Here is a 54,779-nt window from a genome sequence, read left to right on the forward strand (position 1 = left end):
CTGCTGTGACAGCTCAGCACAAGGGGGAGGTCTTGTCTTACCTTCCACTGCTCCAGAGGTGCTCAGCACACACCTCAGAGGTGCTGGGATTTCCTAGAGTGGGTCTGGGAGCTGAAACCCTTTGCAGAAAGGTGGACAAGCACAGGAGATATTGGGGGAACTGGGACTGGGGTCAAGGAAAAGTGGGGAAGGTGGGAAGACAAACAAAAGGAGAGGATGCCTCCCCTTGTTGGTGGCAGGAACTGCTCCACCGCCTGAACTGCCCTTGTTTCAACTTCTTTCCTCTCTGCTTTGTGGGTTAACTGTTGGGATCTGGAGTGTGCCAGCTCCAGAGACAGTGGATCCCCCCAGCTGCACTGCTGGTCTGTTCTGGCCCTGGGACCAGCCCAAACACCATCACTCCTCTGGCCCTGAGACCACCCCAAACACCATCACTCCTCTGGCTCTGGGACCAGCCCAAACACCATCACTCCTCTGGCCCTGGGACCAGCCCAAACACCATCACTCCTCTGGCTCTGCTTCCAGTACAAACTGGGCTGGCCTGCACTATCCCTGCACAGTCACTGGGGACCTTGTTTGTTCTCAACAGAAGATTTGAAAAAGCAGCTTCCTGTGCCAGCCCTGCTTCTCCAAAGGGCCTGCTGGAGACTGGGGGAAAGTGCAGCTGGACTGACCATCAGAACTCAGGGGATAAAGACAAGCTGGCCTCTTTCAGTCACACCAAGAGGATTCACTGTCCTTCTGCCCCATGCAGCTCACTGAGCACCTGGCACCACAAGCCAGCTCTGGGCTCATTCTGAGCCCTCAGCCTGCTTTTTTGGCCAGTGAGACAGCCCTGCCCTCATGTTCACCCATGATCTGCCATCGTTTTCTCCACCACTCAATCCCCACCCCTGTCTCCCCTGCTGTTCTGTTGTGTCCCATGTCCATACCCCAATGCACAAGTCATGTCTTTACCCTCTGACAAATAAAAGTCCAACTGTACACAGTGACACATGAAGAGCTGTGTTTACCTCCAGAAATTGAGAGATTTAGATCCCTGGGCTTAACTGGCACATTGCTGTCACAGAGCTCCCCCCACAACTGCTGGGCTCTTCACTGACCCAGGGGAGCACAGGGAGAGGCTTTGGGCTTTGCACCAAGCCCCAGAGCTGGGTTTGTACCCCTGTGGCCCACAGTGGTGTCTGGGATGTGTCCCTGTGCACGTTTAGAGCAGTGGCACCATCCTCCCAACCCAGCTGGTGCTGCCTCGTGGCGAGGCCCACAGCGCATGAGGAGTTAATGAAAACTGCTGGATTAAAATCATTACATTGTCACTGGCAATCCCTGCTGTTAGCCACAGGAAGGGCCTCGACTGCAGCTCCCTCACAATAAAATGAAGGGTAATTTCATCCAGTCACCTGCTGCTGACCTATTTAAAGTACCCAGAGCTGGGCAGAGCAGGTCGCTGCTGCCTCAGCCCTTGGCAGCCAGGTCACGCTGCTGGTGACACGTCCTGGGGCCACCTCTGTGGGGGCACAGGGCACCCACAGCACCCTCTCAGTGTGGGCAGGGTGGTGCTGCTGGCATGGCCCCAGGCAGGCTCTGTGCTGGGGGGCCAGAGGTGCCTGGGCAGGGAAGGGGCTGCACAAACGCAGCTGAACCTGGCCCAGGGGTCACAGAGCCCATCCTGTGCATCCAGGGCTCCCTGTGCCTCCCTCCTCTGACACTGCCCAAAACCCCCAGCCCCTGCGGCTGAGGGAGAGGAACCTTCCCTGTACTCATTGCCACTGGAGCTGCAGCTTTCCAAAGTGGGCTTTTAAGACTTGAATTAACTCTTCTTTCTTGGTTACACAACCAAATCTCTGCAGTAGGGACCTGCACACTGGTCTCTCTCTGGTTTGGAGGTCAGGCTGGGAGGACCCCAGACAGCAGCTCCAGCACCCTGGGATGTGCCAGGGGATGGAGCTCTGCTGAGAAGAAGCACAGCTGTGCTGAGCCCCTTCCCTCGGGTCATGCTGGTCACCAGCAGGGATTGCCTGGCTGGGCTGGGTGACTTCAGGGAGACACAGAGCTCAAGCCTCCCATCCACCCTATAGAGCATGTACAATTATATTATAAGGTTATCACATCTGTTATAATATTCAGTCTTTTCCAGCTCTTGGAGTCCCTTGGTAACAATGGGAGAAGTGCTGCTTTCATTGAAAAAATTCAGAAAGTTCTTGCAGCCCCACTGGCACAGAAAAAAAGCAGTGGATGTGATCCCAAGGGCTCCAAAAGGCAGCTGTGGGGGGAAACACTCCTAAAACCTTCATGGCCCTAAGCCTGTCATGGCCAGGCATGAATCCACCAGTACCTTCTCTGCTGGTTGCCCTCAGCCCTCTCCAGGGTTTCTCTTATCCATGCACACCTTCCCTCAGGCTCCCATCTCCCTACCACCCTGGAGCCTCTCTCACCATTTTCTCTCCACCCAAGCAAACTGATATTCCCCTTCCCCAGGCCATTCCATGGCTCCAAACTCTTCTGGTGTCACTGGAGACAGGGTGGGGGAAGGCAGCACAGGGGAGGCAGGAAAAAGGACCAATGGGGTGGGTGACAGTGGGCACGTGCAGGATGATGCCACCACCTGTCACAGGGACATCTGGGACCACTTCCACTCTTAACTCACCCTGGCTGGAGATAGTCAGGGTCTTACCCTGATCATGTACAAAGCTCCAAGAAACCCACTGCTGGCCATGACAGGGGTGATTGAGCTGCTGGGTGGGTAGAAATCATGGACTCAATTAATTAAATAATTAATAATCCCAATCATTAAGGTTGGGAAAGCTCTCTAAGATCTCCATGCTGAACCAGCATTGCCAGGCCTGCTCCTAAACCACATCTCCAAATGCCACATTTTGCACCTTTGCAGGGATGGTGACTCCATCACTGCCCTGGGCAGCCTGTGCCAGTGCCTGAGCACCCTTTCTATGAGGAATTTTACCTCCTATCCAACCTAAAGCTCCCATGGCACAACTGGAGGCCATTTCCCCTATTCCTGTCACTTGTTACCTGAGAGCAGAGCCCAACCCCCAGCTGGCTTCTCCCTCCTTAATGCTTAAAAAGGCCTTTGTAGTGGCAAGCTGTGTATTTTCTTAAACTGATGGAGAAGGAAATGGTGAGAGCCAGTGGCACAAAGATCATGGGAACAGGGCTGAGTGGAGCTGCACCAAGCCTCCCTGATGGATCCAGGGGAAGATCACTGGGATGGATAGAGCTGGAGAACTGTACCCATGAGGGGAGAACCCACCACACCTTCCACTGCCTGAAGGGATGGAGAAAGGATGGAGCCAGATTTGGGTGTGCAGAGAAGGGACAGTGGCAATGGGAAAAGGTTGCCCAGAGCAGCTGTGGCTGCCCCTGGATCCCTGTGAGTGCCCAAGGCCAGGTTGGACAGGGCTTGGAGCAACCTGGGACAGTGGAAGGTGTCCCTGCTATGGCAGGGGGTAGAAGATGAAATGAGCTTAAAGTCCCTTCCAACCCAAACCAGTCTGGGATTTAGGGGTTCTGTATTACTGCACACAGGAAAACTTCTTTAGCTTGGAAGTGGACAAGCACAAGCACAGGGTGCCAAAAATCTCTGCTGCAGACCATGTGAAGTGAGTCCTGTCATTGAAAGCAGGTTTTCCCTTTTTTTTCTTGTGAGGAAGATTAATAACTTTCAATTTTTAAAACACATAACGGTTTCTTTTAAATGTTTCTCGTGACTCCATGAAAAAGAATTGTTTAAAAAAATTAAATTTAAACATATTTAAATATTAAATATTTAAATATTTTATATATTTTTATATTAATATATATAGTTAATATTTAAATTATCAAATATCTAAATATTTTAAAATATTTTAAAACTCCAGTATTTTGAAACATTAAAAACTACTCTGCTGGGCCAGGCCATGTCATTTTAACACTTTTGTGATTGTGTATGTTTTCCTGCCTTACCTGCAACGGGAAATCATCATTTCCAAGGGCCTTTGCTGGAGGCACAAGGTGGATTACCAGACCTGTGTCCTTCGTTTAGGAATAATAGCCATTAAACTCCTTGTTGCTATGGGGCTGCAATTTCCAGAGGCAATCCCCATTATCGGAGAGCTGGCTGCTGGCAAGCAGTTAATGAGGAGCTTTGAAATGGCTCAGTGCAAACCCAGCTCCCTGCAGGCTTCAGAGCAGCAATGAAAGAGGAGAGGGAGCCCAGGCTGGGCCCAGCTGTGAGAGCCCCGCTCTGGGCTGGGGAGGCCTCGCTGCTGCTGCACAGACTGAGGGAAGCCCCTGCTGGAGCCAGCACAGGGGATTTTCTGCAGAGATTGATCATACAATCATTGAATTCCAGAATGGTTTGGGTTGGAAGGGACCTCAAAGCTCATCCAGTGCCCTTCCTGCCATGGCAGGGACACCTCCCACTGTCCCAGGCTGCTCCCAGCCCCATCCAGCCTGGCCTTGGGCACTGCCAGGGATCCAGGGGCAGCCACAGCTGCTCTGGGCACCCTGTGCCAGGGCCTCAGCACCTCACAGCCAGGAATTCCTTCCCAATATCCCATCTATCCCTGCTCTCTGGCAGTGGGAAGCTATCCCCCTTTGTCCTGACATTCCAGGCCTTTGTCCCAAATCCTTCTCCAGCTTCTTGGAGACACTTTAGGCCCTGGAAGGGCTCTGAGGCCTCCCTGGATCCCTCTCCAGGTGAGCACCCCAGCTCTCCCAGCCCTCAGAGCAGTCCCCGCCCCGTGCCCAGAGGCAGCCTGGAGTTTTTCAGTGGCACAAAGACTGAACTTTCCCCAGTGTGTGACAACTTGTGGATAATTAGGGAGGTTGTGGCATCCAGGACAGGTCTGTTTGCCCTCTGGGTGCAGATCCAGGAGCAGGGAGAAATTTCATCTCAACATGTGGGCAAATTGAGAAAGATAAAAAATACGTGTTTTGTGTGAATGCATTAAATAAATGAAATGTATAAAAGAAAATTTATATAATGAAATGTATATAATGAAATGTATATAATGAAATGTATATAATGAAATGTACTCCTGTCAAGGAGCCAGAGGGCTCCATGCTTCCTGAGGGACCATGAGCTGGGACCCAGGGATGGTGCTGTGGCCAGAGAGTCAGGGATTGCCCCAGCCCCATGGCACCTGAGCAGGGGGAGCAGAGCAGCACCAGCCCCATGAGGAGGGGAAACCCAGAGCCTCCTTCCTCAGGGGGGCTGGGGATGGTGAGGCAGATCCAGCATCAATTCACACACCATGGTCAGCATCAGTGGAACCCACAGCTAAGGAATGGGCACAGCTGCACTGGGGGCCAGCACAGTTACAGCAAATCCCAGGTGAGGATCAAAGGCTCAGGTTTGGAGTTAAACTCAGCCCTTCGGGCCAACAGGCAGGGAGGAGAGGGGGAGGCTCCAGGTGAGGCTGGCCCAGGCCATTGGCACTCCCAGGGCCTTGGCAAATCCCCCTGGAAATGAGGCATATCCAATCCTTAGCAGGGAGCAGTGTTCCTTGTTTAGTTTGATTTTATCACCAATCTGTTTTCAAAAAAAACCCCAAATCACTAGGTCTTGGGGTCATGACATGTGAAAAAAAAGAGTAAAACCATTGTGCCTCTGTGTTACTTACATTGAAGAAACCTTTGAAAACATGTCCTGGCTGCCTCCAGTATGGAATATTTCCTCTCAGGCTTTTGACTCTTGCTTCCTGACTCCCTGAGCTGGGCAATGACAGCACATGGCACTGCTGCCCACCCCTCCACTGCCATCTGAGCCACCCCATTGCCACTAATCCTGGACACAGGAACGTGCAGCTGGAGCCCCTCTGCAACTCCATTCCATCTTTTGACTTTGAAAGCTCACTTCAACTACACAAAACCATCAATAAAATGAACCAGCTGGTACCGGGACACAAAGGCTGACAATGGTGCCTGCTAGGACACAAAGGACACCCAGTGGGACAACAAAGTCCTGGCTGGGCTCTGCAATGTGGGGCCGTGGGAGGGGGAGAGCCCCCCTCACCCCCCTCCTGGTTCAAAGGGCAGCGAGGAGAGAAGAGCAATTAGAGCTGGCAATTGCCTTCCCCCAGCACCCCCCGGTGTCACTGAGAGAGACTGACAGCCCAGGGAGGAGGGGACAGCACAGCCAGCCCTGTCCCTGGGACATGTCACTGCTCTCCTGGCATCCATCAGTGCCTGCACCCCTGAGAGCCTCCCTTGTCCATTTCCCAATTTCTTCTTTAACTGCTCAAGCATCTGGACCTGATTCATCTGCCCAGTCTGTTTCATTTGAGGTGCTTTTTCTTCCTGCCAATAAAAAAATCTGACCACAAAATATCCCCCTCAGTCCCCTCTAGCCAGCAAAACCAGACCCTGCCATGTTCCCTGTGTGGGGACCTGCTCTGAGCCAGGGGCTGGGCAGCAGCTGGGGCCTTCATGAAGAGCTGTAGGTGCCTCTTTTGGCAGGAAAATGGCAGGAATTCTTCAAGGCAGAGATACTGGAGAGAAAGACTGGGGGAAAGCCAAAAGGGAGAGATTTTCCTTATGTGATTGTGGAATCATAGAATCCTAAGATCGTTTGGGATAGAAAGGCCCTTAAAAATATCTCATTTCAAGCCCTGCCATGGTTGTGGTGATGAGAGAACCTTGGGTGAGCAGAACTACCACCCAGCTGCTCACTTCCCCAAAAACTGGGGGAAAAAAGGGACAAGAAAACTCATGAGCTGGGATAAGATGGGGCATTCACCAATTACTGTCACAGGTTTAAACAGACACAATTTGGGGAAAAGTAATTTAATTTATTGCCTTAAAATTTGGGTGGTGGGAAACATCAAACCAGCATGTTTCCTCCTCACTCCCCAGTCCTTTCTCAGATTCAGTTTTGCTTCTTTACTCCATCCCCTAATCAGCCCCCTCCAAAAAAAGTTGTGCAAGGGACATTGAGGGCAGCAGGTCAAGGTCAGCACAGAGTGGTTTCTTCCTCTTCCTCCTTCCTCCTCACCTTTCCTGTGCTCCAGCACAGGAACCCCACAGGCTGCAGCCCTTCAGGAAAACCTCCTGCAGTGTGGTCCCTTCTGGGCTGTGTTTTCATCAGGAATATCCATTTTCCCCTGAGTGGTTCCCCATGGGATGCTGTGTGAGTGTCTGCCATGGCATGGTCCCATCCACAGCTGCAGGGAACATCTGCCCTGCTCTGAGTCCTCCTTGGGCTGCAGGGAAAATCTACAGTCCCATGGAGCCCCTCCTGCTCCACCTTGCTGCTCCTCTTTCACTTCTCACTGTGTTCTTTCCTTCCTCCCATCTGGCATCTCCTCCCCTTTCTGAAATGTTTCCAGAGAGGCACCATCAGCTTCACTGGTGGCTCAGCCTTGGCCACAGAGCTGACTGGGACCAGCCCCCTGAGGGGGCTCTGCTGGCTGGGACCCCCCCCACTGCACACCTCACCCCCCCAAATCCTTCCTGTGAAAGCCCATGTGGGATGGCTGCACCCCCAAATTCAGCCAGGGAAATGGGATGGGAAAGGAACTCAAGGAGAAGGAGGAGTTTCTGGAAGCAGGAGAGATGTGGGGGGCCCAGCAGGTGCTGCAGGAGGGAAGGGGCTCTGTGGGGAGGGAATTTCCCACACTGCTGATTTCCAAAGTCTCTGCAACAGTCACCTTAGTGCCAAAGGTTGTTTCTGGGCAGGGATGGAAAAATAATTCAGCTGGAGGGAGCCTGATGGGCATTCTGGCTCTCTGCTGCAGGACAAGCTGTGTAAAACACCTTAGAATGCAGCTTGCCTTGGCTGGCAGTGGAGACAGATGCAGCCAGACTGGGAAGCTCAGGACCTGGGCAATCTTTGTGTTGATCTGCAGCTGAGTGGGGGGAGAGGCCTGAACAGCCCCCAGCCAGCTGTTTGTTTTGGTCATTCCCCATCCCACTGACTCCTGCTCAGAGCTATTCCACAGATTGACCTTTGCAGCCCTTTGGTGTTATGAAACACAAAATCCTTTGGCTACAGTGCCTGCCTGATGTTCCCTCCTAGCTGTGGCTCCCTGGGTCACAGGGATGCCCTGGGAGTAGGAGGGAGAGGCTGCCCTGGAAACCACAACATCTTCTTATGCCCCTTCTGAGGTTTCTCTAAGCTGGGACCCAGTGGAAAACCATTTAATGGAGGCCACTCTCAGGCCCCCCAAGCATGGGTTTAGAAATATCCGTTCTTTGGCTTAATAAGTAAGTTTTCAATCAGAATAGGTCACTTAGAGCTATAACATTGTATGGTTTAGCAGATGCTTAGCTTTCCTTTCTTGGTCTGAGTAGCTGGATTTGCAGAAGCCTCAAGTCACAAACTCTGAACTCTCACCCAGATGTGCTTTTGGGTGGAATGGAGTTCATTTTTCCAGTAATTTTCCTTGTAGCTGGTACAGAGCTGTGTCTTGAATGCAGTAGGAGGATAAAGCTGATAACACACTGCTGTTTGAGCTGTTGCTGGGCAATGCTTTCCCTAAATCAGGAAGGGTTTGGGCTCCCAAGCTCTGCTGGCTCAGCAAGTGCTCAGGAAACACAGAGCAGGAGATAAGGAGGCTCCAGCCACCAGTGGCAGCTGCAACTCCACAAGATAAGAGAAGTCAATGGGCTGTGTGTGTGGGGACAGCAAGAGTCCAGTAAGGTGTTAGAAGACCCCAGACCAAAAATCACCACTGGAGGTATGAAGAGCATGTGCTCAAACTGTGAGGGTAGAAAAGTCCAGGGATCTCTTTTTTCAGAGGGTCCCTCTGCAGAGACACCCAGCTCAAGCTGCTCCCATTGCTGTAGCACTCAAATATTTCTTTCTTTTTTTTTTTTTTTTTCAGGAATAGGATGTCTGAGACTGTGATGCAGGGAGCCAAGGGCAAAGAAACTTTTTTAACAGTTTGACATCTCAGGTGGGACTCAAGACCACAATCTGGGATACTTTCATCTCCAAAGATCCATTACCAGCAATGTGTGATCTCCCCTGGCACCTTGGGCGTGGGAGGCTGTGGCCATTTAGGAAAGGAATTCTCCAATTTAGTACTCCCATGCTTCCCCTTGCTTCCCTCTCACCCTCCACCTGTGGGTGGCTGAAGAGGACAAGTGGAGTCATGAAAGATGAAGATGGTGGGTTGAGATAAGAACAATTTACTGGAAACAGCCATGAGATAAGAAAATGAACAGTAACAGCAACAATACTAAAGACAAAGGGTGTAAGAAATTATTCACTGGGAGAAAAAAACACCCAATAATAGACAATACCCACTTCCTCAACTGAAAGGGATCCCTTTCCTCCTTCTCCCAGAAGAGTTCCTTTCCCTGCTCCCAGCGATTCCACGAGGTGGTACAGTGCAACCTTCAGGTCCTGGTCATGCCCCTTCCAAGCTATTGCACAAACTAACACTGTCCTGGTCAGAACCAGGACCCAGGCTCCAAAGGATGAGTGTTAAAATTCCATCAGTAGATTTGGTGAAAATACTGGAGTTTCTTTATACTTGGGGCTGGGGGGTTGAACCCCTCTCCTGCTGCTTCCCCAGGCACAGCCTGATCAGCACAAGGCATACAAGGATTTAAATCCCTCTTAATTCCTGAAAATGATGGGAAAATAGACCCAGCACTGAGAAAGGAATGCCTTTAACAGAGGTACTACAAAACTGTGGAGAGAATCTTTGGCACAGCAGGTCTATCAGAAAAGCACACAGATATTTCATATGGAGGAGGCAGGCCATTTATAACCAGAGATGGAGCCCCACAGAGCAGTGGCCACTACAAGGGACCTTTGACAGCACAGACTCACATTTCTGAGGCATTGACTGGGTTCCCAGGACAAAGGGATTGTTGGTAGGTGTGGGATAACTGGCCATGTGGCCACCATAAAGAACATTGGTAGCAGGGACAGAAGGAAACCAGAGTTCCCAGAAATGGGGAATGACAAAACCATGAGGAGCCTGATCTACCCTAATCAGCGAGGAGGTCATTGGCAGCTCCATTCACCAAAATCTGGGCACAGCTCTGGGGCACAGGCACAGGTTCCACTGGATATTATGGACACTCTCAGATTCTGGGCTGCTATTGGAGATACTGGAAGGAAGGGATGGTACTGGGGAGAAATCCCCTACCTGTGAAGATCTGAAAAAGGAATAGGATGGCAGGATCTCCTGAGGTGCACAGTCCCCTGGATCTGGAATGTAACTGAGTGCACAACCATGCTCGCCTCCTTAGAGAGCATTTATGATGTACTTTATAAATAATATAATATGATATAATATAACATAATATATATAATATAAATTATATTTATATATTTTATTATAGTATATTATATAGTATATAATATAATATATATTTTAATATAATATTATATAATGCTATATTCTATTATATAATATTATATTAATAATTTAATATTATATTAATATAATAGCAGTCTATTATCAACATTTCCAGCTCATAGCATGTTATGGATACCCACATACCACAGCTCCCCATTTTCCACTCTGCAGTACCACTGGAGCCAGGAAATCACCAGCAATCCTCCCTCTGGCTGCATGGCTGGACAGATGCTGTGCTGCTTGTGGAGGGGTGAGGCCTGGCCCATTAATCTGTACTCAGAGAGGCTGGCAGCTGGATTAGTGCTTCAGATGCTCTTAACATCTGCAGCTGCAGGACAGCCCCCAATTCCTCAGCTGGAAGCCGGAGGTAGCAGCAAGGCTGGTAAGAGCTCTTTTGGGGGGTTGGGGATTGAATTGCTGCTGCCAGGTAGATGGATGAGGGAGATTTTATGGCAGATTTTGTGGGAAACATGGTGGTGGTGCTATTACCCTGGCACTCCCAATCGTGTCATGCAGTCCCTTGGCTGTGTGTGGGATTGCCAAGGGTAAGGGGGTGTTGTTGGCTGTGTAGAAGGAACAGGGCAAAAGAGCCTTTCAGGGGGGCTGGAAGGACCCTGTGGAGGAGCCACAGTGAAAATGTGTCAGACCTGAAGGTCTCAAAGCTTCAGTTTCTTGTGTTTGGAGGTGAGGATGGTCAAGAGAAATGGGAGCTCCCAGAGCTTAGGGCTAAACACAAGATGCTGCCAGACCAGAGGCAGAGAGAGGGAAGGTCCTGGTGAGGACTTTTGTGGCTACTGTGCTTTATCTCATAGAATGGTTTGGGTTGGAAGGGGCCTTTAGGACCACCTAGGACCACCTCATTCCAACCCCCATGTCCCCCTATGTCCCCCATGACCCCAAAGCCAGTGTTGTCCCTGCAGCTCTTCTTACCTGAGCTGGGCTTTGTTACCTCTGCTCTGACTGCTTTTTTCCTGCACCAACTGTGTTCTCTCCATCACAGGGGTTTATAAGCCTTTTATTTGTGGGGACCAGCAGCACAGGGGATGAGAAGAGCCTCCTGAGCAGCCATGGAGGGGTTACAGCTGCGGGTAAGGATGCCCTCATGCACCTCCCACTATCCTTCAGAGTGCCTGGCAGAGAAGGAGGAAGAAATCCCAGCTCCATCTCTGTCCTGTGAGCCTGGGAGCTGGGAGTGACTCCCTTGTCTGTCACTGTGGGAGAACTCCAGGAGGCTGTTCAGGATTAAGCCCAGAGAGTGCCTGAGCTCCCAGCTTAGCTCTCCGTGTCCCCTCCCCATGAGCAGCTCCCCAGGCTGGCTGGAGGCACTCAGGGACTGGCCCTCTCCTGCTTAATCGCCTCCTGTTCAGATGTCAGGAGGAGATGAAGCTGCTATAAATAGATGGTGAAGCCCTCCTGGTTTCAGCTGTGATTCACACACATGGCACAGAAGCATTAGGAAGAATTAACATCCAATCTCTCAGGCACTTTCCTGTGCAAATGCCATGCTGTCCCTGTCACTTAAGCTCCTTTCCCAGGGGAGATCAGCAGCACTCTCTGGAGGGCCTGGATGGGCCAAATGGATGGGGAAAGCCAGAGCAGGACTCCTGGGAAGATAAACCTGGAGCAGGACCCGTGGGGAGAGAAAAGGGGCAGCTCCAGCCGGTGCCAGAGCAGCGCCTGCCCGTGAGGCAGAGCTGCCTTTGGGAGATGCCCAGGGCTCCTGCTGCCCCCTGCCCGGGCTGAGGCTGGCCAGGATGGGGCTGCTCAAGTGCCCACACCCCTGGAGGAAGGACAACAGCCTTTGGGACTGAGGCAGCTCCTGGAGGTGGTACGTGAGGGGCTGGGGGTGTTTCTGGCTCCCCCTAATCCCTGCTGAGCTGTGCCTTGGCTGAGCAACCCTGGTGGGGCAGGACTGTGACCTGGGTGGTCCAATGGGAATCCCCAGATTTTCTCCTCATCTTAATTTTGAAAAGCTCTGGGGAAAAAAATGTATCCTACTGCTAGGCTGTCCCCATGGGAAGCTGTGTGCACTCATTCCTGCAAGTGTTTGCATTCATTTGCATGTGTTTAAGTGCTCGGTGTCCCCCTCCCCCTGCCTTGCTGTGTCTGTGCTGTGAGCTGTGACAGTCACAGAGACAAGGAGTCAGGGGGAAACCAGAGGAAGGTGAGACCAGACAGGTCCTGGAGTGGTTATTGTGAGGAGGGTTTACAGGGATCTATCCATCTGCTTGCCTGACAGTCTCCCAGGTGCAGGGGAAAAGTGGTATTTTTCCTGGAAAGTAGTTTGGAGGGGAGAGCATCTCCCTGGGTGGAGGAATATTTCTCACACCTTTGGGTATCTGATGTCCCATCAATAAGGGAGATCCATATCTCTAATCCATGGCATTGCCAGGGTTTCTTGGCATTCCCACCAGATCACAGGGCAGAGAAGGAAAAAACCCTTTCAGAGCACTCATGAGCCACATGAAGTAAAGGGGAGTTTGGACAGAAGGATATGTTTGACTAAAGATGAGATCAAAGTTGGTATCTTTGTGTCCTCAGTTAGTGGCCCAGGGACTCTGGAGTCCATGAGATGGGGAATACACCAGAAAATAGTCTTCTCACCTTGTTCTTTGGCACTCAGGAAGCAGGGCTTCTCAGTGAAGCAAGAAAAGAGGCAGGAAAATGCTCAGAGGAACTGAAAATTGGTGGAGGAATCAATGTTATTAAGATGGGACTAAATCCAAGGAAGTCACCCATGAGCACTCCAGGGCAGAGGGCCCTGTCCCACTCCTTGCTGCAGGAAAACAGCTCTGGGTGACATCCTTGAACACACACTGAGCCACAGTGTGAGGGGATTAAAGAGATCTCAGCACAGGCTTTTCCTTGGGTGATGGAATCTCCTGCCTGCTAAGGCCCTGAAGGAGGTTGTTATATCCAAACAAAGATGGGATTGGTGTCAGGATGGAATCCCCCTATTTAGAAACAAGTCACAGGCTGGAGCAGGGACCTGGAGTGCTCAGGCAGGCTCAGGTGTGACTGGGTCTGCGGGCATCTGCACAGTCTTAAGCCATCCTTGAATGTTAATTATGTTATGGAAGAGCCTGACATAAGCTGCTTTCAGAAATTCCTATAGGAATGCCTGACCAGGCTGAAGGTTTTCAGGAAAAATTATGATATATTTCTGTTATTATGCAGAAAGTGGAACTGCAACTCAGAGTTCCAGTGAAGGTTGGAAAACCCAGCTGGATCCACAGAACCATGTGTGAGTCTGGGAGAGGCTCTGCAGATTCCCTGGCTGTGAGTGACAAGGCTCAGTTGGTTTGCAGAAGCTTTTGCATGAGCTATCCTGTATCTCCAAACAGGGGGGGGAAAGGCTGTGTGGAAATCTAAAGGGAATATTTCAATCTGTCTATCCTACAAGTGAGTCCAGACAACCTGAAACAGCATAGGAATGTGGAGCATATTGGATGCAAATGGCAGGCCATATGTTTTATAACATTAATTGCCAAACTTTCAAAAGCACCCTCCTGACCTCCTGCAGGCAGTGAAGGAGCACAGCTCAGGCTCAGGCACCTCCTCATTTGTCATCTGTTCCTTGTTTTTCTTCAACATTGATCTGGTTCTCTCACCAACCTGGATGGTCTCCAGTGTTGTGAGAGCTGCACACACTCAAATATCAGGCAGTTTTCCAAAACATGGCATCTGTAAATGCCAAGCTTACAGATGGTACGTGATAGAATGGGATTTACAGGCACAACAGAGAAGGGTAAGGGCAGCACGGAGTGAAAAATTCCATCATTCATCTAGAAAAGCTGGATCTGCTCAGATGGTCTGGCTGGTGGCTGCCATGAACAGATGCTGGACTCTGGAAAAAGGGGCTGGAAAGATATCCAGGAATAAGTCATGGTGATTGAGAAGGGAGGAAGTGAGAACTGTAACTGAGACTCCTGCCAGGCTGGGATGATGAGCTTCACCTGCAGGGAGGGGAGAAGGCAAAAGGAGTAGTTGGTGCTCCCCAAGAACCAGCAAGGGGAGGACAGTTAATGGCCCACAGAGCTCACTGAAAGCCAGGAAGTAATTTCTGGATCCAGTTACCCCAACAGGGGCTGGTCTGCCCTGCCCTGGTGCAGGAATGTTACTGAAATTATCCCAGAATAGATTGGGTTGAAGAGACCTTAAAGCTCATCCCATTCCACCCCCTGCCATGGGCAGGGACACTTCCACCAGACCAGGTGAGTCCTGTCCCTGCAGCAGCTTTGTTCTCCAGCACAGGGGCCTCTTTCCCAGCTGACACAGCAGGTGTTTGCTCTCTCCTAGCCCATTCCTTTTCCATTCCCAGCAGGCACCCTGCAGCCGGAGCTTCCTCAAGCTCACTGCCATGGAGCTGAAGTGGATCCACGTCTTGGTCGTGTTCCTCCTCCTGCTGTCTGTGGCCATGACCGGCTGCTTCCTGTGGCAGTACAGCCTCCCCAAGGTGGAGCCCAGTGAGTAGGGGGTTTAACCTTGGTCATGGTGTGCCACAGAGATTTGGAAGACTAATAAAAGCTTTCTTCCCAAAGAGCACTTCCCCAAACAGAAATTTCCCCAGAGAGGAATAAGGCAAGGCCACAGAGAAGGTGAAGGCTGAGTCGATGGAGGCACCACGTCACTGCTGCTGTCCAAAGAAGCTCCATCACTCCTGGCCTAGGTTTGGATAGGATGGGGCTGTTGAAGTGCTAAAGAGGCATTTTATTTTAGATTCTTTATTTTTTATTTTTCCCGTTGTTACTCCAATTAGTTACTCCAGTTTAGAAACAGGTTTTTTTATACCTTACCATCTGCTTCAGGGTTTGCTCTTTTTCCTGTTCCCCAAATCTTTGCCCTGGCTTAAGCCCTCTGGTTCACATTAGAATTCATGGAATCACAGAATCATGGAAAGGTTTGTGCTGGAAGGGACCTTAAAGCCCGTTCTGTTCCACCCCTGCCTTGGGCAGGAACAACTTCCACTATCCCATCTTGCCCCAAGCCCCATCCAGCCTGGCCTTGGACAAATCCAGGGGCAGCCACAGCTTCTCTGGGCACCCTGTGCCAGGGCCTCAGCATCCCCCCTCACAGCCAGGAATCCCTTCCCAATATCCCATCCATCCCTGCCCTCTGGCAGTGGAAAGCCATTCCCCTTGTCCTGTTACTCCTTGTCCCAGGTCCCTCTCTTGCTTTCCTAGAGCCCCTTTAGGGTCTGGGAGGGACTCTAAAGTCTCCCTGGATCCTTCTCTTCTCCAGGAGAACACCCCCAACTCTCCCAGCCTGGCTCCAGAGGGGCTCCAGCCCATGGAGCATCTCCATGGCTTCCTCTGTTGATTATAGGAAACTCAACTGATCCACTCAAGGCACTGCATGAACAAGGATTGAATATACACAGTGTCAATGGATCAGAGTTTTAAGTAGCTGAAAGTTGTCATAAAATCCACGATGAAGGTGCTACAAGTATTTCAGAGACCAAGGGTTGAGAAGGTTTCAAACTACACATTTTTATCTCAGAGTACCGGACTGCCTGTAGGCTGTGTGTATCCATGCCTGTCCATCTCCAAGATTTCCATTTCTCTCCTAATCCAAATTTCTGATGCTTCATGTTCACCTGCAAGAAGGTGGCATTTTGTCCCCAGCTGTCAGAGCAGGGTATCTGTATTTATGAACATCTTGGGATCAGCTGGGAAAATAATGCCTCCAAGTAAGGGAGGTCCCATCTCTCTCAAAGTTTAAAGATCTTTGCTGGCCACAAAAATTTAAGCTGTCTGTGGGATATGGAGGATGCATCTGATTCAGGAGACAATGGAGTGGGTGTGGGGCCTACCAAGTGTGGTAGTTCTGGATTTCAGGTGGCCCTCACAGGTCACTCCTGGCCCCATTTCTGAGGTTATGATACAGGGATGACTCTTTGCCACTGCTGTCCTGAACCCCAGCTCACACTTTCCTTTAGACAGGCAGGCCCTTCCAGGAGGCTAAACCCACTGCCAGGCACTCCAGAGTCTTCTGCAGCCCCAGTTCTTTACTGTCCCACGTTGCAGAGTTAGTTGAAGTACATCCTGTGTCCATCCCATGTTGGAATAAGCAATAACAGGGCACAGTGCCCTGCCAGCCCTGTTTTACACCAGACAGAAATAATTCAGCAATGTCCTTTCCCTGTACAGAAATATCCCTTAGGCCAACACAAGCAAGAAAGCTCATGGGGGTTGCTGGGTGAGGTTCAAGCTTGCCCATGTGTCTGCTGAGGTCACCTGTGTCACCCTGGACTGTTTTCCAGATCCATCCGTGATGGAGGTGAGGTCAGAAGCTGTGCAGATGTGTCCCCGCTACCCTGAGCCAGTGCCACTGGACCACCCCCTCCCCATCCTGAAGGAAGCACTGGAGAAGGTCTGTGGGGAGGAGGGAGCAGAGGGACAAACAGCTCTGGGCTGCTCTTCTCCAGGGGAGATGGAGGATTTTGCCATCCTGGGGAAGGAGGTGGGGAATTGAGGAGGGGGAGAACATGCAAACCTAGAGATGAGTGTGTGAACTCCTTCAGGGAGCAGTTCTCTTGCTCAGAGGGTGAGCTGGGATGGACAAACATCATCGCTTGTCCATCAGAAGGTATGGTGAGCTTCCACCAGCAAAAAATAATGGCTCTTTGCATCTGGTCCAGTATTAGGCAGCCCTCATGTCCTGGAGAGTACCTGGCTCAGGTCCTCTCTGGTTCCAATTCATCAGCCAGGACCAAATTTTCTTTCTTTGCTGGCTTTCCCCACAGCCCTGTTTAAAAATTAAAAAGATGCTTATACATAATTCCAGGGAATGGAGTGGAGGGGAAAGGAAGGAGGAAGGGGAAAGGGAAAGGGAAGGGGAAGAGGAAGGGGAAGGGGAAGGGGAAGGGGAAGAGGAAAGGGAAGGGGAAGAAGGTTTGCATCTGTCTGGAAGAGGGTGTGATACACCATCATGATATTCTCAGTATGAGATGGATCTGACATTTTAGCACTGCCTGAACTTCTGGCAGGCTCCATGAGCTCTGAGGAAATACTGCAGCATTGCTCTGACTGTCTGGACCATAAGAATAATCATGCTCTCACAGGACATTCCCTATTTTTAGCCCCTCTCACGTGGTCTCTCACTTGTCTCCTTCTCACAAGTAGAGGGCAAACAGCACTGTAAACAATATTCAACGTGCAAGTGAATCAGGGATTTATACAGTGAGAAAAATATGTTTTCTGTTGTATTTTATGTTACTTCTCTAATAATCCCTCCTATTTTATTTGCCTTTTTTTCTGCCTTAAGGCACTGAGCAAATATTTCCATAGGAACATCCACCACAGCCCTGAGGTCCTGCTGCTGAGAGCTCAGGACTAGGTTTGGGCAGTTTCCCTGCACACACATGGCTTTATCCACACTGAATTTAAATTCCCACCACTTCACATCCACTTTTATGAAGTCTCTGCCTGTCTGCAGGTCCAGGTCTAAAGGTCAGACTCTGAGAAAAGGAGGACCACAATTGTTGACATGAATCTTAGACTGACAAGGGTTGGAAGAGACCTCAAAGCTCACCCAGTGCCACCCCTGCCATGGCAGGGACACCTTCCACTGTCCCAGGCTGCTCCAAGCCCCGTCCAGCCTGGCCTTGGGCACTGCCAGGGATCCAGGGGCAGCCACAGCTGCTCTGGGCACCCTGTGCCAGGGCCTGCCCAGCCTCCCAGGGAACAATTCCTTCCCAATATCCCATCTAACCCTGCTCTCTGTGCACTTCCCCTGGCCATTCAGTGAAGAGATCCCAAGGACATGACTCAGTTTGGCTTTTCTTACCTCACATTCTGGGTCTGGAAGTGCATTTCTTATGTCTTAATCATGGTGTGCAAAACAAAATGTGTGCCTGAAAATGCAAATGATGTGTGCAAGATGATGACATATCTTTGAGAAAGTCCCAAAAGGACAAGACCGATGCATTCTGCTTGCAGGAGGTGGGTGCAGAGCTGATGAGGAGCTCTGTACAGCTCAGTGAAGAGTTCTGCACAGCCCTGGTACAACAGGGAGCCAGGAGCAATCACAGCCCTTCAGCTGCTCAGAGCTGTTTCTCAGGTTGTGGTTTAAACAGAAGCCCGTGGGAAATAGTAAAGGAAAAAAGGTTTCTAGAAAACTGGGAAAAGTAGGCTTTAGAAATAGAAAGAACAGAAAACTTAGAGTTAAGTTGTAGCTGTAAAGTCTGAAAGTAGAAAAAGTTAAAATTGTATAGCAAGCAAGGACACTAAACAATAGCTTGAATCTTAGGTTTGGTTAAGATAGACCTCAAGACTGTAGGAAAATATGTTTAGCAAGACAGTAGAAGGATTTAAGCTTAGTAATGGAGCATTGTGTATTGTTAATAGAAAGAAGACAAGCAAGCATTTTGTGAAGTAGGTGTATGTGTACTTTTAGTAATTGGCTGAAACAATTGTCTGTAAGCTTTAGCAATATGCTATTGGCTAGAAAGTCCTATAACAAAGAAATCTTTGTTGTTGCTGGCTGTATGTGAGCTTTGCCATCTTTGTATTGTCTCAGCCATGTAATGCGGCTGATGCTGCAAATAAAGCTCAAGGAACGTATCCCAGCAGTTCTGTCCCATTCATGAATGAAAGAGAAAAAATAAGAGCCCAAGCTCCAGAGTGTTTCATGGCATGGGAAGTGTCATGGGATATCTGAAAAACCTTTTTCTCATACATCTTTGACCCTAAAATACCAGTGCAAAGAATAGATGTGTAGAATACAAATTTAAAAAGAAGAAATTGCAATTATTACATGTTGATATTTGGTTTTAGTCATAAATATTACAAGCAAAAGCACCACATTCATCTACACAGTGGATATGTAGACTGAAAAAGGACATGGGATAATTCAACATAAGCAATTCTAGAAGAAACAGATAAACAGTTAAAATACTTTTTTTTCCAGAACACCGTTCATGGGATCACTCTCGAGTGCTTGGGAGTGATGAGGGTGGGTGATCTGAGCCTTCTATTGCTTGGTACAGAGTGGATGCATTGTAAGACTCTTGTTTTGGGAGCTCATGGTTTCCCTCTCTGCCCAGGTGGACCAGATGCTGCGGCAGAAGATGCACAGCTCCGGGCTCCCGGCCATGTCGGCCATCGCCATCTACAACGACACCGTGCTCTGGACGGGCAACTTCGGCAAGAGGAACGCCTCCGACCCTGCCTCAGGGGCGCCCAACGAGTACACCATCTACAGGTGAGGCACCTGGCACAGTGTGAGAGCCAGGAAAGGGCAAACACACCTATGGAGAGCTGCTGCCTCTTGTATTTACAGGGACCCCCATGGCAGGGAGGAATGATGCATCTGACTCCATGTTCTCCGAAGGCTAATTTGTAATTTTTTTATGATACTATATTATATAAAAGAATATTAAACTAAAATATAATCAACTATACTAAAGAATATAGAAAGGATACTTACAGAAGGATAAAAGATAATGAAACTCATGACTCTCTCTCCAGAGTCTGACGCAGCTTGGCCATAATTGGCCAATAAGTCAAAATAATTCACAGCAGAAACCAATGAAACAATCACCTGTTGGAAAAACAATCAACAAACCACATTCCAAAGCAGCAAAACACAGGAGAAGCAAATGAGGTAATATTGTTTTTCTTTTTCTCTGAGGCTTTTCAGCTTCCCAGGAGAAGAATCCTGGACAAGGGGATTTTTCCAGAAAATATGATGGTGACAGGCACCTGCAATAGAGACACCATCACAAACTGCAGGTCCACACAGGAAACTCTGCTGGCTTATAATGGAACTTTGTGGGACAAAGAGAATTCCCAGATTGTTACATGCTGGTGGCTTACTGAGTTACTTTGGATTTATTTATGTATTTTTTCATTTAATTCTGGTAATATTTTAAATTGGAATAGCAATGACCCTAAAGAACCTGAAAGCATGCTGTTCCTTACATGGGAATGGCTTCATGTCCAGGGCACAAACCTGAAGACCAAGAGCTGGCACAGATTTGGAGAGCAGAGAAAAGACAGTGCCACAGGATTCAAAAAAATAATAATAAATGATGGTTAAGGAAAAACTGATGTTTGGGATGAATATCTGCAGAACGCATAAAGCAGACCCATAAGTTTATTTATTGTTCCCGTGAAGTCAAATTCATATTGGCTGTTATTTTTTAGGTTAAGACAGAATAAAGTTCTTAATGTGTGCTAAAAACCAAAAAACCAAGATGAAGGAAATGCTTCCTTCCTCTAAAGTGCAATTTTCAGTGAATTGTTCTGTGTTATCTAAGAAACATAGGCTGTGCTCTGCGCATAGACTTTTGTCCTCGGAATGAACAATTTTGGACAGTTTCAGCAGCTGTGATTATGTGTTTCTTCCCCAACTGTATAATGGAAAAATGACCCAGTGCTATTTTTCTTCCATTGAATTAGCTGGGTTGGAAGGTACATTCAAGGTCAGGTTCCAACCCCCTGCCTTGGGGCAGGAGCCAGGGCCACATCGTCCCTGGGTGGGCTCGAACCACCAACCTCTCGGTTAACAGCCGAACGCGCTGACCAATTGCGCCACAGGGACCGCCTGGATGGCTGCAAAAACTGTGGGAATCTGGCATTTAGGGACAGTTGGGGAGTGCTGGGTAAATGATTCAACTCAATGGTCTGAAAGGTGTTTTCCAACCTAAATGATTCTGTGACTTTAACCTTAAAATTCCAATAAACTACATGTGAGTGTTTATGGTATTTACTAACCAGTAATTTACAATTTATGTCTTTTTATGAATGCCAAGTGAATAGAAAGAGATCAGCAGCCCACTGCACTGCTGGAGACATTCAGAGGTTACGTTGCAGCCTATAAAGATTCACTTTTAAGAATATTAATTCAAACTTCCTACCTGTATTTTAGCCATTCCCTCTGGAATGAGAAAAGGTGTAACACGTAAAATCACAGTGATCTCTTCTTTCCTCTTGATTCATGGGCTTCTTAATGCTAAATTTCTCCAAATGTTTCTTCCCTAACAGAATTGCTAGTGTCTCCAAGATCTTCCCCACCATTATGTTGTACAAGATGTGGGAGGAAGGAAAAGTCACATCCCTTGATGACCCCTTGGAACGTTATGCCCAGAACTTCGTTATCAAGAACCCTCTGGGGAGGCTCAAGGACTCAGAGCAGAGATACACAGCAGATGGCCTGGTGTTTTTGGAAAAAGGCTCGGTGCCCCTGAAGCCATCCCTGGTCACCCTGCGCAGAATGGCCAGTCAGCTCTCAGGTGAGGCAGCTCCCTGAGTGTCCCTGGGCCTCTCTGCCCTGGAAAGACACCTCAGAGAGAGCAGACCATATTCCAGGAATACAAAGGAGCTGGTGGGAGGCTGTTTCCCAGTCTGGACCCTGCACTGTGCATTTCCCAGGGATCAGGCAGGTCTCTGGGAAGCAGGGTGTCAGAAATGTCATGGAGTGCTCCAAGGGAACTCTTGTCCAGGACCTGCCAGGAAAGGGGCTGAGATGAGGTTTTTTCCTCTGCAAGATGAACACAGATTCCTTTCAGGTGAACACAGATTCCTTTTTCCTCACTACCATGACTTGAAATCAGGTTCCAATTGCACAACAGTATTTTGTACTCCAGCCCTGAGCGCTTTCATTTTTCTGAGATGTAGAGTTGAGGGTCAAATCCCTTTGCTTTGAATAGAAAGACCTTGATTGCTGAGCTAAATTTAGCTGTCAGTGTGGTTCCTGATCCGGGATTCCTGAGCTATTTATAGCTTGGCATTTGCTGTCAGAGAAGTGTTAGTCTGCTGCTACCTTTAGAATTGGGGAACTCATACATCAAGGGAGAAGGAGCTCACAGCACTAAGAACTTTACCCTTTCTCTGAAACAAAGCTGCTAATACTTGACTGAGGGATTACAAAAAGTAATGGCCAAAGACATTGATATCACATGCGGTATTTTGGTCAATCTCTGTAACACTTGTGTTTTTCTTGATTAGAATAAAAGCCCTAAAATTAGGACCTAAAATCAAAATACCACGGCTGCAACTTGCAGGACCTCAGGATGGGGTACGGCATCATCTGAAGAAAGCCAATATGAAAATGAGGGCTCCCCAAAATGGGATGATACTGAAACCTGGAAAGAAGCAGATAAACAACCCAAAGTGGCCAGTGGCCACATCCCTGCCCAGCCCCTCTCCCTGCAGACAAGGTGTGGCTCCATCCAGCCTGATGTTGTTTTCAGAGGAACCAATTCTGCCTGGTCCCCTCTGACTATCCTGAGCACCTGAAGCTGCTCTGACTGCTCCTGTCACCCAAGGAGGTGTGACGTGCACCCCAGAAATGTTGTAAGGAGCATTAGTCAAGGGAGTACCTGGTCATGGCATAATTGCTTGTATTATGCAGCCCTTCCATTGCTTCCATCACTGTGTTAGATTTGTGCCCCTGCTCAAACGCTCCTGTGTATTTTTGGATTTTAGAATGTGGCCCAAATTTCCCAGAACACCCCCAGAGGACACACCAACCCTTGGACCCTGACAATTCAGCAGAAGGAGGTGTACAGTTTCAAAATCCCAACTGCAAATCAGAGGAATGTTCCGGTTCCACTTTCCGTTTGCTGTGTGTCAAACCCCAAAAAGGAATAAGTTCTGCTTAGCGCTGGGATCAAAGCCACTGCATGACACATTGTAAAGTGGGTTTCATCTAAATTCTTCCAGTGAAACTGATCTGTAATAGATCCTCATTATCTGGTCTCTCCATTGCATATTACAGAAGTAACTCCAAAGGTTTTTCTCCTCAGCCCTCGATGGGCCCGTTGCTGGAGGGAAGCTCCAGCTTGTTAAGACTGTGATTTTCCAGTCCACACGAATGACAGGATAGGATGTGATTGTAAATTATTAACAACGTGCTTGTCACTTCAATTAGCAGCCCATGAGGTAGAAATCAATGACTCTGGATTATTTTATGCTCTGGTTTATCATTTCCAATGAACCTCAAGGAGACACTGCACTGCTGTCACAGAGCTGGTGAACTCTCCCACTGCTCCAACATTTTCTTTGCTGTCACTGGGGCAAGTACATAATGAAGGAGCCCATTGTCCACTGGAAGACGTCTGCATCTCTTATCTGTTCGTGCAGCTGCACAAATAACCCCAGAGCAGGGGGCAGAACAGTGCTCTCACTCCAGCTCAAATGCCGAGTTCAGGCCAGCTGAGAAAAACAAGTGTTGCTGCCAAAAAAGAATGGGGCTTCATTGAGCCTTGCCAGGATGCAGGACAAGAGGAAAAGGCCTCAAGTTCCACCAAGGGATGCTTAGATCACATATTAGGAAATAAATTTTCAGAGGAAGGGTTGTAAAGCATTGGCAAAAATTGCTCAGGGAAGTAGTGGAGTCACCATTCTGGATGGCTTTAAAAAATGTGAGAAGTGGCACTTGGGGACATGGGTTAGTGGTGGAGAGGACAGTGCTGGGTTAATGGTTGGATTCCATGATCCTGGAGGGATTTTCCAATCATAGTGAATCCATGATTAAGACATGGTCACTGAGCACATGATTGTGAGTCATTTTTCTGTCAAAAACATACATTTCCCAATTTCCTCCCAAACATCCACATTGAAGCCCATTGCAAATGGCAGCAAGGATTCCATTCCAAAAGTTATCCAAGTTCTGGCCTAGGCAAGCCATAGATCCTGTGCAGAGGAGCTGGGTGATTAAAAAGTACTGACCAAAAAATTTTAGGGAATCCATGTTCAGTGAGGAATGAAAAGAACTTGATATTTTCTGCATTTAGAAACCCTGAATAATTAAAAGTGGAAAGAAGCCTGTTTTTTTACATTCAGAAACCCTGAATAAATGATACTAAAGATGAGGGGGAAGATAAAAATATTTTAGGCCAAGCCTGGAGTTTTCCAGAGAAGCTTAGGCCTTCTGTGGTGAAGTGTAAAGAATGAAATCCTGTTAAAAGGAGCTGTTACACACATTTGAAATCCAGGGAATGCAGTCATGTGGAAATACAGGGATATCCTAACACCCCATTTGCCCCTCTCTTCCAAACCACACTTGGAGATCCAGGATAATTTCCATCATTCCTCAAGGTGTTTTCACTGAGATGCAGCAGCCCAGAGCTGATGTTGGTTGGACCTATGTAAGGCACAGTCAAGAGTCCATGACTTGATGCCATGTCCTGCAGTCAGGAGTCCTTGATGCCATGTCCTGCAGCCCAGCAGGAGCAGCTCCTTGCTGTGTTTCCAGAGCTCTCATGTCCACCACTGGTGCTTCCATTTTGCCATTGAATCTTGCCTTTGTTCTGTCCTCACCAGAGGCATCATTTCCATGATTTCTCTCTTTCTGTGGCCCAGGTCTGCCCAGGAGGCTGCGATCCACCAGCCTGCTCTGGAAGGGCAGCACTCAGGATGCCCTCACGCTGCTCAAAGACGACGTCCTGGTGGCTGACCCAGGAACCAGGTCAGACACATTCCTTTAGGAGCTTTTGGTCTGGATCAGGATTCTCCACCCTCAACCCCATCCCCAGCCTCCATGGCTGGTGGATAAAGGCAGCTATTCCCAAAGGGAGCTTCAGCCATCTCCCCACACTCCTGGCAGAGGCTGGGAAAAAGACTCTTGGGGGTGTCAGGGTTGGGTTTGGTGTTTTAAGCCTAGATGAGCCAAATTTAACTGCTATAGTTCACTTTATGAGCCTTAAATGATGCAGGTTTTCAAAAGTGGAAAGGGACTTTGTTTTGAATGGTTTAAATCATCACAGGTTTCAGGTAAAATCATGCCTATGGTGAATTGTGTGTCTCTAAATTATCAAAAAGGTCTATGAATTCTTGTTTCAATTCCTGTATCCTGTTAAAAGTCTGTTACCTGGGTTGCAACCACTCAAAAATATAATGAAATCATAGAATCTCAGACTGATTTGGGTTGGAAAGGACCTTAAAGATAATTTTTCTCCCGCCCTCTGCCATGGGCAGGGACACCTTCCACTATCCCAGGTTGCTCTAAGCCCTGTCCAACCCAGCCTTGGACACTTCCCCACAACCTTCAACAGGATCCAGTGGACAACAGATGAGGGAAAGGATTCAAACTAACTGGGAAGAAACTTTCTACGACTGCAAAATTGTTTGGTAATTAATTACACCCTGAAATAATTTACCCAGGATGGCTGAGGATCTACCACTTACTTTTGTTAGTTCTGTCCCATGTCATGTAGGAGGCTACAACAGATATTCCTTAAAGGATTTTAGGATTTTAATACCATCATCTTCTTTGGATTTTTATCTTAATTGTAACTTATCTCCATTGGTATCTTTATTTTATGATCCCCCTGAAGATAAATAAGGACATCCCCTCACAGTCTCTCAATTCCTTATTAATTGATATGTTGGTAGTTTTCACTCTCTCTCCTTGTTCCTGGTTATGCTTCCCAGCTAACAGATAATTCTTCCCAAAGGAAGTTCACATTCACTGATACAGATGTTTTAACATATTTTTCTGTGTTGAAATTCAGCTCCATTTCAGATACAAGGTTTTACATACAGAATGTGATTGTTCTTAGGGTAAGAATATATATGCTCACCATGCTTTTATTCAACTAAATGGGCTGGAAAAGGTTGAAGTGGTACCAAATTTATGATCTAAATAGGTCTCAATGAGATGTGTGGCTCCACACAATTAAAAAAACCAACAGGGTTGAAAATTTAATGAATTTTGAAAATGTGTTTTTAAAAAATGCCCCTTCATGTTTTCATGCCATTAAACTTCATTCAACTCTGAAGACATAAATCACTTGATGGTTATTAAAGACTGGTGTACTCAAGTTTCTTTAATGATTCCACATTGCTGGATGCTGCTTTGTGGGCTTTTAAGTGCTCTTTAAGTGCTTTTACCATCTTAAGGTAGCTTAGGTATCTAAGTGATTATCCCATGGCAAATCCCCAAAGAGGTTTATGCAGGATTTTGAGACCTTTAAGGTGAGCACCTGGAACTCCCCATGCTGCTCTTAAAAATAATGGATGGTGAACAATTATAAACAGCAAGTCAGGCTATGCAAATATAGAGGAGTTGTTTCTTTTCCATCTCCAGCTCTCTCTGTACATCAGGGTTAAACAGCTCTGCTGATGTTCCCGTAAAACATTTCTCTTTCTTGATTTAACAACAAATCATGGCAACAACATGCAGCTTTTCTTGTGGGAATCCATAAAATCAGAGGGTTTTGGGAAAGCTGCAAAAGGCAGGCTTCAGAGACAGCAGAACTATGTTTAGAGCTAAGCAGTAGCCATGAGATAGGTCAGCAGAAAAATTATGGAAAAAGTAGAAAAGCAAGGACAAATAGAACAATGGTCTGTGTATTAACGGTTGTCCTTAACTCCCTAAGCTGCAGAAAAATATATCTAGCAAGATATTTGGAAGTTTTAAGCTTAAAAATGGAGCTCTGTGCATTGTGTTTTAAGGCTTACAAGCAGGTATTGTATTCAAAATAAACAAGCATTTTTTTAATCAAAGGTACCTGTGCTTATAGTAGTTGGATGGAACTACTGTCAATATGCTTTTGGTTTGTGTGATGGGTCAAAAACTTTTAAAGTAAGTTGTAACATTAAGTTCTTGGTCTGCTGCCTGGGATGTGAGCTGATGGAATCTTCCCATTGTCATCACCATGTAATGAGACTGATGCTGGAAAATAAAACAGCTCAAGGCACGTCCCTCAGCAGTCCCATCCTGTTCATGATTTGTACATAGCCCCCGGCCGGTGATATTTCTCTGTCTCCCCTTCATCTGCCATTCCATAAAATGTGAATTTTTCCCTAAAGAAGAGAGACCCAGCCACTGATTTTGCATATCACTGATGAACAGCTGATCCCAATATATTCCTCTTCCTTCCAGATGCCACTACAGCAACCTGGCCTTCTCCCTGATGGCCCACGTGCTGGCTGAGCACGCGGCCGATGGGCAGTACCAGCGCTGGATCTCGGAGAACATCCTGGAGCGCCTGGGCATGGAGGACACGGGCTTCGACATCACGGCGCCCGTCCGCTCCCAGATGGCCGTGGGCTTCTACGGCAGCCAGCAGCCAGCCCCGCTCTACGACCTGGGCTGGTACCGGCCCTCTGGCCAGATGTACTCCACGGCTGCCGACCTGGCCAAGCTGGCCATGGTCTTCCTGGGCACTTACCACCGCCGGCTGCTCGAGCCCGACACGGTGAAGACGATGCTGACACCCCTGCTGAAGTGCTCTGTGGATTACTTTGCTAACAAGACAGGCACACCCTGGGAGATCAATGAGCAGTTGGGATATGATGTCATCAGGAAGGATGGGGACCTTGATGGTTACTCAGCAACCTTCTCTCTCATCCCCAAGCTCCGCCTGAGCTTCATTGTGCTGATGGCAGGGCCCAGACCGCAGGGTGGGGACATTGTGACTCAGACATACGAGTATCTCATCCCTGCCATGGAAACAGCGTTCAGAGAGGCTGACAAAAGCTTGGTTCCTCCTCCAAACCCAATCCCTTATGTTGGCTACTACACCTATTCCAACCTGACTTTCTATGAGATCAAAGTTGGAATTGGTGGGGTGCTGCTCATGCAGCAGTTTGGGCCTCACGTGGAAGAGCTGATCCCTGAAAAGTATCGGACAATCAAGCTCCACCACCTGGAAGATCGCGTTTTCCAAGTCGTTTTTGACAAGGAGTTCCCGTGTGTTCTGCACCTGGGCTCTGCCTCCATCTCACTGGAGACACAGAATGGGCAGCTCTTTAACTTCTACCCCTTCGACCGCAAGGGTTTGTCCCCTGGCTTTGATGCCCCGGGGCTGAACACCTACAATGTGGTGCGTGTCCTGCGCAAGCCCGTGTTCTACAGCTAAACATGCCATGCTCTTCCCTCCACTCCTGGGAGCTGGCTCCAAATCTGTGTCTTACCAGACTCTCCTGCCTCTGTGGCATTGTGGATGCCATTCAAAAAGGAAGGATGGAGGCAAATGACTCTTTTGCCAAACAAATCCTTCCCACTTTTAAGATGACTTTAATGACTTGTCATTGGCCCCCAGCAGTGCACAGCAGGCCTGCTGGCACCTAGACACACCTGCAGGAAAAAGAAGTGGGAATGTGCTGGATGGATGTGTTTGGATGCCATAAAAAAAGCTAGGCACTAAAGTGTCCACTCTTATTTTATCTGTTTGATGACTACTGTGGTGATCAACTACTATCATCAAAGGGCTGAGAATTCCCTGGTTCTCTCAGAAAATGTCTCTTTGTCAGTCTAAGGATTTTCCCAGGGCTTTTCAAGAGCCTGTCTATCACAAACAAGATCCCTTACCTGGGTTTGCCAAAAGCATTACGTGCTAAAAAATGGCGCCAGTCTGACACCAGGCCCTGCTTGGGATCCCTGGGGAGTGAGGGTCTGTTTCTTTCCTGGATCATAAACTTTTAAAAGTGCAGAGCAGTGTGGTTCTGTCTTGGCTCCTTGGCTGGTCCTTCAAAGGATGTGGGAGCAGTGTAGAAGCTGAAGGTCACTGCTGGGTGTAGGGGCACAGGAACATAAGGTGGGATGTTCCAGCTGGACTCAGCTCTGTAATGGTGTCAATATCCAGGAAAGTGTGTGACCATGGTGTGGAAATTCAGGAATCATGGGAACGTTTCGGCATGTTTTGGGCAGGATGTCTGGATACAAACGTACCCACTGGGTTTCTGCAGCTGGGAGTGAAGATCTGGGGGAAAGTGCATCAGCCTGGGGAGCACCACCTTGGTGACAGTGCCCGTGCACCTGCAGAGTCACTGGTGCATTTTGTTATCTCTTCCTGTGCCCACGCCATGCCAAGGCAGGCAGGACAGTGAAATGGGTCACACCAACCCCAGGCTGTGCTCCAGGTGTGGGCAGAGTGCCTGGACTCCTGCCCAGGAGGTGCTGGTGACAGTGGCTGAACATGAGCACAGGTGTGCCCAGGTGGCCAAGAAAACCAACAGCACCTGGCCTGTCCCAGCCATCGTGTGACCACAGGACCAGGGCAGTGATTGTCCCCCTGTGCTGGGCACTGCTGAGGCCCCACCTCGAATCCTGGGTCAGTTCTGGGCTCCTCATGACAGGAAAGCCCCATTGAGGGGCTGGAGTGTGTCCAGAGAAGGGAATAGAGCTGGGAAAGGGTCTGGGACACCAGGAGCAGCTGAGGGAGCTGGGAAAGGGCTCAGCCTGGAGAAAAGGAGGCTCAGGGGGGACCTTGTGGCTCTGCACAATTCCTGACAGGAGGGGACAGCCGGGGGTTCAGGCTCTGCTCCCAGGGAACAGGGACAGGAGGAGAGGAAGCACCCTCAAGTTGCACCAACAGATATGTAGGTTGGATATTTGGAAATGTTTTTCTCAGAAAGAGTGTTGGAATTGGAATGGGGCAGTGGTAGAGCTACCATCTCTGGAGGTGTTCAAAAGATGTGTGAATGTAGCACCTGGGGTCATGTGTAGAGGTGGCTCTGGCAGTGGTGGAGGAACAGTTGGACTCAATGACCTTGAAGATCTGTTCCAGCTTCAGTAAATCAATGGTTCTGTGCTGTCAATGGCCAACACCACCTCTCTCTGATGAGGACAATGTCAGACATGAAGACAGACAGGACCATCACAACTGCACAGTCCTGGCTCCTCAACGCCTCTCCAAAATTAGGGAATTTTATGGTTTCAGCCCTGGGTGGAGCTGAAATAAAAGCAAGCAGAGGGGCAGGGCAGGATAGTTCTGACCTTAAAGTGAATATCCAAACTGCAGGGCATAGCAGAGGCTGCACAGCATGGAAATCCAGAGGGAAATGTGACAGGGGCACTGCACAAGGTCTTATAGAAACTTGCACAATCAAAGACCCTTCCAAGTGCATGTTCTGGTATGAGGTGTATCCTCTTGCAGAGCAATATCCTGCTGCTGCTGGTCCACACAGACTCTTGGATGTGGATATGTCTCAGAGGATGAGAAAAAAAACCCTCTGATCCCTTCTCTCTGGTTCTCTCAGTGCTTTCACTCTGTGGGCTGTTCTTCAGCTTCAGTTTTGAATGAAGACACCATCACTGAAGGCTCAGAAATTCCCTGCCATTTCTCAGATAATTTCAGTTCCCTGATCAGCACCTGGAACCACGCAAACCTTGCCTTACAGAGCTGCTGCTGTGTTGATTTCCCCTGGACTTTGTAGAAGATCACATCTCATACCTTGTACAACGCCGTATGTTCAATATTTAGTCTGGGCTCTAGCAACAGCAATAAATCCTGTGGAAATGCCACTGTCCTGTGTGGTCACACCCAGAGGCATGAGTGCAGGCACATTTGGTGCTGATTTCCTGAGGACAATATCACTGCCATGACACTCCTGACACAGCCAAGCCCATGGGAAGGGATGTCTTATTCTAAGATCCTGGAGCGGTCCAATGCTGGTTCTTTTGAGTGAGGGCTATGAGCCAGTGAGGGGCTGTCCTTCTTGCTTTGAAACAAAAGAAGTGATTGTTTACCCACTAAAGCTTCCAAGAAAAATTAGGATTTATATCCCATGTCACTCACTGGCCAGGAGGAAGCACCACACTGGACAACCTCCATCTGTGTGATGATGGAAAGCTGGGGATGTTTTAGTTTTCCATCAGAAACGCAGACGCCAAGAAGTCTTTTCTAGTGAGTCACCCTCACACCCGTTGACCAACTTTTGGGGGCTCTAATTCACTCTCATTGACAGCAAATCGTGTTCTTTACCACTCCTGAGTCAAATAGCAAAGCTTATCTCACCAAAGCCTGGGTCACCCTGAGAAGGTGAACAGGAACTCAGTGTGGGCAGGAGAACCCTTCCCTGGCACAGAGGTGCAAAAGGGGACTTGGAAAGATCTGTACAGGGGATTTGGGAGAGACTGTGCATGGCAGACAGGAAAAGGTGGAGTTCTGGGGTAGTCCACTCAGTCATGGAGAGCAGCCAGAGTCACAATCCTCAGTCCAAACGTCTTTTTGTAATTTGGTGCTAGAGCAGCATCCTGAGAAGAGCAGAACCTGCTCTGCCACTGGGAGGGAGGCGTCGGGGGGTGACAGGGGTGACCTGACTCAATTAGCAGGTGTTTTACACCAGCTCTGTGTGAATTTGCCTTTTTTTTCTTGAACTTTTACAGAATCTAAGTTACCACTATGAATAAGGTTTTGTGTATGCTTGCTGCTGAATTTAAAAATATCCCACTGTTATTTCACCCGTGTCAGAGACTGGCTCCACAATCCGTACAACAAACATGCAAACTCTGCCCATCTGCTCCCATTTCACTGAATCTGTGCTTTAAAAAGTGACTCAATGTGTTTGCAACAGCCTATAGAAACACAGGGCTTAGAAATGTTTTCAGAATTACTCATCGGGGAACCGAACAAATAGAAAATGCTTCATTAACATTCCCAGCATCAAAACCAGACAAAAACAAAATTCACTTTATTGGTTTAAGAGACCAAATTCTGCCCTAAGGAGCAGTAATGAAACCACATAATATTGTAACAGTGTCCCTTAAACTGTAGTTACTCTACAAGTTAGAAGACTCTGGACCACTAAGAATGAGAATAATCTGGCAAAATATAAACACCTACATCTCAGAACTTCGAACCCTTTGAACTCCTTTCTTAGTGAGTTTTAATGACTCCAGTCAGCAGAGTGGATTCCTCTCACGTCAAAGGGTAAAATTGGGATAAATTGACAAATCACACTCTACAAATCCCCAGCCCCCCGCTGGCTGGGATGAACCCAGGCCCATCTGTCATGAGCACCTCTTCAGTTGGAAGGGAAACACTTCCAGAACCTGCTCTCAGGTAAGGACAAGTTCTCAACTTGCTCACCACCATTGTCCTGAAGACATGAGGGTCACAGTAACAGCTCAAAACAAAACAAGGTCCCATTCTAACCTGACATTGTTTATGATGACTTCTTCCCCTTTGCAAGGACTCTGCCTTCAGCAGTATCAGCTCAGGTGAGGATCACTCTGATATCTGATATGCATAAAGGGATGGCTGTGCTCCCATTCTCTCTTGCAGCTACATCTCATTTATGAGGACTTTGCTCTCATTCTCTTTTGCAGTTGTGTCCCACTTATCCCCAGCCCTCACTGCTCCAAGCTCCCTGTACCTCCAGCCCATGGAGCCCTCACCTTTCATCCCTTTCCTCTCAGAGCCTGAAGTGGAAATTCACATTATATCCCACAAATTCACATTATCCACATTATCCACCCATTGTCCTGAAAAGTGCTTTTTCCTCAACATGCAGTGCTCTGGCACACCCACCCCAGCCCCTCACGGCTAATGAGCAAACTTGGTTTTAATGGTCCAGGTAGAATTATTGCACAGGCAGAGCTGAAATGCAGTTATATTACAGTCTCCAGCACTAGCCAAGCTGACAAAAAATTACGAAAAAACAATAAAAGTAAATTGATGTTTCATGCCCAGAAACACTCAAAGACATAAAAACAGAAAGAAAAAAAAATTTTCTCCCCTGGGCAGGATTCCAGGCCCTTTTGCAGATACAAACAGGAATTGAGGGAATACAGCATAGTTGAAGTATAGTCACAAGCGATCACTGAGATGGTGTGTGCAACCTGTAATTAAGGGTCTAATTATTTACCATGGACACTTGGGAGTCTCCCAGACCTGCCCATTGCACACACAAAGGTTCCTGGCTTCATGGGATTTTGAGGACTCTAGGCATTCACTCCAAGCCAAGACACAAAGATTATCACAAGCCAGAACACTTACACATCAGGACAGTCCTGCTGCTCCTCCAAACTTCTTGGAAGGAATTTGGGTGGAGCTTGCAAGTCTGAAGTGACCTGTGCCATGCAGCCTCTCCCAGGGATGTCACACAGTCCTTCTCAGTGCCATGCTCTGGGTGACAACGTGGTGTCAGGTCAGAGGTTGGACTCAATGATTTCAAAGGTCTTTTCCCACCTAATTGATTCTGGCATCCTTGTCTCCCACACTTCCCTGTCATTCCCACTCTGTTCTCTTCAGCCCAGGTGCTGCCCAGTGCCACAGCACAGGGTAAGAATCTTCTCCCCCTCCTTCCCACTCGTGCTCTGGCTGTAGCTGCTCTGGGCAGGTGCTGAGCCTCCCCTGGCAGCCATTCCCGATGCAAACCCAATTATCAGGATTGTGGGTTGGTGCCAGCTCTGCCTGGCAGCAGCTCCTGTTTAGTTCCCAATTTATTCCTCCAAGGAGTGATATTTCTGCTAGGGATGGGCAGGCACATTTCATTTCATTTCAGCTCCACCTGAGCACCATGGGTGAGATGTGAGAGCATCCTGCTGGCAAAAGGTTGTGGAAAAACATGGGAAGAGAGGAGTCAGCAGGAGGATGGAATGAGCACGAGAGGGAGCTGAATATAAAAATGTCCAGCCACAATTTCCAATCACTTTCAGCTAATTATCAGATATACTGATGAAGATGTAAGAAAAGCAGTTGGTTAAATCAAAAATCTGAAAGATGAGAGCAAAGTGCTCCCAAACAGGCAATTGGAAAATATTTTGCCCTGCAGCCCCCAAACTGGGAGAAATGAGCTCTGCTGGGAAGAGCAGGTCAGTTCCAGGGTGACAAATAGGCTGTTTCCCACAAATTGTGGAAGAAAGCTGCCACAGCTCCACGGGAGGAGCTGGTAAAACTGGGGAAATATTCACCATTCCAGTGTCAGTTCTCTTGGCCAGAGTGTTTAGTTGCTGTTGGTTTGGGTTCAGCCCCATCACTCCCAAAAATCTGCTGACACTGTGTTTATTGTAAGAGATGAAGCCCCTCAGGGGTGTCACTCTGGGTCCCCTCCTGCCATTGCACCTCAGTGCCCCTTCCCTGTGAGGATGCAGAAAAGCCTCTGATTACTTAACACCACGCAGGTTCCCTGGTGTCTGCCAGGAAATCTGGGACAAAGTGGGACATAAAATGTCCCTGGAACACCTCACACACCAATGGGAGTTACTGGCTGGAGGGTGGGACACACTGTGGGACACAGGGGAAGAGCATTGAAGGACTACAAGTCTACAAAGACTTATCTGTGGGAGGTGGGGAAAAGACCAATCAAGGGGCTTTGGAGAGCAACAAAGATGAAAAAATAAAGAGATAAGGAAATAAAGGGAGCCTCCAGCTTCCCTTTTGCTTGTCCAAGCTGGAAGATGTCAGATCTCAGTCTGAGCCTTCCTTGTGCCATGTGATGCTACATGAAGTCCTGTATCTGCTGAGATGTCCTGACTGACTTGGAGTCAGGAGGGGCTGGGCTTCACTGGGGTAATGGCCACTGTTTGCCATGACAGTAAATTCAAAAATGGGAGGTGTCCCCAAAAAGGATGTGCACAGATTTTGGGATGGCTCCCAGGATGGAAACCTTCCTGGATATTCACAGCCAACGCTGGCTGATCTAGAGAATCACAGCACATGGAATAGTTTTGGTGGGAAAGGACCTTAGAGCTCATCCAGTTCCACCCCCTGCCACAGCCAGGGACACCTCCCACTGTCCCAGGCTGCTCCAAGCCCCATCCAGCCTGGTCCTGGACATTTCCAGAGATGGGGCAGCCACAGCTGCTCTGGGCACTCTGTGCCAGGGCCTGGCCACCCTCACAGCCAGGAGTTCCTTCCCCATGTCCCACCTAACCCTGCCCTCTGGCAGTGGGAAGCCATTCATGGCAGAGCATTTAATTCATCCAGGAGTCAGTGATTTCAGCATCAGGATTTTGTCTTATCCTTTTCTAGCATGGGCTTGAAGGAAGCTCAGGTAACACAACACCCATCTGTCCTGACACCCCACTCATGTCTGAAACAAAGAGTGAGGTTCCTGTGAGGTGATTGGGGTGTCCTCAGAGTGATGCCCTGCCCTGGGAGCTGTGCTGCTGCTGGCAGAGAGCAGGAGCTCATGTGGGGTGTGAGCTCAGGGCTCCCAGAGCAGGAGCAGGTTCAGGGAGTGCAGAAGCCCCTGAGGAGCTGGGAAGAGAAGGAATCTGAGCCAAGGAGATTCACAGGCACGGGGGGAGAGGGCACCACCCAGTGCTCCTGCCCAAGTGCAGCTGGGATTTAATCTGCTGCTCCAATAGCCTGGAACATGAGCAGGATGGAAGCAAGCCAGGCCACGCTGCATGTCCTGGAAGCCACCCAGGGCTCCCTGGTGCAGAAAACAAATGCTCAAAACAGTCATGGGTGCAATCAGCAGTTCCCCCTCACGCAAGGGCAGGGCACATCAGACAACTCCTGTGATGGGATTGAGTCGCTGTGTGCTGAGGTGTTGCTGTGACATTGTGACCATCTGCAAGGATGGCCCTGGAGCCCTCTCAGAATAAAGGAATGCTTGGAACAACACACTAATCCAATAAAAACTGGGGGTTCCATCAATGGAGGGTGAAAGGGAGGAGGAAAAAGTAAAAAGAGAGGAATATTTGAGCACAAGGTATGGGAGAGGGGCTGGCAGTGCCAGCAGGCCTGAGAGGAGCAGGGGCTGAGTGGTGAGCACAGAGCTGCCTCTAAGGGCAGCAACCACCCTGGAGACCCTCACAGGAAGACTCAGGGTGTGCAAAGTGCTCACAGCCACACCAGGGCTCCTCTGTGACACTGCTGCTGCTCTGCTCAAGGGGCTTTTGTTACCAAAAATATAAAATTAGCAGTATGGTTAAATGTGGGGGAAGCTCAGAGGGGATGCTCTTTTGAGATGCCAGGGTTTCTGTTGGTCCTCAGCAGACTCAGAATTTGAGTGGTGACCTCAGAAGTCAACAGCAAACTTTGAAATTCCTCAATTCCTGTGAAACACAGTCCCTGGGACAAGTCTCCACTCAGCCCCACAGGCTCCCTTCACCCAACAAGATATTGAAGACTGAATTTTTCTCAGACTCTTTCTCATTTCCATCTTGTCCTAGAAAATTCTCCAGCACTAAATTACCTCTGTGGAATGTATTTTTTGAGGTAAGAGACCACAGGAACTCCTGACCTGCTGCTTGTTGGGAGGATTTCTCTGCCCAGCTTTGGTGCAGACATTGAAGTCATCTAGGGAGACACAATGCAGCAGATGAAGACTGGGCTGGAGATTTCAGCCTTTCACAGCTATCTGCAGTTTCTTCCTAAGAAATTCCTTCCTATGCCAGTTGCTTTGAGAAAATCCTCATACCTCACAATGCTCTGTTTGAGCATTGATTGATTATTTTGTAATCTCTGCATATCAGCACTGAAGTGCTACATCAGGGACTCCACTGGGCCCAGCAGTTATAATTTTACAAAGTCCTTTTCCCGACAAATAATGTAACTCAGAATCCCAGGAAACCACTAAGCAAATTAAAATCCGATGCACAATAAACAATTCAGCTTTAAAAAATACACAGCACAATAAATGAACCAGAACTGGCCCTGTTCCCATCCACAAAGGAAGATTAGTGGGAGCAGTGTGACCTCTGCAAAACATCAAAACATCAAAACATCAGGAGTGCAGTATAAAAGTGTCCACCCCCTTTAATTGCTGCTTTGCCTTGATTGAAAAATATCAGATATTTTCTGAAAGGGACCATAAACCTCCCATAAATTTTGTTTCAGAGAAATGCAAATCCCTTTCTGTCAGTAACCCAGCACCCAAAGTGTGCCCAGTGCAGAGCAGCTGAGCTCTTGTGGAGAGGAGATCAAGGCCACAAGATCTGTCCTGGATTCCTCCTCCTGGTCAGGACTGAGAGGCACTGGGGCCAAGTGTTCCAGGGGGTGGAAATGGATGGGCTTAAAGGTCCCTTCCAACCAAAATCATTCTGGCATTCTGTACAATTCTATTTATTTTCCCTATTATTCATCATGGATCCGGGACAAACTTTGACATTTCTGGCAAAATCATGCATTTCCCTAAAAGTTCTTAATTTAAAAAGTGAGCAGGAAAAATACAGGATTCCTGAGTAACAAAATAGATTTGTTATGACTCCCTGTACCCAAAATGCTGGCAAAGCAATTCCTGCAGCTCCAATTTCTGTCCAAGGGACTGTGCTGTCCCCATGGGCAAAGCAACTCTGGGGATTTCTCAGCCCACTTTGGGACATGGTGGTTTGGGAGTTGTGTCCATGATCACAGAGCCCCAACACCTCCACTGCCAGTTGTCTTTCATAATGGTTTTTTTTTTTTCCAGTTTTGACTCACGTCTTTCAGAAGATTTATAATAGCTCAGCACCTGGGAAGGGATTCCCAATTGGCTTTTTATTTTTTTATAACTGACAAACCTTAACAAATTCACTTTTCCATCTGTTGTAGAGGTGTCCATGGGCAGGGACACCTTCCACTATCCCAGGTTGCTCCAATGTCCAGGACACTTCCAGGGATGGGGCAGCCACAGCTCCCCTGGTTCTCAGAGAGACAATTTGGATGGTGGAACCCCAAACAAATTACAGGAGATGGGTTAATTGTGAGGAGTCCTTTGATTGTGTGTCCTGCAAGGCTGGATTTTCCTGTTTTGCACATGGAAAAAATCTACCACAGAAGTGTTTACAGTGATGTCTTTTCTCCTGATTTATTACAATGGAAATTCAGGAGCCATCTGTGCCTATTTTTTTTTTCTGTAATATTAAAAAAGAAAAGGTACTGAGGCAACAGAGCCAAGCTTACTAAAATAGGAAATTTCAATTGTGTTGCATAAGGATGTATTTTTCTTGCTTTGTTTAGGCTGTATTTTGCTAATGCTTATTTTATTTGAACAACTGGAAAGTATTTTCTGATCCTTATTTTTCATTTGGAAGCTGAGAACAAACTCAATTTTTTACCTACACCATGAGATACTGTAGTAAATATATTTTTTAAATCTTTTGTTTGTGGAGATAAATGTGTATAAAAACTGTAAATTCATGTAAATGTATGCAAATATAGTATCTTGAAGACAAAGAAAATGCTGTTTCAGGTGTTTGGGTGGTTTGGATGAATATGGCATAAGCATCTCCTTGCTGTTGTTTGTGTGGTTCACCACAGAGATAAAACAACAGCAGGTTGTGGCAGAAATTCCCACAATTTCCCACTTGTGATTTCACTTTGGTCTCACAATCACAATTTCAGAAATCTTTATGAACTAACTATGGCAAATACTCCTCTGGCTGTGTGGTATTTTCAGGGTCCCCGTCAAAGGGAGGAATTGATGAATCTGACTCCATGTTCTTAAAAGGCTTCTATTCTATTCTATTCTATTCTATTCTATTCTATTCTATTCTAGAATGCTATACTAAAACTATGCTAAAGAATAGAGAAAGGATACAGAGAGCAGGCTAAAAGATAATAATGAAAAACTCGTGACTCTTTCCAGAGCCTTGACACAGCCTGACCCTGATTGGTCATTAAGTCAAAACAATTCACATGAAACCAACCAAACAATGACCAGCTGGTAAAGAATGTCCAAACCACATTCCAAAACACAGGAGAAGCAAATGAGATAATATTGTTTTCATTTTTCTCTGAGGCTTCTCAGCTTCCCAGGAGAAGAATCCTGGGCAAAGAGATTTTTCAGAAAATATGATGGTGACACTGGCTGCAGGTAGGCAGAGATGATTTGAGGATATCACCCAGACATCCCCCACAGGGTGCAGGCACTGCCCAGGCTCCCCAGGGATGGGCACGACCCCGAGGCTGCCACGGCCCCAGGAGGGTTTGGGCAGCACTGCAGGCACAGAAGGGACTGTTGGGGTTCTGTGCAGGGCCAAGAGCTGCACTGGAGGGTCCTGGTAGGTCCCTTCCAACTCAGGACATTCTGTGGTTCCATGTGGAAGGTGCTGATAACCCTGAGGGCAGGGGGTGGGAATGAGATGATCTTTAAGGTCCTTTCTCACCAAACCCTTCTGTGATCCTCTGGTTCCTCCTTTGGGGTGGCCCAGCCCTGCTCTGAGCTGAGGCTGTGACAGCCCCAGGGCTCTGCAGGTGACCTTCCTTCTCCCAGAGGTCACTTTCTGGTATTTTGTCCCTCACCACAACAGAGGCATGAACCCTCACGGGACCTGTCCCTCACATTCCTCCTGGCCTCAAAAAGGGATGAATGCTTCTCCTGAGCACCATTCCTCATGTTAGGAAAATTAATCCACAAACACCAGAGGTTTATGTCCAAAAAGGAGATGGAAGAGTCCTTTTTGGCTTTATTTGAATAAAGGGAGAGGCCATGGGGCATTCCCCTGGGGTCTCTCCAGTTTTTGGAGGATGCAGCCTCCTTTTTATCCCAATTTCCCAGCTGCATTTCCCTTCTCTCTTTCCCCATTGGCTGAGCTGCTTGAAAGGTACAGACTCCCCGATATGCCTGATACCAAAGATTTCCCTCTAGTGTATAACCCTCCCTTTTCATTTTTAATTCTTACAGAATTTTGGGGTTTTTCTTCCTCATTGTTTCTTTCATCTTTCAATGTCTAATTTCATTTATCAGCAAACCTAAAATTTATTTGTAAAAGCAAATATCTTTTTCCATTCATCAATCAGTGGAATCCTGCCCATTGTTTCTTTTATCTCTCACTGCTGGTTTTATCTACCAGGAGATCCACAGCTTGTTTGTAAAGACAAATCCACTATTCTTCTCACTTGTGTAGCCTCACAAAGGATTAAATTAGAATTTCAACCCAGCCCTCACAGAGGAAGAGCTTTGCAGACTCTGCACGTGAAGCAGATCATGGTGACCATATCTTACAGGGATTTCAGGGGGAAAAAAGACAATCACAAAATCAAAGTTCAAAGCCCAAAACTGCTGAGTGCTATTCCACCTTGGAGGGTCACGCAAGGGAGCATTGAAGATGATGTTAAGGAATTTCAGATGCTGGGATTAGGATTTGTGGGAGGGGGTTGTTATCCCCAGTGTCTCTCTCTGAGGACTGTATTTACATCAGAACATTCGTGGGTCTAGATTTCTCTGGGAATTAGCAGAGCAGCAGCAGCTTCCCACAGGGTGACAGAAGGTGACACCGATCACTGGGTGGAGCTGGATTTGGAGCTCTGTCCCCGTTAATCCCAGGGATTTTCACAGACAACCCCAGTACAAGCCCTGTGCTCACCCTGGGACCAGGGCTGCGTTCTCAGGTGGATCTGTGGGGAACAGCAAAGAGCACAGAGAAGAGAATCCAGGAATCTTCCTCCTTTCATTTCAGGTTTGTGGCAAATGTCATCTGCTGCTGGGACAATATTATTTATAATTTTGAGGACACAAGAAGTGGTCCCCAGAGTACAAGGTGTTTTTTGTGCTTTGAATGAAGATCTGAATCTTTCTGTTCATTATGAGCTATTTGAGTACATTCTCCAAATATTCCTGCAGGCAATTGCCATGAAGTCTAGGTAGCTGTATAACTTTTGTGCTATAAATCTGCCAGGGGGTAAGGTTAGATGGGATTTTGGGAGGAAATCCTTCCTGTGAGGGAGGTGAGGCCCTGGCACAGGTGCCCAGAGCAGCTGTGGCTGCCCCTGCATCCCTGGCGGTGTCCAAGGCCAGGCTGGACAGGGCTTGGAGGCAACCTGGGACAGTGGGAGCTGTCCCTGCCCATTTTTTTTTTCAATTTCACATCCCCCATCAAAATGTAATCCATGATAATCCCCAGGTTTTTGCAAAGCTGCTCCACTTCTGCTGAACTCCTGCTGGATTACCTGGCATCTACCTGCTCATGTTATTCCTTTAAAAATACAGGACTGCACCTCCAGGCTCCAGAACAGACTCTTCCTCTGAAACGTCTCCCTGTACAAATCCTCTCTCACAGCCTGGTTTCATCTGCAAAAGTCAGCAAAGTCTGTTCAATACAAGGTGTTAAATGGAAATATTGGATCCTGCTGGCTCACACAGATTCCTGAAGAATCACACTTGATGCAACACCCTGGTTTGACAGGGAACAATTCCTAACTCCTCTCTGAACATGGCTTTCTCCAATCAGCTTTACAAGGATGTTGTGATTGCTCTGTGATGAGATAATTTTCTCAAAACAAGCACAATAAACTCAAATTATTCAGTTAAGGTTACACTTGAAAGACATTCAAATATGGATAAGTGGGAAGTACGCAATCCACACAGCCAGATCTGGCTTTTTTCACAGCTGAGTTACTTTTTTAGGCTCAAAATATTGCAGAACATGTGGGTTTGTTTTTAAAGATAGCATGAGTTGGCAGCAGAGCCACAAAAACACTTCTCATCACTTTTGGTACGATTTAGGGCAATCCGAAGAGCTTGAACATCTTTTCTTCCCTAACTATGAGTGGATTACTTTGATGTGTAGTATTCCCTTGGAATTTCTTGACTTTATCACACACAACAATATCCCTGTGGTGGTTTTTAACCCTCCCCAACTGGTCTTTTCCTTCAGCCTGAACTCTGCTTTAATACAATCTTTTGTAAGAGCTGCTCATTCTTTCTCTCAGTGAGCAGATTTCTTATTTTAATTATTAAAGATTCCCCTTTCAGAAAGGCTCATGGCCCTAGGAGAAGCTGTGGAAGCAGGTGCTTGAAGCCTGAACCTGGAATGGCTGCTTTCCCTTCCCATCTCCATCTTTTGTCACCTTTCTTCACAAAAAATTCACCTTCCCTTTCCTATCTCCATTTTATGTCACTCTTCTTCAAAATAAAAATGCACTTTTCGTCTCCTCTTTCTACTCGTTCATAGCCCCATGCTTAAACGACCCCACCACAGAGATGTAAATAAAAAGATTCTCACCTGGAACAATTTTCCACAAGCCCCACCACAGGCTTGAGCCAAGGCTCCCTGGGATGCTCTTCCCAATTTCCCTTCGATTTTCTACCTTTAGTGAAATAAAAAGAATGAAAACAGCTACATCTCCAATATTTGTTGGCCTGCTAAATTATTTTTTTTATACAAGGTCTTTGTCTTTCAGGAGGTCGTCTCAGGGACATGGTGAGGAGATGTAATGATATCCATTATCTCAGTAGACAGAAGCACAGGTGAAATCTCAGTTAGGAATTTTAACAGAAAAATAAAACCCCAGCCTTGCTGATGAGCAGGTCCTGGGTTTGTCCTTCCCAGCCTGGATGGTCTTGCCAAGACAAAGACATGGAAGGCGTGGTCAGCAGTGAGCACTGATGGGCTGTTTTGGAATAAATCTCCATTTGGAGCAATAGAATTGGCAGTGCCATCACCTGGAGAAGGGGGAAAGAAGAGGGTGGGGAAGACAAACCCCCAAACCAGAGATCATCTTCATTTGCAGTGAAGAGTCACATGTGCTAAAAGGGGCTGACAGTGCTGGTTGATTTTCCACATATTTGTTCTGCTGATCCCATTGTGAGTGACCCACAGGCACATGGGACAAAGGGAGTGCCAGGTTCTGCCTTCTGGAAGGTGCTCAGTTGCATCCAATATTCTGGTTACCTGTGTAAAAAGGTGACCCAGACTTCCTCAGCTCACCCCTGCCCCCAACAGCAAGGCCAAGGAGGAGCTGGTCTCTGTGAGGGCTGAGCCAGTGAGCAGAGCACCCCAGAACCCCAGAATTCCAGAATCAATTAGGATGGAAAAGACCTCTGAGGTCATTCAGTCCAACTTATGACCCAACACCATCATATCAACCAGACAATGGCACCAAGTGCCACATCCAGGCTCACCTTAAACCCCTCTGGGGATGGTGACTCCACCACCTCCCTGGGCAGCCCCTTCCAGTGCCCAATCACTCTTTCTGTGAAGAACTTCTCCCTAATGCCCAGCCTAAACCTCCCCTGCTGCAGCTTTAAGGCTGTGTCCTCTGGATTTCCCAAGTGAGGATCCTCTGCTGCCCACAAAGACACAGATCTGGAGTCAGGGTGTGCTGGGCAGTGATGCAGGGTCAGCATCTCACCTCTCCATGTCCTCTTGCTCCATGAATGGCTGGCTGGAGGCTCCCAGAGCACTCAGGGATCTGAAAAGGAGCAGCAACTCCATGTCTGTGCTGTCCAGGGTCTGGGAGGGACCAGCAGCTGAGATTGGGCAGCTTTCCACCAGAGATTTGGGATGCAGCTGCACTTCAATTCCTGGAGCAGTTTTAGGGTCCTCAGGACAAGAAAGACATGGAGAATGTCCAGGGAAGAGAACAGAGCTGGGGAAGGGGCTGGAGCCCCAGGAGAGGCTGAGGGAGCTGGGCAGGGGCTCAGCCTGGAGCAAAGGAGGCTCAGGGGGCCCTTGTGGCTCTGCACAGCTCCTGCCAGGAGGGCACAGCCGGGGGGGTCGGGCTGTGCTCCAGGGAACAGGGACAGGAGCAGAGGGAACGGCCTCAGGCTGGGCCAGGGATGCTCAGGGTGGACATCAGGGAAAGCTTCTCCACAGAAAGGGTTGGGCAGGCACTGGCACAGGCTGCCCAGGGCAGTGGTGGTGTCACCATCCCTGGAAGGGCTCAAAAACATCTGGGTGTGGCACTTGGGGACAGGGGTTAAGGCTGAACCTGGAACTGCTGAGTCAGTGACTGGACCTGATGATCATGGAGGTCTTTTCCAACCTCAGTTATTCCTTGATTCTAGGTAGGCTGGACATGTGGAGGGCAAGGTCTTTTTTTGCAGCACATGACTGATGAAGAGGATGAGTGAGACCCATGAGGAGGATTCCAGTAGCCAGATCATGGGAGGGCCCATCTGCCATTTGAGTTGGGTGGGTTGTTTTTCCAGAGCTCCTGCAGGACACGCCTGGAGATGTTTTTGTGATGTTCCCTTCCTTGATGAGGAGTGACCACAAAGTGCAGAAAGGTTTCTGCTCATTTGTTTTGCTTCCAGCAGGTGCTAGGATGCTTTTGGCAAAGGTCAGCTAAAAAGCAGACACACAATTCCATAATGGCATAAAGAGGCACTGCTTGTGTTTTGCACCATTTTGATTTTCGAAAAATCCACAGTGGAGCTAAAATTTCATTTTCCCAAAGACAGAGCAAGAACAAAATGTCATGTTTTCAATACCATTTCATTTTAAGTGGTCCCACTGAAAATTAAATATAGATTAGTTTTTCCCTTTAACAAAGTAATTTTCAACATTAGTGGGACAGGTGGAACAAATAATTCTGCTTTCACATGTCTGCCCCACGATGTGAGTCTGGAGCTCCTCTCTGCTGTTTCAGGAAGCTGAAATTATTTTTTCTTACCCCATTTTCAGTTGCACTGCATTGCACAGGGGGTTGGATTTCATTTTGTCCCGGACAGTTTGAGAGTTTTCACATCAATTTCTTCCTGCTGATCCACCCACAACCAGTCCACCTGTAACAAACACCTATAATTGTACTCCTGTGTATGGTACAAAACAGGCTCACATACTTTGTGACATTTTTTCATTTATTTGAGAGTTGCCCAATAAAAATAATAATTCTTTCAATAACTAATGAATTATCAATGGGTAACCAAAACCATCCAGTGAATAACATGGCATGTGTTTATACAGGTGTATTTATGTTTTGAATCCCCAAATATAAATTTATTCACCCCATCAAATCAAGTATGAAATTCCTGAAAATCACTTTCATGGTAGTGATGATGATAAGTATAAATTTCCTGGGATTTTGATCACTTGAAGAAGAGTTTTTATCCAGAGTGGGACCACTATGGTTAACCTGGTGTGCACACACACCCAAACACACAGACATTGGAACCATTTTCACTCCATAGGTTTTTCACAATAACTGATTCCAAGGAATTAGGACCCAGATCTTTAGTCATTCCCAGAAACAAACAACAAAAATAAAAGTGACATTGGAATTAAAGATTCTGCATTATGACAGAAGGAGGGGGTTTAATACAGTGAGATAAAGGAGCTGCTTGTCCAGGTGTTTCCCTCAGATCCCAGACGTGCTGTAGCCCAGGTTCCTGCTGGGGGGAGAAGGTCATTAACCTCAGCTCCAGCAGAGGCTGATTCCTGCTGAAGAGAGCACCAGTTCCTGCCAATTGTCCTGTCAGACCTTTTTCCTGACCTTTGTTCCACATATTCCCCTTCCACAACATCATCAGCTGAGCTCAGACTCCTCCCCATGCACATTTTATCTCCTCCTGAAGGGAGGATGCTCTTCCAGCCCAGAGCAATTACATGAAGCCTCAGAGAATCCCGTGGCACATCCCCCCCTGCACGCAGCTTTGACCTCTTACTCCAAGAAAATTGAAAGAATTTTAAGCTAAAAAAAAAAAAATCTCCAAATTAAATCTAGAAGCTTATTTTTCTAAGCAGAAAATCCAAGTGACTGGTGACAGCAAAAGACAGAGATGGGCTCACAGGGGAAAGATTTGACAAAATACTTGGATTCTGGTTTCTGAACACCACTTTCTGCTCCCTGCTGAACTGTTTCCAGTCAAAGTCTCCCCTGACAGGGAGAGCAGCCAGGAAAAAAATAGCAAAAATTAATCAAAACATGTTTTAAAAGGGTCTATAAGCACATACAGAAAGGGGTTTTTCACTTCTAAGAGAAAACTATTAATTTTTATATATTAAGCAGTTTATATTTCAGTTGTCTTTGTCCCCACTCAAAGATTCTCTTCACTGAGGTCTTTGGTTGATTGTTTCTCAGTAGGGATGCTGAGCCAGATGAACACAATTGTATTTTAAATTTCTTTACACTTAAGAACATTTTTAGCAGAGATTGATCCAGTTGTAAAATTCTGTTAAATTCATGGTGCCTGTGGATGCTAATCATGTTCTGGAAGAAATATTCCAATGCAAAAGCCACACTCAATTGCACCTGAATCACGCAAATTGCAGCTTGAAAATACCAGAAATCTCTTTCTTCTCTTAGTTTTGGATGTTGCTTTGATCTGGGAAAGGGTTTGTGGAGGTAACTTCATGGCTTATTCACCCTCACAGGCAATTAATGTTGAATTCCTAAATGCTTGAAGAAATTCCTAGGCAGAGCTAATGGGTAACAACAAAAATCCTTCACTACAGCATTTCAGGGTCAGAGACAGATTAATGTCCTTTTAGTAGTAATTTGGTTTCCACGGTAATCTTGGAAACAGTTACATAGTTTAGATTCTTGATCTGGCAAGTGAGATTTTTTTCCACACATGATCTTTATTTGCAGTGGTGTTATACTTCTCTATGACAAATGAGATGGAAGGTCTTTGTTAAAATGAAAGGGCAGCTGTTTATATACCTTGAAAGAAAAGAAATATTTTTGTATCATTCAGTATGTGCCTTTTGCCTCTGATGTTCTGGAAAACTCTTGAATTCGTTAAATTCAGGCTCCAAGCACAGGAAGGTATGCGAAGACCTCAGGGATGAAACAAAAGAAACATTTTTTTAAAAATAATGCAGCAGATAAGGCAACCTGGTTAAACCTTGACTTTTTTAAACAAAGAAGCCACAGAGCAACTTCTGGGAGTGCAGGTTTTATAGTGTGGGATAAAGAAGGTTGGGTTGGCTCTTCCTCCATCACAGCCCCAGTGGAGGGCAGGGTTAAGGTCACTGGTGCCTGCTGAACTCTGCACTTGTCTAAAACATGCCCTTGGTGTTTAGGTTCCTTCTTTTTGTTGGGGATGTGTGAAATATCTGTAAGATCTGTAATATCAGTCTGAGCTCACTTTGGAAACTGCAGAAGACAATTAAGTTGTTCAGATTCAGTCTTTGCTCCCCTGCACAAAACCCCTTGAACAGCAGATCTAAGGCCTCTTACCATGAGCCTTTTCCTCTCCTGCCTCTTAAAGTTATTCAGCTTCCTATGAAGTAGTTAAATATTCATGGAGCTAAAGACTGCTCAGGCTGGTAGATCAGGAGCAACTTGCTGGGAAGCAGCCTTTAAGTTGCAGAGTGTGTGTGAGCAGGAGGGGGGACAGCTGGCTGAGGACACAGGGGGGGGTTGAATGAGTCTCTTGCAGCAGAAAAGCTGCAGAGAAACACCCCAGAAAAGGAGGATGTCCCTGCCCTTGGTGTTGGCCATAGAAAACACCTTTGGGTTATTGGCCATGTCACAGCTCCACGGGCTGGGCACGATGCTCTGCCACAGTTCCTTGGTGGATGAGAGAGGGCAGGGTTGGATGGGATTCTGGGAATGGATTCTTCCCTGTGAGGGTGGGCAGGCCCTGGCACAGGGTGCCCAGAGCAGCTGGGGCTGCCCCTGGATCCCTGGCAGTGCCCAAGGCCAGGCTGGACAGGGCTTGGAGCAGCCTGGGACAGTGGGAGGTGTCCCTGCCATGGCAGGGGTGGAACAGGATGAGCTTTAAGGTTCCCTCCAACCCAAACCATTCTGGCTCTCCATGAGCAGGCAGCCTGATGGCTGCCAGGTACCTCCATGTCACATTCCAGGTGTCAGTCCCGAGCTGGAGCAGCTCCAGCTCACTCTCAGCCAGTCCAACACTCTGCCAGTGCTGCTGCCTGAAATCTCTGTGCTCTGCTGCACAGCCCCACTCCACACACAGCCAGGTGCAGGAGCTTTGTGGCTCCCTCCATCCCAGTTTCTGTCCTCTCCCACCCACAGACTTATAAAATGTGATTATGGTGATCTCATTTGGCGGAATTCAGTCCTCCAGTCCCAGTCCTAACCTCAAACCTGACACTGCCACCCCATCACTCCTGCCCAACATCTCCCCAACAGTTATTGCAGCCCTTTCCACCCTCCTCTGCTCCCAGATGATTTTTCCCTTTGCTTCAGCCACAGGGACATGTGACACGAAACCCAGCCCTGACACATCACTGTGTGCAGAGCAGGAGAATTTACAGACAGCAGGAAAGGCCTTGGCTGTAAATCTGTAAGATTTTGATCATTTGGATCAGAGCTCAACAGCTCCCAGATTTTTCCCAGTGTTTAAACATCCATCATCCAGCAGTGCCTGTCCTTGGCCATTGTTGGGGCTCTTCTGCCATCTCCTGGGAGAAATGGATTCTTACATCAGTAAACCCAGAGTTACAGAAGGGAATTTGAATGTTCATTTCTGCCCTTTTCTTAAAATAAATAAATAGTCCCACAAAACCACCACCAAAAAAAAAAAAAAAAAAAAAACAAACAGGCAATGTGCTCCTCAGTCTCTCTTCAAAGGGGTTCTAACACTTAAATAATTTATTTTGCTTCTTGGGCTCAAGGAGTTTGTTAGATTTTGTTATTTTGGAACAAAAACTAATGCTCAGCTGTGCACCAAGTCCAGTCCAAACGTGTGAGCCACTCAGCAAGACAAAGAAAGTAAAAGATGTTGGGAATTTTGTGGTTTTTTCTTTACCCCAAACCCCTGGTAGCAGCATGCCCATCACTGGCATAATGACTGCCAGGATGTCTTTAAGAAAATGAGTGAATTTCTCACAAATGAGTTGATTTCTTACATACAGAATCAATCTGCACTGAGAGCACAGTGGTTTTTTGGGCTCTCACCTCCAGGTTCCCAGCCTGGCATCTCCCAGCCTGCCCCGATGAGGAGGAAGGTTTGCAAAGCTATTAAACAGGAATAAGTGTTTGTTCCCAGGCAGTTCCTCCAGCTCTTGCTCAGGCACTGTGAGAAATTTGTGGCTGAGATGAAATTTCACACTTGTGCTGTAGAATCATGTCAGAGAATTATAAAGTGTTTGGGTTGGGAGAGACATTAAAGCTCACCCAGTGCTACCCCCTGCCATGGGCAGGGACACCTTCCACTGTCCCAGGGTGCTCCAAGCCCTGTCCAGCCTTGCCTTGGACGCTGCCAGGCATAAACCCTTTCTTGATTCTGCCTTTCTGGCCAATGCAGCAGTGAGCAAACTCCACTTGCTGATCTTTAAGGTCCCTTGCAACCCAAACAATTTGATGATTCCATGCCAAGGTCATTGATTGACACCTCTTTTCCTGGTCCTTCCTTAGCTCTGTGATGCTCAAAAGTACCTTCCTGGAGGATCTGATGCCTCACTTCCATCTCTTGCTTCAGGCTGATGAAAAGGTGCCTGATCCAGCAAGTTAAAGGCAGGTCCTGTTAATCCAGGCTATTCTCCAGGGAATGACTCTGCATCCCCAGGACATCCTTGGTGTGGTGGTTTGACAGGAAATGTGTTTTTTGGGATGCTGTGTTTTTGGCCAATGGATATTCAGACTTTAATATTAGCATTTAACCTGGCCATTGGGACATGGACACGCCTCTGAGAACACGGGGTTAAAAGCAGAGCTCTCCACTGGGAGGGCCCTCTTGGGTTTCCGGCGGGAAAGAGTTCGGGTCTCTCCCCCCGGCCCAGCTGCTGGCTGGGCAGGGGGAGGGGAAAGCCATGTGGCCGGGAGAGGTAGGCCTGAGCCCGGGGGTGGAAGGGTGGAAGAGAGAGACACCGGGAGCCATCGGGCAGCCCCCCCTGAGAGACACAGAGAGAGAGAGAGAGAAAGCGAGCCGCTGCCTGGGACTGTAACCTTGAAGCTTGATAAACATGGGCCTGCGCCGGCAGCTGAGACGGAGAAGGGGGGGGAGTGCAGCCGGCCGCTTGTAGGAGCTTTTAACCCCTTTTTGGAGAATGAGAACTTTACAGAACATTGACCTTTTCTAGAAGATAGAGTGGAAGATGAGGAAGAAATGGGCCAGTGTGAGAGAGGTCTGGGCGAGTGAGAGATAGTAGAAGAATAGAGAAGAATCCTAGTATTTGGGAAGAGATGATGGAGTAGCTTTTGCTGGACTCTTTTTGTATAGCCATGGACAGTACCATGTTCCTTGTGATACAGAGACTGCATTCTAGGGGGAGGCAATGGCCTCAGGACCAAGAGGGTTCAGTGTTGGTGCCCCTCGGCCCCAGGGGGTGAAAAAATATGGGGGGGACAGGTGTCCCAAAGGAGAGATTGTGGGGACAGGTGTCCCAAAGGAGAGACTGTGCCTTTTTTGGATCGGGACAGAGCATCCTTAACAGACAACCCTAGAAGCAGTTCTGGTCCGTGTTCAGTGGTGAGAGCACTGGACATGAAAAGGAAGAAGTCACGACGGCAGATGTTCTCCAGGCAGTGCCACGAGTGACACAGAAACACACGAGGCTTCAGCTGTGTTTCCAGGGGAAGCCCATGGCACAAGAAGGACTCCTCTCCTCTTGATGAACTGAGGATTGATTGTCTAAAAGGTGCTGCTGGACCGAGAGTTGGTGATTTGAGGAACCAAATGTATTGTGTTGGAAATTTGGTGGGGGGAGGAGGAAATGCACTTGTGAAGTTTTCATTTTCCCTGTGTGTGTGTTCCTTTTTATCTGTAGTTGTAGAGTAGTTAATAAAGTTCTGGTTCTTTTTCCCTAAGTAGGAGCCTGCTTTGCTTATTCCTGGTCACATCTCACAGCAGAAACCAGGGAGAATGTATCTTCATGGGGGCACTGGCATTGTGCCAGTGTCAAACCATGACACTTGGCTTGGTGTCCATTTCACTGAGTGCTTCCCTGTTTTCCAAACAGGGAATACATATCCATTCACAGAATTCACAGAATCACAGAATTCACAGGATGACCAGGTTGGAAGAGACCTTCAAGATCATCCAGTCCAACCCAGCCCCAACACCTCAACTAAACCCTGGCACCCAGTGCCACATCCAGGCTTTGTCAAACACACCCAGGGATGGGGACTCCACCACCTCCCCAGGTGGCCATTCCAGAACTTTATCACCCTTTCTGTAAAAGACTTTTTCGTAATATCCAACCTGTATTTCCCTTGGTGCAGCTTAAGGCTGTGTCCTCTGGTTGTGTCAGTGCTGCCTGGAGAAAGAGCCCAGCCCCAGCTGAGCACAGGCACCTTTCAGGAGCTGTGCAGAGTGATGAGGGCAGCCCTGAGTCTCCTTTTCTCCAGGCTGAGCACCCCCAGCTCCCTCAGTCATTCCTCACAGGGCTTCTATCTACAGTCCATAGGATAAAAATGTGGTGGTCACAGCACTTGCAAACCAAGGATTTTGGGATGTGTTTCCATGTTTATAAAGTGCAGAAGGGAAACAAAAAGGCAGATGGAAGTGGAGTTTATTTAAGTCAAAGGGCTTTGATCAGAGATATCCCAGTCTAGAAGTTTGTGAGCTCAGGGGCTGCTGCAGCAAAGAAAACTCCATCATACCCAGCCCCCAAACTTCAGATAGTCTCTAAGCAAAGAGAGGTGCAAATATTCCTTAGATAGCAGGGACACACATAGGGAATGTCTGGGACATCCTGAGCACAGTACTGTTAATTTTTAATGGCTTTAAATTGTATTTGCTTTATTAATCTGACTAACTGCCCATCTGTACCCTCACATCCATCTGGGTGACTGAGCTCTGTGTGGAACCCACAGATAAAAACCTGCCTGGTCATGGGTGTCATTTTCCAGAGGTGTTTCAACCAAAGGAGCATCTCCCTGGGAATTTCCAGCCCTGGCAAAGTCAGGGCTTTCCAGCAGGGACTGGACAATTTCACAGTTAATGCAGCAACTTGTAACTGCTTCAGTCAGTGCTTACCCAAAGGGTTTGAAGAGTTATGGAATTCAACATTTAACCCCCTTCCATTAGACACAGGAAGAGATCATTAAAATGTCTAAATATCTCTTCCCATCTGCTTCTGCCTTTCTGTAGACTTTCTTCAGCAAAACCTATAATTAATGTGTGGAAAGGGAGTTTGTTCATGGGTTCACAGGCAGTGAAGCATCCTGTAGCACTCACAGAGCTTCTCCAAGCTCCAGAAAATCTTCTGGAGCCCAGGACAGATGCAGCAGAGATGCTCCTTTCAGAGCACGGACAATTCACGTGGGATGGAAGTGAAAGGAGGTGTGGGCTAGAGCTGCTGATGGGCAATGGATCCCCAGGGTCAACCTGCAGCTAATTCAGAGACCAACTCTGGATTCCCACTCTTTGCTCCTGGCTCCAGCAATATCTTTTACTCCACAATAATTATCACATTCCACATTTTCACCAACCATCCTTTAATTCCAAACTGATTAAAAAAATTAGGTGAAACTCAGCACAGCTATTTTCAGCCAGAACTTGGCAAGAAATTTGCAGTTTCTGGTTAAGACTCAAAGAAGATGGTGAATTTCCAAAGCATTTCTCTTCTTTTTTCCAGTTTTATCAGTTGGTTTAATAAAATTACCTCACTCTGCAAATCTTCACTTGCTGGCATAGGAATAGAGAAAGTGTAAAACTTCTCAGGGTATATGATATTTTTCCAAATACCATTAATCATTAAACACCTTCTATATGATCCATTGCTAAATATTATTGAATGCCAGAGGGTCTCTGAAGGAATTCTGGGGCACTGAGCTTGCAGGAGAAGAGTCAGGTGTGAGCACCCATTTATGGAATCACAGATTCATGGAATATCCTGAGCTGAAGGGGCCCCCATGGATCGAGTTCCCCTCCTGGATGCTACAGTTGCATTGAACAGGAGCAGGAAAATCGAGTCAAATTAGGGGAGGAAAGGGAAACGATTAATCCAGAGCTCAAGGCAGCATCTGGGAAGCTCTGAACATGTCACAGGACCCCTTTCTGGCACATCCACAGGGCTGTCTGGGGAATGTTCTTTAAAAGGGGCTAAAATAACATTTCAGGGGTTGTTTGGCATTCATTTGCTCTGTGATAGGAAATCTTTACCCTGGGCCCAGATAAGAAGATGTTTAATGGTTTATTAAATAATAACTCCACGACTTCCTGACAGGCTCTGCTTCCAGGGAACAAGGGGGATGAGAGGAAACATCCTCAAGCTGTGCCAGGGGAGGTTCAGGTTGGGTACTGGGAAAATTTCATCACAGAACAGCTGCTCAGGCACTGGCAGAGGCTGCCCAGGGCAGTGGTGGAGTCACCATCCCTGGAAGTGTTCATAAAATATGTGGATGTGGCACCTGGGGACAGGGATTAGGGTGAACATGGCAGTGCTGCTGGGTGATGGTTGGACATGATCTGAGAGGTTTTCCAGCCTGAACGATTCCATGATTCTGTGATAAACACACTTCTGTGGACTAACCTGGTGAATTCCTCACCCTTCCCTGCCAGAGATGGAAACCGTGCCTGGCTCTGGAGCTGCTGCTGCCCCTTTTCCCTGCCCAGGGAAGCCACATGGATCATCCCCTGCAGTCCCAGCCCAGCCTTCAGCTTTTGTTTGCCAAACTCCCAGCAGTCTGGGAATATTCCCACCTGTCTGGGGAGTCACCTCTCCAGCCACAGCTCCTCTCCCCCAACCTCAGCCATGGGTTTGCCCTTTCCCACCATCCTTCATCCCCAGGTAGGAAGGATGCCATCCCGTCCCTTCCATGACAAGGGCTGCTCCCCTGGAGAGGTGGCCCAGGGTGTGCAGGACACGGCTGGAGAGGAAATGTTTGGCCAGGAAGGAAAAAGCCACTGCAGAAACTGAGAGAAGACAGGGAAGTGCCACAGCAGGGACCCCAAACCTCTGAGGGAGTGACTGTAATTGTGCCCTGGGGGGCTGCAGCAAAGGTCCCACCACTGCTGAGGGGGAGGGAAAGGTGTCTCCCCTTTATTCCAAAGCTGCCAGAACTCTACAGGGTAAATACAAGGTTCAAACCCCCTGTCCAGTGATTGTTGGAATGCAAAGGGGTTGATCCCAAATTTTGAAAAGGAACATAAAAAGCTGTGAACTTGATGCAGCAGCTTCTGAATGTGATCAGGCTGGAGAAGACCTAGGCAAGACTCACCTAAAGGTAAAAAAATAAAACACAAATTAAGGAATCCTGGCTAAATGTGAAAGCTGACCCCAGTGATGAATAAAAGAGCTTTGTACAGATTTCAGCTGCCAAATCTGCTAGGTGCAGGGAGATCACCTTGAATGCACCTGCAGAACATTCTGATACTTCTGTAACCCTAACATTAACACAAAAGAAACACTAACCCTAAACCTAATGTTGACCCTCACCAGAAAAAAAAACCATAATGTAATATTACCCATGAAACTAACCCCAACCCAAACATAGCCCAGACCTCAGCAGAAGCACAACCCTAATACCAACCCTAGCTCTACTCCTAACCATAACCTAAACTCTACTCCTAACCATAACCTAAACTCTACTCCCAACCCTAACCTGTCATCCCAGAGGATGAGGGAGATGCCTGTGTTTAAGTTTGCTCAGCCCAAACCTCAGGTTACACTGAATGTTTACAGAAATCCTTTGGGGGACACGTCAGCAAAAATCCACCGAGCTGCCCATTAACCTCAAAAGCCAGGGGAAAAAAGGATTATCCAGTCAGAATATTAAAATCTGCTGTAATGGCATAGATCACTGTGCTATGAACCCTAAAAAAAATGCTTCATCTCATGAAACATAAGGGAAAAAAATTAGAAATTTAACAATTGGAATAAGGCAAAGAAATTTAAGGTGTGGACTAGGTTAGACAGTCCCAAAGCAGGTTTGGGGATCACTGAGATGCAGTTGATGGGCTTTTTATAACAAGCACAAAATAAGGAATACTAATAATGACCTTGGGCTAAAATTACATTTCACTTTTATTTAGAAAGATGTTCCACTCTGGGCACATGAATAAATCAATGTGCAGCACATCTGCTTCATGTAAGTGTAACCTGACAGTTTGGAGTGGCAGCTCCCCCCAAATTAAGAGTTACTCCAAGCCCTGGTAATGGGTTCATCAACAGCCCATCGCCAGGTTGTGCATATTCAACCCACTGATTTTATGACAAACCATTTGTCAAGGTCTCCGAAGGTGAGAACAGATTCTGAGTTCTCAGCATTTCTGAAAATGTACACAGATGTCTTTTTTTTTTTTCTTCTTTAATAAGAAGAGTCTACTGGGGATG

General features: G+C 47.6%; 1 protein-coding gene and 1 non-coding gene across 2 annotated transcripts; one reads left to right on the forward strand and one right to left on the reverse strand.

Moving 5' to 3' along the window:
- Positions 1 to 11,356: 11,356 nt before the first annotated feature.
- Positions 11,357 to 28,125, forward strand: LACTBL1 (lactamase beta like 1). The gene is given in 7 exon segments (XM_066564180.1): positions 11,357 to 11,401; positions 14,635 to 14,779; positions 16,576 to 16,685; positions 19,360 to 19,517; positions 21,302 to 21,549; positions 24,623 to 24,728; positions 27,147 to 28,125. Coding segments are annotated over 7 exon segments (1,791 nt in total).
- Positions 20,785 to 20,858, reverse strand: TRNAN-GUU (transfer RNA asparagine (anticodon GUU)). The gene has a single exon. It is a non-coding gene; the product is annotated as a tRNA-Asn (tRNA).
- Positions 28,126 to 54,779: the final 26,654 nt, after the last annotated feature.

This window comes from Molothrus aeneus, chromosome 21 (genome assembly GCF_037042795.1).
Source record: "Molothrus aeneus isolate 106 chromosome 21, BPBGC_Maene_1.0, whole genome shotgun sequence".
NCBI classification, from domain to species: Eukaryota; Metazoa; Chordata; class Aves; order Passeriformes; family Icteridae; genus Molothrus; species Molothrus aeneus.